The following is a 72,089-nucleotide window of genomic DNA, read 5'->3' on the forward strand; positions in this document are numbered from 1 at the left end:
TGAGGGTTTGTGCAGAGGCCTATGTCCTTGGTGCAGTGAAAGTCTGCCATGTTTGGGCACTCTGATTTCTTCATGGTTCATGCCTTGGGATTCCTTGGACTCACCTATGCTTTGGGTGCACACAGACTTCCCATAGCGGTGATTTACCTGTCTGGCACAAAGACACTGACTGACTTGGGTAGGCTGCAGAGTGCAGATGGCTTTCCCCTTACGTTGTCGATGAGGTACCCGACACCCAAACACAAGAAGTAGTGTGTGGACACATGGAGTCCCCACTGCTATGTCATTGGCGGTACCTTGGGTCACACAAAATGGAGGCTGGGACCAAGCCTGACCCAGGGCCCGCTCACATACTTCCCACGCAGAGTATTGCTGCATTGTGGAAATGAGTAGAAGTGCTGGGCTGGCACCTGAGTCCCCTTTATGCCCACATTTGCGACTCTTGACAATTTTGCGACAGAGTTGGCACGGGATTGGAATTCAAAAAGGGTTGCTGCCTGACCCTGCCAACCCTCTGCAGTGTGTGCCCCCGGTTCCTCGTCATCTCAGACGCACGTATAAATAGGCATGAGGGAGGTGTAGCTATGCAGCGAGCGTGTGGCATGAGGGCAGCTAAATGCTGCGCAGGGAAACTTTTGTGTGTGCTGTGGACGCAGGAGTGCAGTGTGCGTTGGATTGGGCAGCATGTAACCCAGGAGAAGAGGCAGCAGTGTCACCTGCAGGCAGTGATTGTCCTTGGTTGCAGGTAGTGTTGTGCTTAGCTAAGGTGTGCCTTGCTAATGAGGGTTTGACCAAAGTAAAAATTGCTGTGTGTGTGTGTGTGTGTGTGTTGGGGGGGGGGGGGGCAGGCTCTTGTCCCCATTGTGGCTTAATTGTGGGACCTGGCCCACTTTCCACCACACAATGATTTCCCTTCCCTTCCTTTCCTCGAAAAACTTTAATGTCCCCTCCTACATGTTTAGTGCCATTTTTATTTTAGCCACTAAACACGCAGGGGCGGCATTACCACTTCCTGCTGAGACTTTCCAACCCTGTGCACATCTACAGCAGATAGGGAAAGTGTTACTGTAGGGATTAGGTAGCAATTAAGCAGGGATCCTGACTACATGAACCCAACAGTCCTTTCTTGGACTACTCTTAGTGTGTGCTTTAGCATTTTGGCTGGCTGGGACCAGTAGTGCACCATTTTTCCCCCCAAGCTTCCCAGCTGTATTCTGCCCACTGTTAGAGGTTTTATGCTGTGTACTACTAGGGTTTTATATTTAGTTTTTGGGAGGCTCTAAGTGCTGTTGCTGTATTGGAGCATACTGTATCTACCAGTCTATGCATGCTTTGAATTAGCCCTAGTTCTCAGCGCTATACAGTGGGTTATTTTTTTTCTGGCCCAGCTCAAGGCCTCTCAAATTTACGAGTCTCTGTGGGCGGTGTATTAGGAATAGATTTCAGTGCTTTACACTGCTTTAATTTTTTTCTAGCACTGCATTGAGCCTCTCATATCTACCAGTCTCTGTGGGCGGTGAATTAGGCCTAGATGTCAGTGCTTTACACTGGTTCAATAGACACGTGGCACAAACTGGCGCCGTACGCCCTGGAGGTGCTGGCCTACCCTGCCGCTAGCATATTATCACAGAGGGTGTTTAGTGCTGTTGGAGGGATTATCACGGATAAGCGTACCCGCCTGTCGACTGAGAGCGCCAACAGGCTTACACTCATTAAGATGAACAAAGGCTGGATTTTTCTCTGACTTCTCTTATCCACCGATGGGGAGCAGCCGAGCATAAAGATTATTTAAGCTGGAACTAAAGAACCATGCATCCTATATCACCGCCAAAAATGGAGGGAAGTAGCTTGGTCTTTCCTTCTCTGATCTTCCTCCTCTTCCACCTTCTCCTAAACCAGCACGGCATCACACTGAGCAGCCAATTTTTCTGCAGGCCAAACGGCTCTGTAAAAACTATTGTTTCTTTTCGGAGGGCTAAACACATTTTTCAGGGGTACACCTGTACTCTTGGTACACTATTTTTTCAGGCCTACACCTTTACTCTTAGCAAACTATTTTCTTTTTTCGGCTTCACCTAAACTCTTGCTAAACAAATGTTTCCAGGTGTTCGCCTGTACTCTTGGTCCACCAATTTTCCAGTGGTTCGTCTAAACTCTTGTTACACAACGGTTTCCCAGCATGGTGTTCAGCAATCTGACACATACACAGATTGAATTGTCCTGCTTTGCCCATTAAAATGTCTTCATGTTTCATGTTGTCTTTGGAGCGATGAAAGGAACCGTAACTGATTTAATGAGACTTTCACAGAAGTACTAGCATTTGAGTCCACTTTATGCCCGCGTTTGTTGAGGGTGGGTGGAGAGGCCAAGGTCCTGGGTGATGGCAACTGTGCCAAGCTTGGCCTGTGGAATTTCTTTGTGGTTCATCCAGTCTTTGGAGTGATGAAATGAACCGTAACTGATTTTCTGTCCCTGAACAGAGTCTCTCAAATCTCCAAGTCTCTGTGTACGGTAAATTACTACTAGGTATCATCGCTTTACACTGGTTCATTTTTTTCTGGCCTTGCTCAAAGCCTCTCAAGTCTACAAGTCTCTGTGGGTGGTGAATAAGCCCTGCTTCTCAGCGCTATACACTAGTTATTTTTTTATTTTTTTTTTCTGGCTCTGCTCAAAGCCTCTCAAATCTACAAGTCTCTGTGTGCGGTGTATTAGGAATAGTTTTCAGTGATTTACACTTCTTAAATGTTTTCTAGCACTGCATTGAGCCTCTCATATTTACCAGTCTCTGTCTCTGCAGGTGGTGAATTAGCCCTAGGTATCAGCGGTATACATTGATTAATTTTTTTTCTGGCCCTGCTCTGTCCTTTACCCTACACGACGAGGATTAGGGGTAAGGGTCGAGGACGTGGACGCGGGCGTTAGAATGAGGGTGTGGGCACAGGCCGAGGTCCTTGGCAGGGTGAAACAGTGCCTGCTGCTGAGGGATTGGTAGAGCGCCGCTTGTCTCCACTCCCCAGCTTCATGTCATATTTTGCAGGTCCGCATGGTAGACCATTATTTAAAGCACAGCAGTGCGATCAGGTGCTGACATGGATAGCGAATAACTCCTCCAGTACTTTATCCAATACGCAGTCTTCCACACAGTCCACTCACGCCACCCAAGGGACTGCACCTCTATATCCTCAGGCTGCTCTTCCTTCGTCCCAGCCTGGTCACTCCAGGAAAAGAGGAGTTTGTGTTGAACAGGCATACACTCAAGAACTCTTCCTGCGTCCCTGCCCCGAGTCTAAAAAAAAACTGGTTCCACAGCAACGTGAGGAGTTTGTCGTGACCGATGCCGAAAATGTGGAACTTTCACAGACTCAGGGTGATGAGGGTGGGGACTTTGAATAACTGTCTCAAGAGCTATTTGTGGATGATGAGGATGAGACAGTTGTCTGTCAGCAAAGTGGTTGTTAGGGCAATAAGTCTGAGGGAGGAGCAAACTGAGGAGTAAGAGGAAGAATTGCTGGCTGATGGACGATGAGGTGACTGACCCAACCAGGCTTGCAAACCCTACTGAAGACAGGGCTTCAGAGGGAGGGGGGGTGGGGGGGGGCAAGAACAAGCAGCAGAGCAGGTAGGAAGAGGCAGTGTGGTGGCCAGGGGGAGAACCAGCTCCACAGCAAATAATCCACCAACTGTTCCCCACAGCACCCCCTCGCGGCAAGCCTCCATGCAGAGGGATAGGTGTTCGAAGGTCTGGAGGTGTTTTTAGTGAGAGCACAGACGACCGACGAACAGTGGTGCGAACCTGTGTTGCACCAAGATCAGCCGGGGAGCCACCGCTACCATCCTGACCACCACCAGCATGCACAGGCATATGATGGCTAAGCACCCCCACAAGGTGGAACGCAAGCCGTTCACCGCCTGCGGGTCACACCACTGCCTCTTCCCCAGTGTTACATCCTGGCACTGAGATGCAACCCCCCTCCCAGGACGCATGCACAAGTGTTTCCCGGCCTGGACCCACACCCTCACCTCCACGGTCCCCCACCAATGTGTCCCAGCGCACCAGCTCAGCGTTCAGCTGTCGCTAACCCAATCGTTGGAATGAAAGCGGAAATACGTGGCCACCCACCTACATGCACAATCTTTAAATGTGCATATCACACAGCTACTTAGCTTGGAGATGCTGCCATGCAGGCTAGTATAAATTGAGGCTTTCCGCAACATGATGGCGGTGGCGGTCCCTCAGTACTCAGTCCCCAGCCGCCACTATTTTTCCCTGTGTGCATGCCCGCCCTACACCAGCACGTCTCACTCAACATAAACCGTGCCCTCACAAACGTGGTTACTGGAAAGGTCAACTTAACCACCGACACATGGACAAGTGCTGGCGGGCAGGGACACTACATCCCCCTCACTGCACATTGGGTGAACTTCATGGAGGCAGAGACCGAGTCTGACCTTGGGTCTGCTCATGTCCTACTCACACCGAGAATTCCGGGTCCTACGTCCGTGAAGGTTTCTCTGGCTTGGGATAGAAGAGGCACACTGCCCAAGACCTGTTGCAGGGTTTGACAGAGCAGACAGATCTGTGGCTTTTGCGCTAAACCTCCAACCAGGCATGGTCGTGTGTGATAATGGGCGTAACCTGGTGGCGGCTCAGTAGCTTGGCAGACTAACACACGAGCCATGCCTGGCCCACGTGCTAAATCTGGTGGTCCAGCGCTTTCTGAAAAACTACCCCCATTTGTCTGACCTGTTCAGCAAGGTGTGTCGCGTGTGCGCCCATTTAAGGAAGTCCACCACAGATGCCGCCACCGTCAAGACGCTGAAACATCAGTTCCAGCTGCCAGAGCACCGACTGCTGTGCGACATGCCCACATGCTGGAATTCTATGTTGCACATGTTGGCCAGGCTGTACGAGCAGCATAGAACCATTGTAGAATACCAGCTGCAACATGGCCGGTGGAGTGGTAGTCAGCCTTCGCAGTTCTTCACAGAGGAGTGGGCTTGGATGGCAGACATCTGTCAGGTTCTAGAAAACTTTGAGGAGTCTACACAAATGGTGAACGGTGATGTGGCCATTATCAGTATAACCATCCCGCTGCATTGCCTGCTGAGAAGTTTGCTGCTAAGCATAAAGGCCGACGCTTGGCGGTTATGACAGGAGATGGGGGATTTCAGTATGTTGCTTGATAGCCAGACCACCCTCATGCCTGTTTCTCAATGCATATTGGAGGAGGAGGGGGTGGAGGAGGAGGAGGGGGTGGAGGAGGAGGAGGAGGAGGAGGAGAGGGATGAGACTGCCGCCCACACTTCATAGGGTACCCATGCTACTTTCCTCACATCTGCTCAGTGTGTATGGGCTGAAGCGATGGAGGAGGGCGAGGATCATGAAAGTCATACTCTTAGTGAGGACAGTGATGTGTTGCGTACTGGGACTCTGGCATACATGGCTGACTCCATGTTAAGCTGCCTTTCCCGTGACCCTCACATAAGATGCATTATTGCCAACCAGGATCACTGGCCGTTCACCCTTCTCGACCCACGGTATAATGAGAAGCTTTCCACTCTCATTCCCGAAGAGGAAAGGAGTACGAGAGTGATGCAATACCACAAGGACCTGGTGGAAAAGCTGATGCTAAACTTCCCATCTGACAACGCTAGTGGTAGAGGACATACTTCAGTGGGCCAAATAGCAGCTCCACACAACTAGTTGGTGTCAAAGCTGGACACGTGGCACAAACTTGCACTGAACTAGAGAACCATGCACCCCCTGTCACCCCCAAAAAGGGGAAAAGTAGCTTGGTCTATGCCTCTCTGATCTTCCTCCCCCTCCTCCTTCCTCCTCATCACGCTGAACAGCCAAGTTTTCAGAGGGCCAAAAGGCTTTGTTAAAACTAAATTTTGTGAAGGGCTGCATCCAGGCTCTGTTACAAATTAAGCAACTACGAGCTCTATGTTAAAAAAAAAAAAAAAAAAACCCACAGTTTCTGGGTTTCACCTGCACTCTGGGTAAACCAATTTTTCAGGTGTTCGCTTGTACTCTTGGTACAGAAATGCTTCAGTGGTTTGTCTAAACTCTTGTTACACAACGGTTTCCCAGCGCGGTGTTCAACTATCTGACACATACGCAGAATGAATTGTCCTGCTTTGTCCATTAAAATTTCTTCATGTTTCATGCTGTCTTTGGAGCGATGAAAGGAACTGTAACTGATTTCATGAGACTTTCACAGAAGTACTAGCATCCGAGTTTGCTTTAAATACCCCGAGTGGTTTGGTTTTGGTCTGATAGACACCCGCACATCCAATCTCTTGCCCAAATATTCAACCTACACCTCAGACATATTGCCAAATTATGTCCCTTCCTCACCACGGACACCCTAAAAACACTGGTGGTTGCACTCAACCACTCCTGACTCGACTGCTGCAACTTGCTTCTCATCAGCTTCCCCCGTACCAGACTCGCTCCAATCCATACTAACCATGGCAGCTAGGCTCATTTTTCTATCCAGCCATTTTTCAGGCACCTCTGCACTATGTCAGTCACTGCATTGGCTGCCCAACCGCTGCAGAACTAAATTTAAACTAGTCAACCGCACCCACAAAGCTGTGAATGGTGCCGCACCACCATGCATCACATCCCTCCTTTCCGTACACCACACAGCCCTCTCACTCCCATCCGTTAACACACTCAGACTAAACACCCCTCTAATACGAACCTCACATGCTCGCCTTCAGGACTTCACCAGAGCAGCACTCATCCTCTGTGTTATCAGACCACACCGGTACCGAGCTGATGACCTCGTTGCCAGGTGCCAAATTGGTAGATACGGAAGCCCGTGATGAGAAGATTTGCTAGCAATTATCTATCAATAGTGTCATGGAATATAAAGTGTTAAGTTTCAGAATGCAATAAGTTTATGTTTCTTACCTTCTATTGGACTATTGACCCTTAAATAGAAGACTGAAACCTATGCTTTGTAGTGCCGTGAACTAGGACTTTAAGATAAGAAGTCAACAGACAAATTAAATAAGGCTGAGCTATGTTAACAGAGAAGACACACAACTATTGCAGAAATGTTCTCTAATGCAACAGCAATATCCTGACTTAGGTAATTCTGTGTCTGAGACGGGCCTTAAGAGCTTTGAGAATATTTGGTAGATGTCAATAAGTCTTATGATCAATAAGTATTTTCACCTTTGTAACAGTAAGCTACGTAACACTAATCTTTGTACCAAGCAACATTTGGATACGCCCTCTTCTTCCTGTATAAGAGTTGGCAATGTTCATAAGAAAGTAGAATTTCATTGGGATTCTCACTGGAGAAGTGTATTGACATAACATGGAGTGATTTCATGCTATTGATAGATAATTGCTCATCACGGGCTTCCATATCTACCAATTTGGCACCTGGCAACGAGGTCATCAGATCGGTACCGGTGTGGTCCGATAACAATAGCATGAAATCACTTCATGTTATGCCAAGACTAGAGATGAGTGAGCACCAACATGCTCGGGTGCTCGTTGCTCGAGTCGAACTTTCCGCAATGCTCGAGAGTTTGTTTCGAGTAACCAACCCCATTGAAGTCAATGGGCGACTTGAGCATTTTTGTATATTGCCCATGCTCCGCTAAGGTTTTCTAAGTGAAAATCTAGAAAACCCAAGAAAGTGATGGAAACGACACAGAAACGGATAGGGCAGGCGAGGGGAAACATGCAGGGCTGTATCTCAGTTTCCCAGGTCCCACTATTAAGCCACAATAGCGGCAAGAGTGCCCCCCCCCCCCTTATAATTTTTACTTCGGACAAACCCTCATCAGGAAGGCACACCTTAGCTAAGCACCACACTACCTCCAACCAAGCACAAGCACCGCCTGCGAGACACACCGCTGCCTCTTCTCCTGGGTTGCATGCTGCCCAACGCCCCCCCCCCCCCCCCCCCCACACACACACACCCTCCGTACGACCCTGCGTCCGCAGCGCACACAAAAGTGTCCCTGCGCAGCCTTCAGCTGCCCTCATGCCACACGCTGGCCTCATAGCCACACCACCCTCATGTATATTTATAAGTGTGTCTGCCATGATGAGGAACCAGAGGCACACACTGCAGAGGGTTGGCGGGGCCAGGCAGCGACCCTCTTTAAAAGGGGCGGGGCGATAGCCCACAATGCTGTAGATAATCGATGAGAAATTGACGTTCCAATCCTGTGCTACCTCCGTCAGGAGCTTCAAACGTGGGCATGAGTTACATAGCTATGGGGAATCCATGTGCCCACACAGTATTCATTTTGTCTAGGTGTCGCATAGCTCAATCGACACCGCAAGGGGAAAGCCATCTGCACTCTGCCCCCTACCGAAGTCAGTCAGTGTCTTTGTGCCAGACAGGTCAAATACTGTGATGGGAACTAAGTTTGCACCAACAGCATAGGTGGGTCCTAGGCAACCCAAGACATAAACAATAAATAAATCACAGTGGCCAAACATGGCAGACTTGGACCGCGCCAACAACATAGGCCTCGGCCCAAAGCCTCAGCCATCGTAGGCAGGAAGCGGACTTTCACTGCACCTCGGACATAGGCCTCTGCAATAACCCTCAGCAATCGTGGGCCTACTGCGAACTCCAATGCTAGCGTAGCTGTGTACGTCTCATTAGCGCTGTATCGCTCCTCTAGTTTGTCCCAATGCAGCGCCCCAGATAGCTGAGGTAACGTGAGATAAAACACAGGTTGGCTTCGGTCCACACTGCATGCCCCAGTCAGTATGTGTAATTTACATTGTCACTGGTACGTAGAACTCCGCTATGGGAAGTCTGTGTGCAACCACAGTGTGGGTGGCTCCCTGGAACCCACCGACGGGGTGGGTTGAGTGAGTGACAGCATATTAGCCTGCCATGGACAAGTTTGTCCTCCACAGCATTGTCTGGCTGCCGGCATATTTGTAGTGCTTATGGTGGTTGCACCTGTCCTACTGCGATTTTGCCGATGGCGATTGTGCCTGCCTTGTGGCGATACTGCCTATGGCGACCGTGTCTGCTTGGAAGACTAATGGGTGTTGGATTTTCGACTTTTTCTGTGAATTATTCATAACATTGCAGTGCCCCGAATAGCTAAGGTAACGTGAGATAAAATGCAGGTAGGCTTCGGCCCACACTGCATGCCCTAGTCAGTCTGGGTAATTTTTTGGGTGGCCATGTACGTTGAACACCACGATGGAAACACTTAGTGCACCCATAGTATGCACAGACCCCTGTAATACTCCTGAAGCAAAGGTATAAGCTGACCCCACTAACAGTTATGTTGCAGAAGTCCAGGGAGACCCTATTAACACTTATGTAGTGACAGTATAAATGGACCCCAGTAACATTTCAGTAGCTGCAGTATAGGCAGAGCCCAGTATCAGTTACATTTCAGTAGTAACAGTATAGACAGGTTGACAACACCTATGTGGAAAAGTTTGTATTTTCTGAGACAATAGAGGGACATTTGATTGCAATGAAAAGGATATTCAAGGTACTGAAAGTCTTCACTCCTCCTCATCTCAAGCTGAAATATGGAAAGGCGTCATTCATATGTTTTCTGTTGTCTATTTCAAAGTGTTAGCAAAAAGCAATCCAAGTTTCCGGCGACTACTACGCATCTTTCTTAGGAATTACCAAAGATGATCACAAGTAAATGCCTCATCATCGGTCAGTCCAAAATCATTCAGGGAGTATGTGGTTCTCAGCTGGCCTGCTTCCACCAAGGATCGGTGCCTGCTGCTACTCTGTCCCTTGCCCTGCAGGGATGGTGTGTTCTATAGTCACCTATATTCCGATCTCAGCTGTACGCTTATCTTTGGACTTAGCAGTGCCAACAAGTTGGAAGCCACCATTGTTCTACCAGTCGGCTGAAAGCTTCAGCTAGGGATAACAGACTACTACCGCTGTTTTGTTTAGTTGGTTTTCGGAATGTGGCCAGGATGAAGTTGTGGAGTGTCGACCTAGTAGCGCGGTTGTATTTAGTTGGTTTTCAAAATGTGGCCAGGATGAAGTGGGCCGTGGCGGGGGGTGGGCGGGGGGGGGTGTTGGGGGCTTTCTTATTGTGTCGTTTTAGGTGAAATTCTTGGACTGCTGCCAGATGGACCACTGTGAAAGCATTTGCCAAGAATGTTTTCATTGTTGGAGGATGAGGAGGGGAATGTTTTTGAGGCAGTACGTGTCCTGCACACGTGTCCGTGGTTATATGCACCTTCCCAGTAACCGCGTTGGTATAAAAATTGCTGTGACTGTGGACCTACTAGCTCGGCCTCGCCACTGATCATGTCTTAGGAAAGCCTCAGTTTTCACAAGCCTGTAACATCGCCGTAGCAGCAGTATAGGCAGAGCCCAGAATTAGTAACATTTCAGTGGTAAGAGTATAGACAGACCCCAGTAACATTTCCGTAACAGCAGTATAGGCAGAGCCCATAACATTTGAGTAGTAACAGCATAGGCAGACCCCAGTAACATTTCATTTGCAGCAATATAGACAGACCCCAGTAACATTTAATTTGCAGCAGTATAAACAGACCCCAGTAACATTTCATTTGCAGCAGTATGGACAGACCCCAGTAACATTTCATTGGCAGCAGTATAGACAGACCAAGTAACATTTCACGAGTAACAGTATAGACAGACCCCTGTAACATTTTAGTAGCAGCAGCGTAGGCAGAGCCCAGTAACATTTCGGTAGTAACAGCATAGACAGACCCCAGTAACATTTCATTTGCAGCAGTAAAGCCAAACCCAGTAACATTTGAGTAGTATTAGTAACAGTATAGACAGACGACTGTAACATTTCCGTAGCAGCAGTATTGGCATAGCCCAGCATTTGTAACAACGCGGCGCACCTTGCCGAGCAGGTCAGGCAAGTGAGCGTAGTTTTTAAGAAACCGCTGAACCACCAGATTGAAGACGTTGGCCAGGCATGGCACGTGTGTGAGGCTGCTGAGCTGCAGAGACGCCACCAAGTTACGGCTGTTGTCATACACGACCATGCCCACTTGGAGGCTCAGCGGCGAAAGCCAGAAATCGGACTGCTCTGTCAGACCCTGCAACAGCTCGGGGCCGTCTGCCTCTTGTCACCTAGGCTTAGTATTTTCAGCACGGCCTGCTGATGCTTGCCCACCGCTGTGCTGTCATGCCACACCGACTGCTGGCGACGTGCTGCTCACACTTCTTAATTCAGAGGTACAGGTTGCGTATGATGAGAGAGGGGGGTTGGCATAGACCGCCGCAGATACCAGCACCGAGGTAGGACCCGCTATTCTGGGTGTGGGTAGGACGTGGGCAGTCCCAGGCTCTGACTCGGTCCCAGCCTCCACCAAATTCACCCAATGTGCCGTCAGGGAGATATAGTGGCCCTGCCCGCCAGTACTTGTCCACGTGTCCGTGGTTAAGTGTACCTTCCCAGTAACCACGTTGGTGAGGGCACGATTGATGTTGCGGGAGACGTGCTGGTGTAGGGCTGGGACGGCACACCGGGAAAAATAGTGGCGACTGGGACCGAGTAGCGCGGGACCGCTGCTGCCATCATGTTTTTGAAAGCTTCCGTTTCCACAAGCCTGTACGGCAGCATCTCCAGGCTGATTAATTTTGCAATGTGCACATTTACAGCTTGTGTGTACGGGTGCGTGGAGGCATATTTGCGCTTTTGCTCCAACGCTTGTGTTAGCGACAGCTGAACGCTGCGCTGAGAGACATTGCTGGGTGGAGTGGAGGACAGTGGAGGTGAGGGTGTGGTTGCAGGCTGGGAGGCGCACGTGCCTGTGTCGTGAGCGGGGGGGGGGGGTGGATCTGAGTGGCAGGTTTGGGCACAGGGGGTGTGCTGGAGGCAGTGAACGGCCTTTGTCCCACCTTGTGGGGTGCTTAGCCATCATATGCCTGCGCATGCTGGTGGTGGGGAGGCTGGTAGTGGTGGCTCCCCGGCTGAACTTGGCGCGACACAGGTTGCACACCACTGTCCGTCGGTCGTCTGTGCTCTCTCTGAAAAACGTCCACACCTTTGAACTCCTAGCCCTCTGCACGGTGGCTTGGCGTGAGGGGGTGCTTTGGGAAACAGTTGGGGGGGGTCTTTGCTCTGGCACCTGCCTCTACCCCTGGCCACTCCACTGCCTCTTCCAACCTGTCCTGCTGCTGCACTTGCCTCCCCCTCTGAAGAACTCTTCTCAGTTGGCTTAGCGAACCTGGTGGGATCAGTCACCTCATCGTCCAGCGGTTCTTCCTCCAAATCCCCTGTGTGCTCCTCCCTCGGACTTACTGCCCTTACTACTACCTAACGGATAGACAACTGTGTCTCATCATCATCGACCTCCTCACCCACTGAAAGCTCTTGAGACAGTTGCCGGAAGTCCCCGGCCTCATCACCCGGACCCCGGGAACTTTTCAAAGATTGGGCATCGGTCACGACAAACTCCTGAGGTGAGAGAGGAACTATTATTTCCCAATCAAGGCAGGGGCCCCAGAACAGTTCCTGGGAGTCTGCCTGCTCATCAGAATGTGTCATTTTCATGGAGTGAGGAGGCTGGGAGGAAGGAGGAGCAGCAGTAAGAGGATTCAGAGTTGCAGTAATGGACTGCGTAGAAGACTGGGTGGTCGATACATTGCTGGATGCATTTTCTGCCATCCACGACAGGACCTGCTCACACTGCTCTGTTTGTAATAAAGGTCTATTAAGTAGACCCAAAAATTATGATATGAATCTGGGGACCCCAGAAACTTTCCTCTCTCCTAATCCCGCAGCAGCCGGCTGCAATTCACCTGGACCAGGAACTCGGCCTGTGCCCACACCCTCACTTGGACCTCCGCGTCCTCGACCCTTACCCCTACTCCTCATCATGGTGGATTAAGAATAGAGCAGTGCCAAATAAATTACCCCACTGTACCGCACTGACAACTGGGCCTTAATTCACCGCACACAGAGACTTGTAGATAGCGGGGACTCTATGCTGTGACTTGAAAACATTTACCCGCTGTCTTGCGCTGATACCGAGGGGTAATTTACTGCTCGCAGAGACTGGCAGATTATAGAGGCTGTGTGGAGGGGGAGAAGAGTCTAACGCCAGTGGATAGTGCTGGTAACTGCTGAAATACTTTGCAGTGGCCCCGGTAATATTACGGTACTGTTTAGCGGTGAGACCTCTGTCTAATACACTGCAGACACAGAACAGTATAACTGACGTCGTTTGCTGTAGGCTAGGAAATATTTGAGTGCAGTTTTATGGTGAGAGCCGGTTGTACGGCACTGAAGCCTGAGAACGCCTATTACTGAAAGGCTGGGAACAGGCCTAGATGCGTAATACAAAAATGGATGCACTACAACTCCCAGCAGGCCACAAGTATAATGTACACGGTCAGATGCAGCCCAATGGAGGAGCTTTGGGGTTGTTGTAGACAGGATCCTACTCTAACACTTTCCCTATATAAGCAGCAGCTCTTTCCCTATACTCTGTATAATTCACTGCAGACTTAGAACACTATAGCTGTAATGGCGTGCACAGCCCGAGATGGGGGGGGGGGGGGGGCACTACTGCTCACTGCCTGCCACAACAGTAATGCACACAGTCAGATGTGGCCCTAAGAAGGACAGTTGAGGTTCTTGTAGACGGGATCCTACGCTAACCCTATATCAGTAGCAGCACTGTCCCTATACTCTCCCAGCGTGTGTCTGGGGCGAGGCACGGGCGGGACCGCTTTAGGTACTCGGCGGTCACCTGATCTCACCAGCCACTCACTGCTGGGGGGTGGGATAGGGCTGGCGTGTCACAGCAGGAAGTGGTAATGCCTTCCCCGCATGTCTATTGGCTAGAAAATGGCGCTAAACATGCAGGGAAGGACATGGAATTGACTGGAGTACCGCGTGGTGTTCGTCTCGAGTAACGAGCATCTCGAGTCCCCTAATGCTCGGGCGAGTGTGCTCGCTCATCTCTCGTTATTACCTTAATTATATCAATGTGGATTCTATCATTTATATTGATTACATATGTGAGACGGTGACCGGCAAGGTGCTGGAGGGCAGGTATGTGTCGCCTAGGATGCTCTCCTATGCTGCCTTGGGGAGCGCTTGGGCAGATACGTGCCACCGAGCAGCCTGGGCTCGGTGGAGGAAGCCGGCAGTATAGTGTTAGTTGCATTAAGCTACTAACACGCTGTAGCAAGTAAGTGGCTCCAAGCCGCATAATCCGGGCCGGCTTTTCCTGGAGTGACCAAAGTGAAGGGTGGGATGGTCACTCCCACGTACCAGGTGAGGCTGGTACCAGGCCTTATAAAGCCTGGGCCTACAGGGCCTAGAGGAGAGCTGAGACCTCTGCAGGTCTGAGAGTCCTGGCTGGCTGTGTGCAGGAGCCATTTTGGTTACCAGTGTGTAGACAGGGACGCTCCACGTATAGTAAGTGCTCAGACGAGCATGATTTCCTTTATGTTTGCCTGATGTTAAGGCCTGTTCTTTGCTTTGTTTGCTTGGAAATAAACCCAGGCAAAGCCTGGACTAAAGACTTCATCACAAGTGTCACTGTCTCTGACTGCTTATGCCCAGGTTGCTACTGATCCTAGACGCTAATCCCTCACACATAGTATATCTAAAGATAGATAGACAGACAGACATACAAACATATTGCATGCTAATGAGCCTGCCTGTCTGGCAGTTGACTGTGCATTGTGATGTCATCAATCTGGTGTGACACGGGCCGTATAGAATGATGAATACTGGAGCTTGGTGACCATCTGAAGTCAGTCTCCACTTCGGACGGGTTACAGATTAAACAGTATTGTATTGTCGTAAATGTGCCCGGTCATATCTCCGCTTGCTGCATGTGGTGTGCTATATTGTTGCAGCGTGTGCATCTTCCATGCTGGCACTTATAGGATCCTCCCAGTAGGGTAGATAAATTGCCCCTATTTTTTTGATGCGTCCTTACAGAATACTATATTGGGCCTGGGGGTTATGGTATCTATAAGAAAATATCACTTTTAAGTATCTCCCAGTGTTTAATGAAGATCATTCTAAAGGCCCATTTAGACACAACGATTATCACTCAAAATCCACGCACACGGCAGTTCATGGGACAGTTTTGAGCGTTCGCTTTGCATAAGCGTGTAAATGAAGACTCACGCTGTATGCAGAATACAAGCGGGACCGCTATCTTCTCCATACAGCTGCTGTCTTCTCAGAGCGCTCAGCTGATATCCCGCTAAGCGCTCCTAGCGGGGTATGCAGAACACAGCTGGAGCGCTTGTCTTCTTCATATTCCGGCTGTGTTCCCCAAGCAGGATACCAGCTAAAACAATAGTATCAGCGGTATCCCACTAAGAATGCAGCATGCAGCATGGATAAGGCTCATCGTTGTCTTTCAGCTAGCTAAATGGGCCTTTATTGAAACATTGAAACATGTCTGCTTGCGGGGGGGGGGGGGGGGGGGGCAGTGCCCGTGTAAGGGTCTAGTACTCTGTTGTATGCATTGCACAGCTGCAGCATGTAAGGGGCTAATGTCTGAAAGTGGCTGGGATATGTCTGCAAAAGTACCAATACATGTACCGTCAGAAGATGTCTGCCTTCTATAAATGCGGGTGATTGAGGTGTAGTTGGAGTCCATCCTCTTCAACGGTTAGGAGTGAAGGGTACTATTGTACCCTGATGCTGTTGGGGCATGGTGGTCTGGACGCAGGTCAAGACCTGTTGCCTTGTTATGGAGGACAGGGGTTAATGCACCATGTGCAGAGACTGCTGGTGCTGCCTGTCTTTGATGCATGCTAGATTAGTCATGCCTGGGAGTAGGGTGATGTTGTGTGGTTTCCCATTCACTCTGCCAGTTCCCATGTGCATAGTGGCTATATATTCTCACGCCTCCCTTTGCTCAGTGCTGCTTATTCTGTTCCATAGTGGAGTCCCTGGAGTTTGGAGCTCTTCTGTGCTACTTGCAGATGAGTAGCTGTGGGTTCCTTTTCAGTTGCATTTCTGTTTTTCATTTCTGTGTTGCTTTGCTGTTCGGTTCATCTCTCCAGGGGTCCTTTCAGGGACAGACAGGGCCCAGGAGGAAGACCGTGGGGCCGTCTCTATCGAGGCTACTGCTCTTCTTTAAGGCAGGGCCCCTTCACCTCCCTTACTAGGTTAGGAATGGATCGGTGCTACCATTCAGCATAGCATGGTGTGCGGCTCGTTCCTATAGGGCATGCCTTCCCTGTCGCCGTGCTGAATGTGGTACCCTGGTGTCGCACAGGCTTTTCATAAGGGTTATGCATTTCAGTTGTGGTGCACACTGTTCTTCGGTGCATATCTATCTACTAGAGTAGTTGTGAACATCACCCTGCGAGGGTGCTGAGCGTAGTACTTGTGAACCATTGGGGCGTCACACCCGCAGCAGTCAGGAACACGGCAATCCATGGGCAACCATATATATATATATATATATATATATATATATATATATCCTGGCAATGGTAATGATCTCACCTATGTAGCAGGTTATGTTAGCTCCTGTCTTATACTTCTTGCTGTGTCCTCTTTTCTGCATGAAGAAAGCAGTTTCTCATCCATACCGCTCGATCCTAGGCGGTACGTCCTGAGACGTTTGCATTTTTCTTGTTATAATGGGCACATACTGAATACATAGAGGAAAGCTTTTATCTCTATGCCTCCAGGCTCCTATCATTTAAATGCACATATATATCCTGGGCCTGCTAACCTGAAGTTGAATGCAAATTAAATATTCTAATCATTGAGCCTCTGAGGCGAAGCAGGGTAATTTGGAAGCGGGCCCACTCAGCAGATAATAGGCTCTCTGCCTGAAAGAAGAAGGTAGTCATAGATTCATAGAATGGTAGAGTTAGAAGGACCCCCAGGGTCATCGGGTCCAACCCCCTGCTCAGTGCAGGATCACTAAAACATCCAGATAGATGGTTGTCCGGCCTCTGAAAACTCCCATTGAAGGATTACTCGCCCACCTCCCGTGGCAACCTGTTCCACTCATTGATCCCCTCACTGTCTAATATCTAATCTGTGTCTCCTCCCTTTCAGTTTCATCCCATTGCTTCTTGTCTTTCCTTGTGCAGATGAGAATAGGGCTGATCCCTCTGCACTGTGACAGCCCTTCAGATATTTGTAGACCGCTATTAAGTCTCCTCTCAGCCTTCTCTTCTGCTAAATATTCCCAGATCCTTTAACCGTTCCTCGTAGGACATGATTTGCAGACCGCTCACCATCTTGGTAACTCTTCTCTGACCTTGCTCCAGTTTGTCGATGCCTTTTTTTAAATCGGAGTGCCCAGAACTGGACCCAGTATTCAAGATGAGGTCTGACTAAGGAAGAGTAGAGGGGATAATGACCTCACGTGATCTAGACTCTATGCTTCTCTTAATACATCCCACAATTGCATTTGACTTTTTGGCTGCTCCATCACATGGTTGACGCATGTTCAGTCTATGATCTATTAGTATAGCTGATTCTTTTTCTTGGATAAGTGTACATTTCAGTCACTCTGGTTGATGCCTGTTAGACAGCCATTCCTCAGCCTCAGACGGAGAGGAGAAGAAACGTGTGCGGTCACCATCCATATGCCATGGAGTATGGCAGCTGGAGATCTCAGAGTTGCCTTTTAATCCCAAAGAAGTGCGCTCTCTGCTTTTGCAGATCTGCCGAGAAGTCCGGGAAGATGGATTTTGCAGCATTGTTGCATCTAAGAGGGCCTCCTGTTCTGGCAGCTTGTAGGATCACCTCTCTATCCCAGAAGTTGAGCAGCTTTGCCAACAGGGGTCCAGGAGGAGCGTCACATCCATTCGGATCTCGTGGATTTTACCCGTAAGGGCAGCAGTAGCTGTCTGCATCGCTGATAAGAGCCGATCGGACAGTCATTGCAAAGTCTGAACCAACCCAGCAAGCGAACTCAAACAGGCGGTTGGTGCAGAGGCCACGTCTCCTGATGCAGATGATGTTGTAGGCTCCGTGTCGGGGGGTTCCCCCCTCGCAAACATCTTTAGTGTATCAATGGGAGAGTTCTGTCTAGTGGGTCCCATAGCAGAACCACTTCTGCGTCTCCTGCCTTTGTAGGGGATTGTGCAAATTGCTTAAAGCTCCTTAAGTAGACCTGTAAAGGCGCCTAAGACATAAGGAGTATACAGCAGTGTCTGGCAGCAGTCACACAGGGAAGTCGTTCACTTTGCACTTCATTGATGACTGTAAAGGGGGATTCCGGGTCTTGAGAATCTGCAGAGTGTTGCACAGCATGGAGTAATCCTGGTGCTTCTTGGGGTGGCAGTAGAAGTGCCACTGTATGCCCTGTGCCGGGGACTGTCACAGGTTATGGGGCCTCCTTGTTATACACGGTGCCCTGATGTTCCTGCCGCCCACAGCTGTCTGTTGTGGCTCCTGAGTGTCTCTCTGCTCCGGCAGGGGAGGGCTGATGCAGCAGAGCTCTAGTACTCCCCTTCACCGAAGCCTCCCTGCGCGCTCTCCCCTCGCCCCCACGTGTTTGTGGCAGCAGCTGCACTCCTCGCTTTACAGGAGGGATTCACGCTCCAGCGGCTCTCTGCTGCATGGCCCTTGTCTCCTTCACCCCTCCTCCGTCTTCTCTCCCACTGCTTCAGGAGCTGACAGGCCAATCGGCTGCACAAGATGGCAAGGGCTCTTGTATTCAGCCAATCAGCAGGGAGAGGGGATGAGCCTTTACTCTAGACAACTAAAAGAAACGCCCCTCAATGACGGCCCTGATCAGTAGTTCCCTCTCTGGTCCGCTCCCTGTCTATATAGAGTAGGGCTCTGCGCTGAGCAGCTATCGCTTTCTGCTCGTAACGTAGAAGATGTCTGGTCGCGGTAAAGGAGGGAAAGGCCTTGGGAAGGGCGGCGCCAAGCGGCACAGGAAGGTGCTCCGCGATAATATCCAGGGCATCACCAAGCCTGCCATCCGCCGTCTAGCTCGCAGGGGTGGCGTCAAGCGTATCTCCGGCCTCATCTATGAAGAGACTCGCGGCGTCCTGAAAGTCTTCCTGGAGAACGTGATCCGCGACGCCGTCACCTACACCGAGCACGCCAAGAGGAAGACCGTCACCGCTATGGACGTGGTGTACGCGCTCAAGCGCCAGGGCCGCACTCTCTACGGCTTCGGAGGTTAATAATGTTGCTCTTTCTCCATACCACAAAGGCTCTTCTCAGAGCCGCCCACCTCTTCCAAGGAAAGGCTGTAATCCAACTCCTTGTGGGGTCGTCAGCAGCGGTGATAGTCTAGGCACTCTGACATGATACAGCCGGGGTGTAGCAGCCTCCCCGTCAGGGTGCGCTTCAGGCTGCGGTCACGGCACGCTTTTAAACCCCTTAACCTATTTAGGGCAGGCAGGTTATGTTTATAATACGCGAGGAGCTGGGCCTGAATTAATGAGTGCGGTGAAGGGTTAACAGACCTGCCGTTGGAGGTCGGGTGGTTTTAGTGCCGCCTATGGGCGGGGCTATAGTCAGATTCTTCCCGCTCATTGGCTGATCACCGGAGATTTTGAACTTCCCGCTCAGTTGATCGCGTCTCCCGCTCTTCCTGTCCTCCACCCATCCATGTAACACGTGTAATCAGTGACCAGGCCGTCTGATATAGAGGCGCTCGGGGCTGGAGGTAAAGAACACTCAGCTACAGCCCCCTAATCCCAGCCCTACGACGAGCGGTGGAATCCTCTACCTGCTCCACCCGTAACGCAAGAGGACGTCTAATCCCTGTAGGTTTACTATAATCCAAAACCAGCCTGTGCCGTGCAGGGCTCTGGGAAAGCTGGGTGATATAGCTCCACCTTCATAAAAAGGGCATGGCTGTGGAGTGACATGATGAGCGCACTTCTAAGGGGGCGACCGTGTAGAGCTCTGAGAGGGCTGGATGATGCGGCTGCAACACTTTGTAAGCATACGGCCCACGCAGGACCCTGAGAAAGCTGGGTGTTCTATCCGAAACACAACACGAGCGTTCCGATTCTTGTATATACGTGACCAAACAGAGAATCCTGTTAACCCGTTATCGCAAGGACTGGTGAGCGAGTCCTACAGCCGCCCGTCCTCTGGACATGAGGTCACCTAGAGCAGGACGATTGTCCGCTTCTGCCGGTGACAGGGATGGCCACATTGGCATCCGCCCCAATCTCTGCCTCCTTGTGGAAAGTCCTGTACATTTATACAGTTTCCCGGTGCAGCCGGCGTACCGGCCACCGAGTATCACAGCATAGAAGCGGCGCAGCTCTGTTGTAAGGAGCATGTGGGTGGCTCTTAGAAGAGCCTTTGGTTCTATGGAGGGATCGGCGCGATCACTTGCTCTTGCTCGTCTTGCTGCTCTCGGTCTTCTTGGGCAGCAGCACGGCCTGGATGTTGGGCAGGACGCCTCCCTGGGCGATGGTCACCCCACCGAGCAGCCTGTTCAGCTCCTCGTCGTTTCGCACAGCCAGCTGGAGGTGACGGGGGATGATGCGCGTCTTCTTGTTGTCCCGGGCGGCATTGCCAGCCAATTCCAGGATCTCAGCGGTCAGATACTCTAGCACTGCTGCCAGATAGACCGGAGCGCCGGCGCCCACCCTCTCAGCGTAGTTGCCCTTGCGGAGAAGCCTATGTACACGGCCGACAGGGAACTGCAGTCCTGCCCGGGATGAGCGAGTCTTGGCCTTAGCACGGACTTTGCCTCCTTGTTTGCCGCGTCCAGACATCTTCTAGCACAGGAAAGCAGAATTAGAATAAAACACCTTGAAAGTTGTGATAACGAGGAGGCGCAGTTCTGTTGATTTTTATAACCTGCTGCTCCGCTCTCCTCTCCTCCAATTGGGTAGATTTCAATCCCCCCAATAGAGGCCAGACTTGAGGAAGAACCAATGAGCGGCACTGGGCGTGGCTAATGACGCTCACAGGGGTCACATGTTTTGCTGCTCCAGTAGAACAGCAAGCAGACGGCGGTACTCATTTGCATGGCCTCGCTATAAATACCGCAGCGCTGGGAGGTGCAGGAACACTGTTCTCTCTAGTGAGGAAAGTATCTCTACGTTATCATGCCTGATCCCGCCAAGTCTGCTCCAGCGCCCAAGAAGGGCTCCAAGAAAGCCGTGACCAAGACTCAGAAGAAGGACGGCAAGAAGCGTAGGAAGACCAGGAAGGAGAGCTATGCCATCTACGTGTACAAGGTGCTGAAGCAGGTCCACCCCGACACCGGCATTTCCTCCAAGGCCATGGGCATCATGAACTCCTTCGTCAACGACATCTTCGAGCGCATCGCAGGGGAAGCCTCCCGCCTGGCTCACTACAACAAGCGCTCCACCATCACCTCCCGGGAGATCCAGACCGCCGTGCGCCTGCTGCTGCCCGGAGAGCTGGCCAAGCACGCCGTGTCCGAGGGCACCAAGGCCGTCACCAAGTACACCAGCGCCAAGTAATCTGTCTAGTGGTCCGCCGTGCATCATCACCCCAAAGGCTCTTCTAAGAGCCACCCACCCCGTCTACAGCAGAGCTGTCACCTCCTAGTCGGTGTGTAGGTTATTGTAATATGTTGCTGTAGAGTGAATGATAACCAGATTGTGTGCTAGTTCTCTCTGGTGTCTCTTCTGCATCGTGCAGTATAAATGGCACGATCGCAGCATTGTTATGGACGATGCCCTGACGGACTGCTCAGAACCCGTGGTTTATATTAGCAGTAATGCAGCTGGGATGAATTAGAAGAAAGCTGCGGATGGTAAAGAGCAACTAGGAGGATCACCGACGGGGAGAAACCCTGACAAGGTGCAGTTCCAGCACACTTTAGGGAATATTTAGAAACCCAGTTCTGGATATTAACCGAGTGTGATCGGTCGAGTGTACAGTGCCGGTCGCATGCTTCTCCCGATATGTACCCGTCCCGGCAGCTCGCTGATAACCCCAACTGTTCTCTCAGAAATGGTTAATACGTGACAGCCGGGCCGGGGAGTTGATAGTGAGCGGACCTGGGAATAGGCAGATCTCTAAACCATCCGGGTGACCCGCAGACGCCTCCATACTGGTGGGCACTGTGCGGCGCTCTACCTAGATTTAGTGGCACCGGACAATAAAGCCATCAGATAATCGGCGACTGTTGCTGCTCGCGGTACTCTGAGCACAGTGTATCCCCTGCTGATCAGATACCGGCAGCCCTGATCGCCGCTCTATCAGATGCCCCGTCAGTGATTACACGGGTTACATGGAGTGTGTGTGACCGAAGCAGTGGGGTGCACAAAGGGTCGGAGGCAGACGACAAAGTTGTCCAAGGATGACATGCTGGGGGCTGTAGTGCATTGTAGTGGGTACAAGGGGGTAGCGGAGGCAACCCGGGATGCCTGACAATGAGAGGCCTGAAGCGCCAGGAAAGGGGAGGAGGAGCATGACGAGAAGAGCCTCACACTCCCCAGCTCCGCATGTAGAGGTGTCCAGGCGCCTCTTGACTCCTTTTACTCCAGCGGCCACAAAGGGAACGATAGCGGTGCAGGGACCAGAGTAGCAGCAGCAGTGGGAATGGGAGCAAAGATAGCCTGGCGGGGACCAGAGTGACAGCGGCCATCCCCTCACATAGAGGCGCAGACTGTATCTCTCAGAGATCTGCAGGGCCACCCTCTTGCCTAGGTTAATTTAGTGCTGCGGCTATATCATTCAGCTCTCCCAGAGTCCTGCAACACGATGTCAGTGCAGTACTCTGGGAGAGCTGGGTGCTATGACCGCAACTCTATATAAAATAATGGCTCCGCGGGTCCTTGGGAGATCTTGGTGCAATTGCAGCACTTCTATATGAGAGGACGGCCGTGCAGGACGCCTCCAATATGGTAGCACTACACGGATTAGCGGGCAGGCCGTATGCTTTAGTGCAAGGAGGACATACAATCAGTGCGCCGCAGCCTGCTTCCTCCTCTCTATCGGTAGGAGGGAAAAGGGACTAGAGCCTGAAGTACGCGCGGGCCAGGAAGCGCTTCCTTCACCTGGGACATTCCAATTATCAGACTGGCAATCAGACTGAATCAGCGGCAACCCCCCACAAGGAGTTGGATTACAGCCTTTCCTTGGAAGAGGTGGGCGGCTCTGAGAAGAGCCTTTGTGTTATGGTGAAAGAGCAGCATTATTAACCTCCGAAGCCGTAGAGAGTGCGGCCCTGGCGCTTGAGCGCGTACACCACGTCCATAGCGGTGACGGTCTTCCTCTTGGCGTGCTCGGTGTAGGTGACGGCGTCGCGGATCACATTCTCCAGGAAGACTTTCAGGACGCCGCGAGTCTCTTCATAGATGAGGCCGGAGATACGCTTGACGCCTCCCCTGCGAGCTAGACGGCGGATGGCAGGCTTGGTGATGCCCTGGATGTTATCACGGAGCACCTTCCTGTGCCGCTTAGCACCGCCCTTCCCAAGACCTTTCCCTCCTTTACCGCGACCAGACATCTTCTACGTTGTAAGCAGAAAACAATTGCCAACCAGTTCGAGCGTCCTCCCTTATCTACACAGCGAGCGGACCAGATTGAAAACAATAATACATGACGCAAGTTTAAGGCCTTCCTAATGGGGCAATTACATGTTGGCCACTCCCCTTCCTTGCTGATTGGTTTAGCACAGAACCGTTTGAAATTTGGAATTTACCCGCTTCCTCTACAACTCTCAAAAGCCTCCTGGCTAGGTGCCTCATTTCGTTGTGTAGTATTATTGTTGTTTTTGTATGGCTTTCTTTCTCCTTGGTACAATGAGATAACATCCACATATAAAATACATCCTCAACACTAATCCCTTCCCTCCCGGCGGACTACAGGAACCGATAGATGCCTCTCACTGACAACTTCATCGCTTCAACGCCAGATCCAGTGCCGCAGTCGGTGACATCGTACAGAACCCGCAGGGAGGGTTCTACTGTAGATCCCCGGGGCAGCAGATGTTGTACAGTGTCCGCTGGGATTCCTACGGGAGAGCGTGTTGGTCCAGAAAGCTGAAGGACCATCGGTACTGTGAGACCCCCGCTTCCCCCACAACCCCGTCCTCTATACCCTTCCAGATCGCTAATCAGCTCTTCTATTTAGCGCCCAAGGAGGCGACCCAGAAAGAGAGCAGTGCAGGGGCAGCTAGTGGAGCTCTTGTAGGCAAGCCGCTGCTCCGGCCGAACAGCAGCTCACAGTCATCGGCAGAGCTGGCCACCAGCGGCGCCATGGGCAGCGAGAGCGGGGTTCGCCGTGGCAGCGGCGCCAATGCCATCGGTGTACGGGAGCGGAGGCCAGCGCGTAGGGTGACAGCGGCGCCGGCTGCTGCGGCCGACGGGGACAGGAGCTGGGAGCAGACAAAGCTGTCCAGCGAGCGCCCGGGGGGAAACGAGCGTAGATCTCAATCCGGCGGGGAGATGTGTGAGACAGGACCAGAGATGGGAATCCGCCTGGGAGATATGTGAGCTTGCCAGGGGAATGGGCGGTACATGTGGGGAGGTGTGTGTGCGGCAGCCGGTCCACCGTTGTGCCCCTCGCCTAGACGTACCATCTAACTCAGGGCTCCCAACCCATGTTTCCACCCTTACATCCGCGGGAGACATAATGCACCAGGGCCGCTCAGCTGTAAGTGAATAGGAGCAACGCAGATTGTACGGCATCAGTACAACTGTAGCTGAGCTCCGTATCCCGGCCGGCCTCCAGCTTCCTTCTCAGTACAGTAGGGTCACTCCGGCTTTCCTGCACCTCATGCCCTCCCATGAACCCTCCTCCGGGCAGGTGTGAGGGGAGGGGGCAGCGCTCTCTAGGACGGGCTCTCCTAGCTGCCTCGGACGCTGCTCTTGTTCTATGCCTATGTGATGCCTCTGTGGGGAGGAGAGGATAATAAATACCATCGGGTGCCATCAAGAAGCTTCACGGAAGACAGCTCCCTGTCCGGGCTGCCCCATGCGTGACTTCCCACGGGACACCGGCTTAGCTATGTACATTTAACCTTAACCCACTAGTCTCCGGTCACTGTATCTACCTGCAGTCATACATGTAAAGGCAGTAGCCGCAGTACACAGTGCGGCCGGCGGGTCAATAATCTGCTCACAATGAACAACATGGACATACAATGGAGAACAATACAATAAATACGTTCTGAATGTACTGTTTATGTAAAGGTCACCGTGTCCGTACAAAGGGTCTAGTGTTCTTGTGTCACATTGTGTGCAAGTAGTAGCGGTAAAGGGAAATAGTTAGGCTGATAGCTTGTCACGGAGTGTTGTTCAATCTTTGGCAATCCAGTTTGATGCCCCAATAATAGCCGGCCCTGATATATGCACCCCGTCTACCCTGATACCCTGCCTCCATGACCTTCGCCTTGCTCATGGCTGAGGGCACCACGGTTTTCCGTGAAGTTACAACGATGGCTGAGCAGAAAATGCCCCTCGATGCTGATGTAGCATTGTGTAGCTCCGGACAAATTCCGGACAAACCATCATTAGCAAGGCACACTTTAGATAAGCACCACACTACCTCCAACCAAGCACAAGCACTGCCTGCGGGACACACCGCTGCCTCTTCTCCTGAGTTACAGTATAGTCAGACCCCAGTAACATTTCAGTTTCAGCAGTATAGGCAGAGCCCAGTATTAGAAACATTTCAGTAGTAAAAGTATAGACAGACCCCAGTAACATTTCAGTAGAAGCAATATAGGCAGAGTCCAGTATTAGTAAAATTTCAGTAGCAGCAGTATAGGCAGACCCTAGTAACATTTTCGTAACGGCAATATAGGCAGAGCCCAGTGTTAGTAACATTTTAGTAGTAACAGTATAGACAGACCCCACTAACATTTTAGTTGCAGAAGTATACACAGACCCCAGAAACATTTATGTAGCAGCAGTATTGGCAGACCCCTGTAACATTTCTGCAGCGGAAGTATAGGCAGGCCCCTGTAACGTTAATGCAGTTACGCTCCTCTCCTTTGTCCCAAACAAGTTTCTCTGATAACTGTGGTAACACAGGAGAAAATACATGATGCCCAGTGCTGATCCCCTGACCCCAAGCAGGAGGAGGTGTCAGGGTAATAAATATTCTAAGTACAGCACCAATCAGGCCCACCCCACTTGCCCCGTTGCCGGCGGTAAAGAAAAAAACACACAGAGGTCTGGTATCATTCCTCACACGGGACATGGCTCTCGCTGTCGTGCCGTGTTTTATTACAGATTACATGAGATCTTATACCCTTTGTCCCATCACCAGCAAGGGGTGATGGGCTCATAACCATATATGAGAAGTCCGGATTTCCGGCCTGAGACAGTGAAAATTATGTACATAGTTGAACATCTTGATATCTTGCTACGGCGCCTCTGGCTTATGTACAGAAAATCACGTATTCAATTAACTCCAGTGCAAAGAATCACCCACTCAATTCTAAGAAAGCGGCCAAGCATGCAATCTTCGTATCTCTCCACTTTAACCTTCATCCTTCGTCTGGTTCCTTTGGACATTCTTCTTTGCTGTGTTTTAAAATACATTTTGTTCAAGCCTTGCAAAGCATCTTGGCATATCTGATGTAAGGCAACGTATTAAGTTTTTTATAGAGTTAGTACAAATGAAAATAAAGTTAGTATACATAAAAAGAAAGGCATATAACTATATCTATATAAATGTATATATTCCAGTGTTTTTCTTTTCTACCTACAAGGATATATATGTATCCCTCTCAAACCCCCCTAAAAACTTAATACGGAGATCAAGTACCAGACCTTGCACTCTTCCTCGGTCGCCTCTCCCTTGCGTCAGGGTTTCTCCACTTGCCCGTAAGTCCCTACTCCTAAAAGGGAGGGATCCCTACCTCACCTCAGAAGGAGGCCATGGATTCCCTGGGCTTATTTCCGGGCATCCATACCCTCTATCTGTACGAGTTAACACCCCGCAGGGTGTGCCCTCGCCGGAACCTAAGGTCTTCTGCACTGTCCCTAGGCAAATGGGAATTCCACTGACAGTCCATCTTATGAGACCGGGGCGGCGCAGTACTAGTACATTTCTCCATTCTTCTGGTAACGTATCTGGTTGGCATTATCGGAACTGGCTCTTCATCTTTTTTCAAACAAGGGAAACGTTGGTGTCACATTGTCCAGTCCCTTACTCATACTCTTTTTGATCAAAGGGATAATACACATACAGGAAGTTACATACCCCACCTCATATCCAGGGCCACTCTATTTTGGAACGTCATGGATGCAGTGGGCCCTAACTGGCCAGCTAACCCTTTCAAAGCATCCCTGGTGTAGTTTACAAACCTCTGCTGATTGTAATAGATATAATTCATCCAATCTACATTATTATTAACAGTGACAATAGCAAATAAGGAATCAAAACCTGCTTTAACCTGATCTCTAGAATTAAATTCATCTGGCACCCCCCTTGGCACTCCTATTGTATCTATGTGTACATGTGGATCAAAGTTACCACCTGGAGCATCAAATTCTCACCCTCAGTGTAGGATTCATATTGCATATTTGCTTGTATTAATTTGTTCTGAAACAGGGGGCTAGTGTACAGTAGTCAAAGGTGTGTGTTAGAGGAATTGTACCACATTATAGCATGTAAAGGATATGCAGGATCATTAGTTCTTGCAGTGCGAAGTGTGGATCCAAGTGGGCTTTCCTTCGAGCTTGACTGCAGTTGGGGTGGTGAACAACATCTGGTAAGGACATTCAAACAGGGTTTCTTTCTTAAACTTTTTCACATAGACCCTGTCACCTGGTTTCAGATTGTGACACTCATCTGTAGGACCTGGGAGAAAAGCAGAGACTACAGAATGCATTATTGACAATTCCTTGGAGAGGCCTATGACAAAATTAACAAGAAAATCATTCCCCAAACTCAGCTACTGTGGCATGTACCCTCCTGGAGAAAAAGAAAAACTAATGAAAGACACTCAATTCAAAATTTGCCCATTTCCTCTATTGTCTTTTGTATCTACTTTCCCCCTACTCCGCGGATGGTAGGGTGTGTGAAAAGCCTGGAATATACCCAAAGCAGACATGATGTATTGCATTATTTCACCTGTGAAGTGTGTACCTTTGTTTGACTCAATCACTTCCGGTACCCCGTATCTGCGGATTACCTCATTCATGAGCTTCTGTGCGGTTACCTGCTTATTTACTTTGGTAACAGAGTAGGTCTCCAACCTGAAAAGACATCAACAACAACAAGCACATATTCATGCTTCCCAACAAGTAGGAGCTGAGTGTAGCCAATTTGCAATCCCTGAAATGGGTAGAGTGGCCCCGGCAAGTGTTATGTGGCAAATTTACTTCTGCCCTGTTGCTTACGGCAAAGATCATGCAAAACTGGACAAATGATGCAGCAGCTACTGAAAACCCAGGAGCCACTCGTCCTGGTTCAAGCGTCGACATCATTGCTGCTTTGAGAGGTGCGTCTTTCCGTGCATCAGCTGGGCCATCATGGGGCACAGGGACTATGGTAAGCAAGTGCTGTTGACTGTTCACCATACGCCGTCCCTTTTTAGTCCATTTTTCCTTGCTTGCTTGTAACTGTAAAGTCTTTAGCATATCAAAGTCCAAGTTTTTATCAAAGTCCAAATTTTTATCAAAGTCCAAGTTCATATCAAAGTCCAAGTTTTTATGGGGGGCGTGGCTTAACTGAGCACCAAGATGGCCGCTTGATCTTGGAGCTCCGAGAATCTTCTCCTACAAAGCTACCCAAAACAACCAAAAGCTACAACAAAAGCACCCTACCGTCTCTGAAAAGATCACCGGATCCCTCTCCGCTGCCTGAATATCGACGCCGGTCTTCTCGGCAGCGGTGCAGACGTTTTGAAACCTTCGCCCTCCACGTGTTCCCAGGCTTCCCGCCACAACTGAAACCTCCTTGGATCGCCTGCTCCACGGAGGAAAAATTAAGAACATCTCGGAGCCCTCCGGGCGACTACCGCTGGCGCTGACAGGCGGCGTGACAGAGGTGAGAACAGAGAGGCTGCCTGCCATCTGCCACGGACCGCAGACGCACCTGTTGTCCCCGGCGATCCTCTTCCTCCGTTGGGGGCGGCGAGGGAAACTAGCTGGCGGTGCGCCCCGCGCTGCTGCCCCGGAGAACACGATCGCATTCCTTGCTGCTGCCGGGAGCGAGTGGGGAGCCTGCCTCATCAGCGGAGCTCTTACCGCCGGCTGTCACCGCTCCGAGGGTCCCGCCGGGAGTTCTGCAATAGCGAAGGCGGTGAGTCACCTCCTTTGCAAAAAGTCCCCGCTCCGCCGGCTACTGACACTCCACAGTAACGCATGCACCCTCCTGCTGTGCCGGACATTAGAGAGGTCCCCGCTGCCGGCAAACAGCCCTAGCCTGCACCTCAGACTTCTAACCTGCGCCCCGCTCCTGTCACAGACGGAGGAAAGCCTGCCTTATCGGGTGAACCTCCTCCGCTGACCAGCATCTTCTTAAAGAGCCGGTCCAGCTTTCCCCGACACACTGAAGATCAGAGGCAAGAGAACGGGGTCTGTTAACCCCCTGCTGCCCAAAAGCAATAAAAATCAAGGCACTGATCTGCCCACCTGCCCCGGAGTGGGCTAAAAAGAAGCCCATTTGTCCCCCTACCACTCTCCCCAACACCTGCGAGCAGATCAGGGGGACACCATAATCTGTGAAACCCCCAAATACAAGCCTCTCTGTAAAGAAGCACTCTTACCAAACATAGAAAAAACGACAGAGGAGGCTTGGTGAGGTCCAGAGCTTTGAGACCCCAAACTCGTAAAGAAGCAGATTGCCCGGCTTATTGCCGACCGCGAAACCGGCTCTATCGTCCCAGCTAAACGCCAATGCCCCGACGCAAATCTTCCAGAGCCCATACGGGTCGATTGAAGGAATATTTCGCCGCGCGAAGTGGCGGCCAGCGGGATGCGGCTACTGAAGGCCCGGCGGCGATGAGCTCACTACATGAGGAAGGGGATTTTTCAACCTCCCCTTCATCCTCGCCTCGAGATCTGTCGCCTGACCGAGCGGATGACCGCGGAAAAAGTAAAACACTCAGGCATCCGGGGGACGAGGCCCCTCAGATACCACAGACAACAAAAGAAACACCCCCCATCAGACAGACTCACGGCGCTTGCCAAACAGTTTCAGTCTCGCAGAACAAAGGTCTACACTACGTCTCTCCTTCTGCTAGCCCTCCCAAGCAACGCCCAAAATTATCAAGAGTCCAGGAAGAAAGAACAACTATGCCTCCTGTAAATGACTGTATTTCTACAATGCTTACAAAAGAACAGCCAGCAACAGAAGCCTTTATAAAAGAGATGGTGGTTGCCCTAAGGGACTCCCTACAGTCTAATTTTGATCTTCTATCCTCTACATTGAAAACAAGCCTAACGGAGTTCGACGAAAGGGTCACCCACACAGAAAACAAAATGGGAGAGCTCACGCACTCACACAACGACCTCATCGACTCCCATTACGCTCTAGCAGAAGAGGTAGAGGTGCTCAAATCCAAATTGGCTGATGCGGAAGACAGAAACCGCCGTAACAATATCAAGTTTAGAGGAATACCAGAGTCTGTCCCTCCATCAGAAATCACCAAATATCTACAACAACTAATACAGGCTCTACTACCGGACGCTGCACCTATAGATTTGATTATCGACAGAGCACACAGGCTGCCTAAGCCCAAATTTATTCCGGATACAGCACCAAGGGATATACTAGCCCGAATCCATTTTTTCCATATCAAAGAAGCGACTATGCAAGCAGCCCGAAAACTTAACCAGCTACCCGCACCATACTCCAACATCCACCTTTACATGGACTTATCGCAAGCCACACTTCAAGCTAGAAAGAAATTCTCAGATGTTACTACCACTCTTCGACAGAGAAAAATCCCATATAAATGGGGTTTCCCCCCGAAACTGATAATCCAAAGAGATGGTGCAAGCCATATTCTTCAGAAACCAGAGGATGCGGCTGCTCTCCTGAAAACTTGGGGCATCCAACTCCTTGAAAATACTACTACATCTCCCCCCACGAGAACCAGAGAAGCGGAGAGGATCCGATCTCCACGCAACCAGATCCGCTGAAACACTGAAAGCCTACGTCGACAACGATAAGGACCTAGGAGAAGGTTCTACCTAAGTGAACTTTTCACCCCCCCCCCCCACAGATGAACAAGACCGAAATCTGTAAGGACTTGTTTCTTTATTTCTCTCTTGTCACACATATTCTAATGTTATTGCATAAGTTGATGCATATTATTTTCGTCCCCACTGTTTTGAGAAGACATATATTATATTCCATGCCGCACGATAGCAAAACAAATATTCCGCATGGCGCTTGAGCTTCTCTCCATTAATGCTAATGGGCTGAACTCCCCATTTAAACGTTCGTCCCTGTGGAGGGAGGCTTTGTCTAACCATGCGGACATACTTTGTGTCCAAGAGACCCATTTTGCTTCCTCGACCTCTCCAAAAATTTCGCACAAAAAATATCCTAATATTTTCATGGCCTGTGCACCCACCAAAAAAGCAGGTGTCCTTATCGCCTTCAGAGATACTATATCCCTAGAAGTCTCACATTCAGAACTCGACCCTAAAGGGAGATATATAATCTTATCTGGAAAACTAAACTCCACTCCCTTTACTATTTTAAATATCTACGCACCCAATAAGGCCCAGATTCGCTTCTTAAACAAAATCGTAAAGAAGCTAAGGAGGCAGGAGGTGGGTAGGCTGATTATATGCGGCGACTTCAACATTACCCCAGATAGACTGATAGACTCATCATCACACCCAGTCAGGAATGCCCCTTCCCTGCAGCCCTGGATTCAAAAAGAAGCATTTTATGACACATTTAGGTGCCTAAATGCCTCATCTAAGGAGTACACGTTCTATTCCCCCCGCCACAAAACTTTTTCAAGAATAGATCTGATCCTCGTAGACAGATGGTCTTTACCATACGTCTCTGAGGCAAAAATCAATCAAGCAACATGGTCAGACCATGCTTCAATTTCTGCTACGTTCCAATGGAATGGCTGCAGAGAGGGACCGAAAATCTGGAGAAATAATCTCTTCCTGATGAGAGACCCCCAAAATTCCAAAGACATAACGAAAGCTCTGGAGGAATTCTTCCAAATTAACGCAACTCCTGAAATGTCACCGTTATCAGTCTGGAATGCCCATAAGGCCTTTGTTAGAGGAATACTTATTAAAATGAGCGCCAAACAAAAAAGGGAAAAAATAACCCAAACCAATGAACTTCTCACACAAATCTCATCAGCTGAGCAACAAATCCGTGACCACCCCACTAATGAGACACATGAAAACCTATTTACACTTAGACAAAAACTGTGCAAGCTTCTTATGGAAAACTACGATAAGGCAATAAAAACCTCACGCATAAACTACTACGCCTCAATAAACAAACCATCTAGAATAATGGCAAACTTAGTTAAAAAGAAAATCCAAAAGTCAAAAATCCCATTTGTATATAGCCTAGATGACAAAAAAGAAAAGATTTCCCACCCGAAACAGATAGCCGAAACTTTCCGACTATACTACGCAAAACTCTACAACCTTAAAGATGACACATCCACCCCACAACCGACCCCACAAAAAATCGCATCCTTCCTCCGAGATCTTAATCTACCTTTCTTCTCAGAAGATCAAATAGACCAACTAAACAAACCCATAACAACTTCAGAAACAGCTGAAGTAATTACAACGTTAAAGACTCAAAAATCTCCAGGCCCAGACGGGTATTCGAACGAATATTATAAACAATTCTCATCCCACCTAGTGCCCTATATGGTCCCCGCTTTCAACTTAGCAATTTCGCAAAGTAAACTCCCAGAAGAAATGTTAGAAGCCACAGTCGTCACCATACCTAAACCGGGCAAAGATCCCACGTCACCAACCAATTTTAGACCAATTTCACTTCTAAACTCTGACACAAAAATTTACGCAAAAATAATAGCCCAGAGACTACTTAAGATTCTCCCCGAACTAATACACACCGACCAAGTCGGATTCACCAAAGGTAGACAAGCCCCTGACGGCACCCGTAGAGTACTAAACCTCCTTAATAAAATTGACTCCTCCCACTCTCCATCTTTACTCCTAGCCTTGGATGCCGAAAAGGCTTTTGATAGACTCCACTGGGGCTATCTTTTCTCAGTTCTCGAAAAATTTGGATTCACAGGTCATATAATACAAGCAATTAAGGCCTTATACTCGACTCCCAGGGCTAGAATTCTAATTGACGGTACATTATCTGCCCCCTTTGATATCACAAATGGCACCCGTCAGGGATGCCCACTATCCCCACTAATCTTTACGTTAATAATGGAACCCCTTGCAGAGCATATCAGAATAAACCCTCACATCCACGGCATACATACAAAAACCCGACAACATAAAATAAATTTATTTGCAGATGATGTCTTATTAACATTAACAAAACCCACAACTTCCCTACGCGCAGCTTACTCGATCTTAACTCAATTTTCAAAGGTCTCTTTTTATAAACTAAATATTGGCAAATCACAGATATTAAGCATACATGTAAATGAACAATTAAAAGCGGAACTACAACGGGAGTTCCCATTCCAGTGGCAACCCAAAAGCATCCCTTACCTGGGGATCCAATTATGCTTTCCCCTGAAGGAACTAGCACTTACAAATTACCTTTCCATTTTGAAAACCATACAAGACGACGTAGACCATTTCAAAAAACAACAGACCACCTGGCTAGGACGTATTGTACTTTACAAGATGATGATTCTCCCAAAGCTTTTGTACTATTTTAGAACTCTCCCTATTCCTACCCCAAGAACGATAATCCAAAAACTTCAAACACAACTAACCAAATATGTTTGGGAAGGTAAACCGCCAAGAGTCTCCCTTTCAACCCTAGCTCTCCACAACTTACAAGGAGGAGCTGGACTCCCAAACCTTAACGCATATAGGAACGCAACTATCTTAAATCAATCATTAGCATGGCTGGCGAGACCAACAACGATTAGCTGGCCCAATTTAGAGGCAGAAGAGATTAGCCCCAAACCCCTAAACTCCATGATATACGCAAAAATCCTCGCCATCTCCTCCCCTCAATTACGCTCTAGGGTAAACCTTCCTCACTTATCGCTAACCATGTCGGCAACACTACAAGCATGGAGTGAATTAGCTAAATCCTCAGATAAAGCAAAATCCTTTAGCTTGAAAAAGATCCCCATTGATTGCTTAGGATACTTCATCACAGACCTCCAGATGCTCCCATGGATTAAAAAAGGAATAAAACATATTTCGGATCTAACCTTCAGAGGCTCCATAAAACCCTTTGGATCCTTAGTGAAAGAATTCAACTTACCTGAGGAAGATGCCCTTAAATACCTCCAAATTAGATCATTCCTTCAAACGTACCAAATACAAAACATAGCCGTACCCTGGGGGATTCACAGAGGTCTTGAGGGAGTTTGGCAAACAAACACTTCCAAAACCAGATTCTTCTACGACCACCTAGCGGGAAACTTAAAAACTGGAAAGAAGTGCCATCTCCTGAGTTGGGAGAAAGATCTAGGAACCAAAATATCAATCGAAGACTGGACAGATGCATTTAAATGGGCAAACAGGGCCACCAGAGGTGCAAACATGATAGAAACTCACATAAAACTAATAACAAGATGGTACTTCACGCCACTTAAACTTAAGACCCTTCGTCTGTCCAGAGAGGCATTATGCTGGAGAGATTGCGGTGAGGAGGGCTCCCTTCTCCATATATTCTGGCTATGCCCACGGATTTCCTCCTTCTGGAGAGATGTCTTTACTCTCCTCAAAAACACAACAAAATCTAATATACCAAAACTCCCAGGTACGGCTCTCCTGCTTTTAGAACTAAATCATCTTAACCCTCCTACCAGGCACTTGGTAGCCCACATACTCCTAGCAGCAAAACTGCTTATAGCAAGACGTTGGAGATCAAATGAAGTTCCAACAGTCAAAGACCTAACCCACCTAGTTTCTGAGCATAGTCTTTTTGAAAGAGTTCTGGCCCTTAGAAACAACACCACAGTAAAATATGACTCGGTATGGAATATGTGGCTCCAAAACCACACAACATGATGTCTTCTCTCTGTTATGTTTTGTTCCACCACCCTGTTAAACCCCCACATATTTTAACCCATATTCTACTTTCGATGTAGTCCGGAGACTGTTGCTATGCTACACAGACAATACCAAGTTCTATCTGTAGAAATAAAATTCAAAAGTTTTTCAAGTTATTAAAGTGAACATACAAGGTTATATGGCAAGTGAAAAAGCTATCTATACTACTGTAAAAATGTACCAGATTTTATGAAAACTCCACTGTATTGGAAAATGTATGTCTCCGCTCTTTATGAGGCTAATAAAAAATTGAATGATAAAAAAAAAAAAAAAGTCCAAGTTTTTATCAAAGTCCAAAGTGTAGTCAAATTCTTCTTTTCTTCTTTCTTCCACGGCTTGAGGGCCACTGCCTTTGCTGTGTGGCCTGTGATGGCGTTGCTTCTTGCGTCTCCGGTGTAGGAATTGGTGTGAGCTTTCCACCTTGTCAGGTAGAAGTAGGGTCTCTGTGAGACTCTGCACTGCTGCATCATTCTTAATTGGCTGTCCTGCTGAGGTAAAAAACTGTCTGGCCTTCCATGTTGGGCCGTAATCATGAGCTATGCCAAATGCATACCGGGAGTCAGTGTAAATGATTGCCGTCTTACCTTCCTCCACTCTACTCGCCTCAGCGAGGGCTTTTAGTTCCGCTTCCTGTACTGCGACATGCGGAGGCATTCTGCTTTTAGGACATCTTGTTGTGTGACCACTGCATATCCAGTGTGGAGTCGTCAATCACCCTGGGTGCCATCTATAAAAAACAACTCAAAATATGCATTATTAACAAGGGCTTTCAGTAACTTTTTAAAACTTAAATTTTCTTGTTGCATTAATGCTAGACAATCAGGCTGGTATTCTATTTCAAAAAGATCAGAACCTTGTTTGCAAAAAAAATGTAAAAATTTAAAAATGGCTTGCAAAAAATTTAACCCCTTAATGACGCGGGCATTTTTCTTTTTCAATTTTCGTTTTTTCCTTCCCCCTTTAAAAAAATCATAACTCCTTTATTTATCCATCCACGTCGCTGTCTGAGGGCTTGTTTTTTGCGGGACGAGTTGTATTTTTCAATGGTGCTATTTAAAGTACCATATAATGTACTGAAAAACTTTTAAAAAATTCTAAGTGGAGTAAAATGGAAAAAAAAACGACATTTTGCCATCTTTTAGTGCGTCTTGCTTCTACAGCGCACAAATGGCAACAAAAATGACATGATAACTTTATTCTATGGGTCGGTACGATTACTACGATGCCAAACTTGTATAGGTTTTTTTTTACTATACTCCTCTTTTTTTTTTTTTTTTTAAAGACATAAAATTTTTTTCAATTATTTTCTGCGGTCATTTTGTGCGCGCAATAACTTTTTTATTTTTCCGTCGACGTAGTTGAGCAAGGTTTCATTTTTTGCGGGATGTCCTGTAGTTTCTGATAGTACCATTTTGGAATACATACGACTTTTTGATCGCTTTTTATTGCGTTTTTTCTGGGAGACAGGGTAACTAAAAAAATGCATTTCTGGCGTTCTTCATTTTTTTTTCCGGACGACGTTCACCATGCGGGAAAAATTATGTGGTACATTGATAGTTCGGACTTTTACGGACGCGGTGATACCAAATACATATTTTTAATTTATTATTTAGATTTTTTAATAATAGATATGGTAAAAGGGGGGTGATTTAAACTTTTACAACTTTTTTTTTTTTCAATTAAAAAAAAACTTTATTGATTTTTTTTTTTACTTTACTTTGAAGTCCCCCTGGGGGACTTTAAGATGCGATGCTTTGATCGCTCCTGAAGTATGACGTAATGCTATAGCATTACGTCATATTGCTTTTTGAAAAGGCAGCCTATGAAGCCACCCCACGGGGACGGCTTGATAGGCAGTCTGCTAAGGCAGCCCTGGGGCCTTTCATTAGGCCCCCGGCTGCCATGACACATGTACGGCTCTCCCGATCTCACCGCGGGGGGGCCGTGCGGGACCCCCGAACATCGGGGGATTTAAATGCCTAATAGCCGCGATCGGCCGTGCGGCCGCTCGCGGCTATTGCCCGTGGATGTCAGCTGTTATAAACAGCTGATGCCCGCACTGTATGAAGAGAGGTTGCATCGCAACCTCTCTTCATACATACCCCGACGCTCCATGACGTACCAGGTACGTCATTGGTCGTTAAGGGGTTAAAAATGGCTGACTTGCAAAAAATTTAAAAATGGTTAAAAATGGCTGATTTGCAATACCTAGATCACCTATGCCTTCTCCTCCCCCCCTTTAAACCAGGGTACTCAATTGGAAGCAATGGTAGCCGGGTTTAAGTTAGTACAACATTGTAAAAAGATTTGATAGATACAGATAAGGCCTGTAAGATGTTAGCACCAATAGCAGAAACATGAGTTACATCGGGGCAGAATAATCTACAAACACCTATTAATATTTGAAATGTGAGATCCCTTTAAGTGAATTCATTATTAGTCTGTTCCTGCCTGCAATGTCTTATAAAAATCTGAGACAGGAGAAAAAAAGCAAAACAAAAACTTTTCCTAGCTGCTCACGCTCCTCACCCCCTCCCTTGTCGAGAAGAGGGATGAAACATTACGTACTATTACATCATCTAGCTCCACCCCTTAGATATTGGCTCCGTGCGTCCGTCTTCTCAGCTCATTTCAGCTTAACAGTCTACACGTCCACATCTCAACCAAGCAAAGTCCCATGCATGGGGAGGACTTTTATCCCCAGTCATTACCTGCATCACACATTCCACACTCACCGCAGCTTGAACACGGGTCACTAACTCTCATCCATCCATGCTCTCAAGTCTGCTCCGTCACCCCCCATTGAAGGTGTCCCAGTACATGCAGATGCACGGACAAAAAAAGTTTGACAAACAAACATACATCAGCTGAAAAACATTGAGGTGAATGCTATAATCTTATAAAGTACATGATTCTATTGAGATGAGATTGTGAATGAGCGCTATTTATGACAAATTATGTGAAAAAAAGTTTGCTGCGTGACTGAGACATTCTATTTTTCTTATCTACTGAAGCTATTATATGCTGTATTAAACGCTGAAGTATTTTAGAATACGTGGGTATTTTTCAGCCCCCCTTGTCTCTCTTTCTCTGTATTTCTCTGTATTTGACCCTGAACAAAAAGTGAAGTCTGAAAGCCCCCACCTTTTTAAAACAAACTGTTATCTCTCTACGAATATGAAACACAGACTGAATTGTTTTAGCCTGCATTTGAACTCATAATTAACACATATGCTGGGACCTTGCAACATGTAACATGTTCTGCATTTTCACCCCTGTATAAGTAAGAATATACCTTAGAATAGAATATACCTTGCTATATTTCCTGCCTACTAAGACAGTATAATTAATTAAATTCATTTCAATTCATTTTAAGCAAGCAGAGATATTATCCAGGGTTATTATTGCATTTTCTCTCGCTTCGTTATCTCTTGACCTTGAAGACTGAACACAAGCTCGCAGCTACATGTCAACAATCTTTCTCATCTAAAAGCAAGCTCAGTTAACTATTTGCACATACAGTATATACATATATACACACATATATATCCATATCTATTATCTATCTTGTATTATACACATTTTCTTCTCTCTTTGCCAACAAATCACATGCATTGTAACTTTCTTCTCAACTTGCTTGTTCCTCTTATTTCTCTCCCCTACCTAACTGCCAATATAACCTTCAATAGACACTCTCCTGACGCCCTCTTGATCACTTACTGTACTTTTCAACATTTCACTTACGGATACTTTCTTAAACAAATAATGTGTACATACGTAACTTTCTCTGACTGTCTCTCTCTCTCCTCCTCCTTCAGCACTTTCTAGCAAACCTTGGTCTTTCAAGGCGCCTCTGGGTCCTAAAGCCTCCCTCCCAGACACCATTTTTGTAATCTGCCGTGCGGGTCGGTGTCACACATTTTCATAAGTTTTCTTACAGTTTACAAATTCATCCGCACGGCGGCAGCCCTTGAGGGGCTCTGTCTTCTTTAATAAGGTCTTACGCATATTAGAACATCAACAACAATAATAATAACACGCTCCATAGAATGCATCCCTCTTAATTTTCAAATTGTCAGCCCCTTATATACCGGCAAAACAACCGAGGGTCCCTTCTCCTTATGGAACCAGCCCCATAAAATGCATCTCTCTGAAATCAAATCATTAGCCCCATATACAAGGCAAAACAACCGAGAGTCCCTTCTCTTATGAAGCCTGTCTCACAAAATGCATCCCTCTCTGCTAAACCATTAACAACTAACTTAACTAAACCGAGGGTCCCTTCTCTTGTGAGACTAAATGAAAAGAAAGAGAAAAAAAAAACTTCTGCTGAGGGGACAGATGCTGCTTGCCTGTCATCCTTTCAGCGTGTATGGCCTGAGGAGGAGGAGGAGGATCCTGAAAGTGATCTTCCGAGTGAGGACAGCCATGTGTTGCGTACAGGTACCCTGGCACACATGGCTGACTTCATGTTAGGATGCCTTTCTCGTGACCTTCGCGTTACACGCATTCTGGCCACTACGGATTACTGGGTGTACACACTGCTCGATCCACGGTATAAGGATAGCCTTTGCACTCTCATTCCCGAAGAGGAAAGGGGTTCGAGAATGCTGCTATACCACAGGGCGCTGGTGGACAAACTGATGGTAAACTTCCCATCCGCCAGCGCTAGTGGCCGAAGGCGCATTTCCGCGGCCCAGGTAGCAGGGGAGGCGCAGAGATCAGGCAGCATGTACAGCGCAGGCAGGGGAACACTCTCTTAGGCCTTTGACAGCTTTATGGCTCCCCAGCAAGACTGTGTCACCGGTCCCCAGTCAAGGCTGAGTTGGCGGGAGCACTGTAAAAGGATGGTGAGGGAGTACGTAGCCGATTGCAGCACCGTCCTCGGTGACGCCTCTGCCACCTACAACTACTGGGTGTTGAAGCTGGACACGTGGCCTGAACTCGCGCTGTATGCCCTGGAGGTGCTTGCTTGTCTGCGGCTAGCGTCTTGTGAGAGAGGGTGCTTAGTGCGGCTGGGGGAATCATCACAGATAAGCGTACCCACCTGTCAACCGACAGTGCCGACAGGCTAACACTCATCAAGATGAACAAAGGCTGGATTTCCCCAGACTTCTCTTCTCCACCAGCGGACAGCAGCGATACGTAAGCAATACGTAGGCTGCACCCGCGGATGGAAGCATCGTTCTCTATCACCATCCAAAACGGGGACCTTTTCGCTTCAACAATCTGTGTATAATATTCATCCTCCTCCTCCTGCTCCTCCTCCTGAAACCTCACATAATCACGCCGATCGGGCAATTTTTCTTAGGACCACAAGGCTCAGTCATAATTTTTCTAAACAATTTTTATACGTTTCAATGCTCATTAAAGCGTTGAAACTCGCGCCTGAACCAATTTTTATTTTAACTGGGCTGCCTCTAGGCCTAGTTACCAATTAAGCCACATTAACCAAAGCGATTAATGGGTTTCACCTGCCCTCTCGGTTGGGCATGGGCAATTTTTCTCAGGTACATTAGTACTGTTGGTACACCAATTTTTGTGGGCCCTCGCCTACAGTGTAATCCAATTAATTTTTTGCCCACCTGCATTACAGCTGACGTAACATCAGCTGTGTTGGGCAATGCAATGGGATTTATTTATGTACCGCCGCTGGGTTCCAGGGAGCCACCCATGCTGTGGGTCCACAGGGAGTTGTAAATGCATCTGTGTCAACTTCTAAAGAACCCCAGTCTGACTGGGGCATGCAGTGTGGGCCGAAGCCCACCTGCATTAAACATGACATTATTACCTCAGCTGTGATGGGCAATGCAATGGGATATATATTGATGTACCGCCGGTGGCTTCCTGGCACCCACCCATGCTGTGGGTCCACAGGGAGTTGTAAATGCATCTGTGTCCACTTCTAAAGAACCCCAGTCTGACTGGGGCATGCAGTGTGGGCCGAAGCCCACCTGCATTAAACATGACATTATTACCTCAGCTGTGATGGGCAATGCAATGGGATATATTTATGTACCGCCGGTGGCTTCCTGGCACCCACCCATGCTGTGGGTCCACAGGGAGTTGTAAATGCATCTGTGTCCACTTCTAAAGAACCCCAGTCTGACTGGGGCATGCAGTGTGGGCCGAAGCCCACCTGCATTAAACATGACATTATTACCTCAGCTGTGATGGGCAATGCAATGGCATATATTTATGTACCGCCGGTGGGTTCCAGGGAGCCACCCATGCTGTGGGTGCACACGGAATTCCCATTGCGGAGTTGTACCTGCCTGTGACTATTTATAAAAAAACGCAGTCTGACTGGGGCATGCAGACACCTTGACAGAATGAATAGTGTGTGGCACATAGGTTCCCCATTGCTATGCCCACGTGTGCAGCTCCAGATGGAGGTGGCACAGGATTGGATTTCTCATTGCTTCTGTACAGCATTGTGGGCTATCGCCCCGCCCCTTTTAAAGAGGGTCGCTGCCTAGCCGTGCCAACCCTCTGCAGTGTGTGCCTGCGGTTCCTCCTCATGGCAGACGCACTTATAAATAGACATGAGTGTGGCGTGGCATGAGGGCAGCTGAAGGCTGGGCAGGAACAGTTTCGTGTGCTCTGTGGACACTGGGTAGTGCGGGGGGGTTGGTCAGCATGTAACCCAGGAGAAGTGGCAGCGGAGTGTCATGCAGGCAGTGATTGTGCTTTGTTGGAGGTAGTGTGGTGCTTAGCAAAGTTATGCATTGCTAATGAGGGCTTTTCAGAAGTAAAAGTTGTTGGGAGGGGGGGGTACTCTTGCCGCTATTGTAGCTTAATAGTGGGACCTGGGAACTTGAGATGCAGCCCAACATGTAGCCCCTCGCCTGCCCTATCCGTTGCTGTGTCGTTCCCATCACTTTCTTGAATTGCCCAGATTTTCACAAACGAAAACCTTAGCGAGCATCGGCGATATACAAAAATGCTCGGGTCGCCCATTGACTTCAATGGGGTTTGTTATTCGAAACGAACCCTCGAGCATCGAGAAAAGTTTGTCTCGAGTAACGAGCACCCGAGCATTTTGGTTCTCGATTATTCAATTCTAAGCACACAAAAATTAGCATCCTACTTTTACGTACGGAATCTAATTCACTTCCCAATGTCATAGGTACTTAAAATTTGGCACGAGCATTGATTATGTCATCAATAGAAAAATCCAATGGGTCCCAACTCAATTATTTAATTCAAAGCGCCAAAGAATTAGCGTCCAAATTTTACGTACGGAATCTAATTTATTTACTTCGCGAAGTCATAGAAAAATGAAATTTGGCATTAGCATTGATTATGTCATAAATAGGAAAAGTTAATGGGTCCCAACTCGATTATTCATTTCTAAGCGCAAAAAAAGTAGCTTCCAAATTTTACGTACGGAATCTAATTCTCTCACTTCCCAATGTCATAGAAACGTGAAATTTGGCACGAGCATTGATTATGTCATAAATAGGAAAAGCTAATGGGTCGCAACTCGATTATTCAATTCTAAGCGCCAAAGAATTAGCATCCAAATTTTACGTACGGAATCTAATTCTCTCACTTCCCAATGTCATATAAACTTGAAATTTGGCATGAGCATTTATTATGTCATAAATAGAAAAAGTTAATAAGTCCCAACTTGAGTATTCAATTCTGAGCGCCAAAGAATTAGCGTCCAAATTTTACGTACGGAATGTACTTCTCTCATTTCCCGATGTTATAAAAACTTGAAGTTTGGCACAAGCGTTGATTATGTCATAAATAGGAAAATCTAATGGGTCCCAACTCGATTATTTAATTCTAAGCGCAGAAGAATTAGCGTCCAAATTTTACATACGGTATCTAATGCTTTCACTTCCCGATGTAATTTGGCACGAGCATTGATTATGTCATAAATAGGAAAAGTTAATGGGTCCCAACTCGATTATTCAATTCTAAGCGCCAAAGAATTAGCGTCCAAATTTTACGTACGGAATCTAATTCCATCACTTCCCAATGTCATAGAAACTTGAAATTTGGCACGAGCATTGATTAGGTCATAAATAGGAAAAGCTAATGGGTCCCAACTCGATTATTCAATTCTAAGCGCCAAAGAATTAGCGTCCAAATTAGATGTACGGAATCTATTTCTCTCACTTCCCATTGTCATAGAAACTTGAAATTTGGCACGAGCATTCATTATGTCATAAATAGGAAAAGCTAATGGGTCCCAACTGGATTTTTCAATTCTAAGCTCCAAAGAATTAGCGTCCAAATTTTTACGTATGAAATCTAATTTTCTCCCTTCGCGATGTCATAGAAACATGAAATTTGGCATGAGCATTGATTATGTCATAAATTGAAAAATCTAATGGGTCCCAACTCTTTTATTTAATTCTAAGCGCAGACGAATTAGCGTCCAAATTTTACATACGGAATCTAATTCTCTCATTTCCCAATGTAATTTGGCACGAGCATTGATTATGTCATAAATAGGAAAAGCTAATGGGTGCCAACACGATTATTCAATTCTAAGCGCAAAAGAATTAGCGTCCAAATTTTACGTACGGAATCTAATTCCATCACTTTCCAATGTCATAGAAACTTGAAATTTGGCACGAGCATTCATTATGTCATAAATAGGAAAAGCTAATGGGTCGCAACTCGATTTTTCAATTCTATCATTATGTCATAAATAGGAAATCTAATGGGTCCCAACTCGATTAATTAATTCTTAGCGCAAAAGAATTAGCGTCCAAATTTTACGTACGGAATCTAATTCTCTCACTTCCCAATGTCATAGAAACTTGAAATTTGGCACGAGCAATGATTATGTCAGAAATAGGAAAAGTTAATAGGTCCCAACTCGATTATTTAATTCTAAGCGCAAAAGAATTAGCGTCCAAATTTTACGTACGGAATCTAATTCTCTCACTTTCCAATATCATACAAACTTGAAATTTGGCACGAGCATTAATTATGTCATAAATAGAAAAAGTTAATAGGTCCCAACTCGATTATTGAATTCTAAGCGTAAAAGAATTAGCTCCAAAATTTTACGTACAGAATCTAATTCTCTCACTTCTCAATGTAATTTAGCATGAGCATTTATTATGTCATAAATAGGTAAAGTTTATGGGTCCGAAGTCGATTATTTAATTCTAAGCGCAAAAGAATTAGCGTCCAAATTTTACGTACGAAATCTAATTCTCTCACTTCCCAATGTGATAGAAATTTGAAATTTGGCACGAGCATTGAGTATGTCATAAATAGGAAAAGCTAATGGTTCGCAACTCGATTATTCAATTCTAAGCGCAAAAAAATAGTGTCCAAAGTTTACGTACGGAATCTAATTCCATCACTTTCCAATGTCATAGAAACTTGAAATTTGGCACGAGCATTGATTATGTCATAAATAGGAAAAGCTAATGGGTCGCAACTCGATTTTTCAATTCTATCATTATGTCATAAATAGGAAATCTAATGGGTCCCAACTCGATTATTTAATTCTAAGCGCAAAAGAATTAGCATCCAAATTTTACGTACGGAATCTAATTCTCTCACTTTCCAATATCATACAAACTTGAAATTTGGCACGAGCATTAATTATGTCATAAATAGAAAAAGTTAATAGGTCCCAACTCGATTATTGAATTCTAAGCGTAAAAGAATTAGCTACGAAATTTTACGTACGGAATCTAATTCTCTCACTTCTCAATGTAATTTAGCATGAGCGTTTTTTTTTTTGTCATAAATAGGTAAAGTTTATGGGTCCCAACTCGATTATTTAATTCTAAGCGCCAAAGAATTAGCGTCCAAGTTTTATGTATGGAATCTAATTCTCTCACTTCCCGATGTAATCTGACACGAGTATTGATTATGTCATAAATAGGAAAAGTTAATAGGTCCTAACTCGATTATTCAATTCTCAGCGCAAAAAAATTAGTGTCCAAATTTTTTGTATGGAATCTCATTTCATCACTTCCCAATGTCATAGAAACTTTAAATATGGGGCAAGCATTGATTAGGTTATAAATAGGAAAAGCTAATGCGTCCCAACTCGATTATTCAATCATAAGCGCCAAAGAATTAGCGTCCAAATTTTACGTACGGAATCTAATTCTCTCACTTCCCAATGTCATAGAAACTTGAAATTTGGCACGAGCAATGATTATGTCAGAAATAGGAAAAGTTAATAGGTCCCAACTCGATTATTTAATTCTAAGCGCAAAAGAATTAGCGTCCAAATTTTACGTACGGAATCTAATTCTCTCACTTTCCAATATCATACAAACTTGAAATTTGGCACGAGCATTAATTATGTCATAAATAGAAAAAGTTAATAGGTCCCAACTCGATTATTGAATTCTAAGCGTAAAAGAATTAGCTCCAAAATTTTACGTACAGAATCTAATTCTCTCACTTCTCAATGTAATTTAGCATGAGCATTTATTATGTCATAAATAGGTAAAGTTTATGGGTCCGAAGTCGATTATTTAATTCTAAGCGCAAAAGAATTAGCGTCCAAATTTTACGTACGAAATCTAATTCTCTCACTTCCCAATGTGATAGAAATTTGAAATTTGGCACGAGCATTGAGTATGTCATAAATAGGAAAAGCTAATGGTTCGCAACTCGATTATTCAATTCTAAGCGCAAAAAAATAGTGTCCAAAGTTTACGTACGGAATCTAATTCCATCACTTTCCAATGTCATAGAAACTTGAAATTTGGCACGAGCATTCATTATGTCATAAATAGGAAAAGCTAATGGGTCGCAACTCGATTTTTCAATTCTATCATTATGTCATAAATAGGAAATCTAATGGGTCCCAACTCGATTATTTAATTCTAAGCGCAAAAGAATTAGCGTCCAAATTTTACGTACGGAATCTAATTCTCACTTCCCAATGTCATAGAAACTTGAAATTTGGCACGAGCATTGGTTATGTCAGAAATAGGAAAAGTTAATAGGTCCCAACACGATTAGTTAATTCTAAGCGCAAAAGAATTAGCATCCAAATTTTACGTACGGAATCTAATTCTCTCACTTTCCAATATCATACAAACTTGAAATTTGGCACGAGCATTAATTATGTCATAAATAGAAAAAGTTAATAGGTCCCAACTCGATTATTGAATTCTAAGCGTAAAAGAATTAGCTACGAAATTTTACGTACGGAATCTAATTCTCTCACTTCTCAATGTAATTTAGCATGAGCGTTTTTTTTTTTGTCATAAATAGGTAAAGTTTATGGGTCCCAACTCGATTATTTAATTCTAAGCGCCAAAGAATTAGCGTCCAAGTTTTATGTATGGAATCTAATTCTCTCACTTCCCGATGTAATCTGACACGAGTATTGATTATGTCATAAATAGGAAAAGTTAATAGGTCCTAACTCGATTATTCAATTCTCAGCGCAAAAAAATTAGTGTCCAAATTTTTTGTATGGAATCTCATTTCATCACTTCCCAATGTCATAGAAACTTTAAATATGGGGCAAGCATTGATTAGGTTATAAATAGGAAAAGCTAATGCGTCCCAACTCGATTATTCAATCATAAGCGCCAAAGAATTAGCGTCCACATTTTACGTACGAAATCTAATTTTCTTACTTCGCGATGTCATAGAAACATGAAATTTGGCATGAGCATTGATTATGTCATTAATAGAAAAACTTAATGGGTCCCAACTCGATTATTCAAGTCTAATCGCCAAAGAATTAGCGTCCAAATTTTACGTACGGAATCTAATTCTCTCACTTCCCAATGTCATAGAAACTTGAAGTTTGGCATGAGCATTGATTATGTCAGAAATAGGAAAAGTTAATAGGTCCCAACTCAATTATTCAATTCTAAGCGCAAAAGAATTAGCTTTCGAATTTTACGTACGGAATCTAATTCTATCACTTCTTAATGTCATAGAAACTTGAAATTTGGCGCGATCATTAATTATGTCATAAATAGGAAAAGCTAATGAGTCGCAACTCGATTATTCAATTCTAAGCGCCAAAGAATTAGCGTAAAATTTTTTCGTAAGGAATCAAATTTTCTCACTTCGCGATGTCATAGAAACATGAAATTTGGCATGAGCATTGATTATGTCATGATTAGAAAAACTTAATGAGTCCCAACTCGATTATTCAATTCTCAGCACAAAAGAATTAGTGTCCAAATTTTACGCACGGAGTCTAATTCTCTCACTTCTCAATGTAATTTCGCATGAGCATTGATTATGTCATAAATAGGAAAAGTTAATAGGTCCCAACTCGATTTTTCAATTCTAAGTGCAAAAGAATTAGCGTCTAAATTTTACGTACAGAATCTAATTCCATCACTTCCCAAAGTCATAGAAACTTGAAATTTGGCACGAGCATTGATTATGTCATAAATAGGAAAAGCTAATGGGTATAACTCGATTATTCAATTCTAAGCGCAAAAGAATTAGCGTCTAACTTTTACGTACGGAATCTAATTTTCTCACTTTCCAATGTCATAGAAACTTAAAATTTGGCACGAGCATTGATTATGTCATAAATAAAAAACGCTAATGGGTCCCAACTCCATTAATAAACTCCAAGCGCTAAAGAACTTGCGTCCTACTTTTACGTACGGAATCTAATTCTCTCACTTCCCTGTGTCATAGAAACTTGAAATTTGGCACGAGCATTGATTATGTCATAAATAGAAAAAGTTAATAGGTCCCAACTCGATTATTCAATTCTAAGCGCAAAAAAATTAGCATCCAAATTTTACGTACGGAATCTATTTTTCTCACTTCGCGATGTCATAGAAACATGAAATTTGGCATGAGCATTAATTATGTCATAAAAAGTGAAAGTTTATGGGTCCCAACTCAATTATTCAATTCTAAGCACCAAAGAATTAGCATCCAAATTTTATGTATGGAATCTAATTCTCTCACTTTCCGATGTAATTTTGCAGGTGCATTGATTAGGTCATAAATAGGAAAAGTTAATAGGTCCTAACTCGATTATTCAATTCTCAGCGCAAAAGAATTAGCGTCCAAATTTTACGTACGGAATCTAATTCTCTCACTTCCCGATGTTATTTGGCACGAGCATTGATTATGTCAAAAATAGGAAAAGTTAATAGGTCCCAACTAGATTATTCAATTCTAAGCGCAAAAAAATTAGCATCCAAATTTTACGTACGGAATCCAATTTTCTCACTTTGCGATGTCATAGAAACATGAAATTTGGCATGAGCATTAATTATGTCATAAAAAGTGAAAGTTTATGGGTCCCACTCCCAACTCGATTATTCAATTCTAAGAGCCAAAGAATTAGCATCCAAATTGTATGTATTTAATCTAATTCTCTCACTTTCTGATGTAATTTGGCACGTGCATTGATTAGGTCATAAATAGGAAAAGTTAATAAGTCCTAACTCGATTATTCAATTCTCAGCGTAAAAGAATTAGCGTCCAAATTTTACGTACGGAATCTAATTCTCTCACTTCCCGAAGTAATTTGGCACGAGCATTGATTATGTCATAAATACGAAAAGTTAATAGGTCCCAACTCGATTTTCGAATTCTAAGCGCAAAAGAATTAGCATCCAAATTTTACGTACGGAATCTTATTCTCTCACTTCCTGATGTAATTTGGCAGGAGCATTGATTATGTCATAAATAGCAAAAGTTAATGGGTCCCAACTCGATTATTCAATTCTAAGCGCCAAAGAATTAGCGTCCAAATTTTATTTACAGAATCTAATTTTCTCACTTTGCGATGTCATAGAAACTTGAAATTTGGCACGAGCATTGATTATCTCAGAAATAGGAAAAGTTAATAGGTCCCAACTCGATTATTCAATTCTATGCGCAAAAAAATTATCATCCAAATTTTACGTACGGAATCTATTTTTCTCACTACGCGATGTCATAGAAACATGAAATTTGGCATGAGCATTAATTATGTCATAAAAAGTGAAAGTTTATGGGTCCCAACTCGATTATTCAATTCTAAGCGCCAAAGAATTAGCGTCCAAATTTTATGTATGGAATCTAATTCTCTCACTTTCTGATGTAATTTGGCACGTGCATTGATTAGGTCATAAATAGGAAAAGTAAATAGGTCCTAACTCGATTATTCAATTCTCAGCGCAAAAGAATTAGCGTCCAAATTTTACGTACGGAATCTAATTCTCTCACTTCCCGATGTAATTTGGCATGAGCATTGATTATGTCATAAATAGGAAAAGTTAATAGGTCCCAACTCGATTTTTGAATTCTAAGCGCAAAAGAATTAGCATCCAAATTTTACGTACGGAATCTAATTCTCTCACTTCCTGATGTAATTTGGCACGAGCATTGATTATGTCATAAATAGGAAAAGTTAATGGGTCCCAACTCGATTATTCAATTCTAAGCGCCAAGGAATTAGCGTCCAAATTTTACTTACAGAATCTAATTTTCTCACTTCGCGATGTCATAGAAACATGAAATTTGGCACGAGCATTGATTATGTCATAAATAGGAAAAGCTAATGGGTCCCAACTCAATTATTCAATTCTAAGCGCCAAAGAATTAGCGTCCAAATTTTACGTACGGAATCTAATTTTCTCACGTCGCGATGTCATAGAAACATGAAATTTGGCACGAGCATTAATTATGTCAGAAATAAGAAAAGTTAATAGGTCCCAACTTGATTATTCAATTCTTAGCGCAAAAGAATTAGCGTCCGAATTTTACGTATGGCATCTAATTCCCTCACTTCCCAATGTCATAGAAACTTGAATTTTGGCACGAGCATTAATTATGTCATAAATAGGAAATCTAATGGGTCCCAACTCGATTATTTAATTCTAAGCGCAAAAGAATTAGCGTCCAAATTTTACGTACGGAATCTAATTCTCTCACTTCGCAATGTCATAGAAAATTGAAATTTCGCACGAGCATTGATTATGTCAGAAATAGGAAAAGTTAATAGGTCCCAACTCAATTATTCAATTCTAAGTGCAAAAGAATTAGCATCCAAATTTTACGTACGGAATCTAATTCTCTCACTTCCCAAAGTCATAGAAACTTGAAATTTGGCACGAGCATTGATTATCTCATAAATAGGAGAAGCTAATGGGTCCCAACTCGATTATTCAATTCTAAGCGCAAAAGAATTAGCGTCTAAATTTTACGTACGGAATCTAATTTTCTCACTTTCCAATGTCGTAGAAACTTAAAATTTGGCACGAGCATTGAGTATGTCATAAATAAAAAACGCTAATGGGTCCCAACTCCATTAATAAACTCCAAGCGCTAAAGAACTTGCGTCCTACTTTTACGTACGGAATCTAATTCTCTCACTTCCCTGTGTCATAGAAACTTGAAATTTAGCACAAGCATTGATTATGTCATAAATAGAAAAAGTTAATAGGCTCCAACTCGATTAATCAATTCTAAGCGCAAAAAAATTGGCATACAAATTTTACGTACGGAATCTAATTTTCTCACTTCGCGATGTCATAGAAAATTGAAATTTGGCACGAGCATTGATTATGTCATAAATAGGAAAAGCTAATGGGTCCCAACTCAATTATTCAATTCTAAGCGCCAAAGAATTAGCGTATAAATTTTACGTAAGGAATCTAATTTTCTCACTTTGCGATGTCATAGAAACATGAAATTTGGCATGAGCATTGATTATGTCATGATTAGAAAAACTTAATGGGTGCCAACTCGATTATTCAATTCTAAGCGCAAAAGAATTAGCGTCCACATTTTACGTACGGAATCTAATTCTCTCACTTCCCAATGTTATAGAAACTTGAAATTTGGCACGAGCATTGAGTATGTCATAAATAGGAAAAGTTAATTGGTGCCAACTCGATTATTCATATCTAAGCGCAAAAAATAGCGTCCAAAGTTTACGTACGGAATCTAATTCCATCACTTCCCAATGTCATAGAAACTTGAAATTTGGCACGAGCATGAATTATGTCATAAATAGGAAAAGCTAATGGGTCCCAACTCAATTATTCAATTCTAAGCGCGAAGAATTAGCGTATAAATTTTACGTAAGGAATCTAATTTTCTCACTTTGCGATGTCATAGAAACATGAAATTTGGCATGAGCATTGATTATGTCATGATTAGAAAAACTTAATGGGTGCCAACTCGATTATTCAATTCTAAGCGCAAAAGAATTAGCGTCCAAATTTTACGTACGGAATCTAATTTTCTCACTTTCCAATGTCATAGAAAGTTAAAATTTGGCACGAGCATTGATTATGTCATAAATAAAAAACGGTAATGGGTCCCAACTCCATTAATAAACTCCAAGCGCTAAAGAACTTGCGTCCTACTTTTACGTACGGAATCTAATTCTCTCACTTCCCTGTGTCATAGAAACTTGAAATTTAGCACGAGCATTGATTATGTCATAAACAGAAAAAGTTAATAGGTTCCAACTCGATTAATCAATTCTAAGCGCAAAAAAATTGGCATACAAATTTTACGTACGGAATCTAATTTTCTCACTTCGCGATGTCATAGAAACATGAAATTTGGCATGAGCATTAATTATGTCATAAAAAGTGAAAGTTTATGGGTCCCAACTCAATTATTCAATTCTAAGCACCAAAGAATTAGCGTCCAAATTTTATGTATGGAATCTAATTCTCTCACTTTCCGATGTAATTTTGCACGTGCATTGATTAGGTCATAAATAGGAAAAGTTAATAGGTCCTAACTCGATTATTCAATTCTCAGCGCAAAAGAATTAGCGTCCAAATTTTACGTACGGAATCTAATTCTCTCACTTCCCGATGTAATTTGGCATGAGCATTGATTATGTCATAAATAGGAAAAGTTAATAGGTCCCAACTCGATTTTTGAATTCTAAGCGCAAAAGAATTAGCATCCAAATTTTACGTACGGAATCTAATTCTCTCACTTCCTGATGTAATTTGGCACGAGCATTGATTATGTCATAAATAGGAAAAGTTAATGGGTCCCAACTCGATTATTCAATTGTAAGCGCCAAGGAATTAGCGTCCAAATTTTACTTACAGAATCTAATTTTCTCACTTCGCGATGTCATAGAAACATGAAATTTGGCACGAGCATTGATTATGTCATAAATAGGAAAACCTAATGGGTTCCAACTCAATTATTCAATTCTAAGCGCCAAAGAATTAGCGTCCAAATTTTACGTACGGAATCTAATTTTCTCACGTCGCGATGTCATAGAAACATGAAATTTGGCACGAGCATTAATTATGTCAGAAATAAGAAAAGTTAATAGGTCCCAACTTGATTATTCAATTCTTAGCGCAAAAGAATTAGCGTCCAAATTTTACATACGGAATCAAATTCTCTCACTTCCTGATGTAATTTGGCACGAGCATTGATTATGTCATAATAAGGAAAAGCTAATGGGTGCCAACTCGATTATTCAATTCTAAGCGCAAAAGAATTAGCGTCCAAAGTTTACGTACGGAATCTAATTCCATCACTTCCCAATGTCATAGAAACTTGAAATTTGGCACGAGCATTGATTATGTCATAAATAGGAAAAGCTAATGGTTCACAACTTGATTATTCAATTCTTAGCGCCAAAGAATTAGCGTCCGAATTTTACGTATGGGATCTAATTCCCTCACTTCCCAATGTCATAGAAACTTGAATTTTGGCACGAGCATTAATTATGTCATAAATAGGAAAAGCTAATGGGTCGCAACTCGATTATTCAATTCTATTATTATGTCATAAATAGGAAATCTAATGGGTCCCAACTCGATTATTTAATTCTAAGCGCAAAAGAATTAGCGTCCAAATTTTACGTACGGAATCTAATTCTCTCACTTCGCAATGTCATAGAAAATTGAAATTTCGCACGAGCATTGATTATGTCAGAAATAGGAAAAGTTAATAGGTCCCAACTCAATTATTCAATTCTAAGTGCAAAAGAATTAGCATCCAAATTTTACGTACGGAATCTAATTCTCTCACTTCCCAAAGTCATAGAAACTTGAAATTTGGCATGAGCATTGATTATCTCATAAATAGGAGAAGCTAATGGGTCCCAACTCGATTATTCAATTCTAAGCGCAAAAGAATTAGCGTCTAAATTTTACGTACGGAATCTAATTTTCTCACTTTCCAATGTCGTAGAAACTTAAAATTTGGCACGAGCATTGAGTATGTCATAAATAAAAAACGCTAATGGGTCCCAACTCCATTAATAAACTCCAAGCGCTAAAGAACTTGCGTCCAACTTTTACGTACGGAATCTAATTCTCTCACTTCCCTGTGTCATATAAATTTGAAATTTAGCACAAGCATTGATTATGTCATAAATAGAAAAAGTTAATAGGTTCCAACTCGATTAATCAATTCTAAGCACAAAAAAATTGGCATACAAATTTTACGTACGGAATCTAATTTTCTCACTTCGCGATGTCATAGAAACATGAAATTTGGCACGAGCATTGATTATGTCATAAATAGGAAAAGCTAATGGGTCCCAACTCAATTATTCAATTCTAAGCGCCAAAGAATTAGCGTATAAATTTGACGTAAGGAATCTAATTTTCTCACTTCACGATGTCATAGAAACATGAAATTTGGCATGAGCATTGATTATGTCATGATTAGAAAAACTTAATGGGTGCCAACTCGATTATTCAATTCTAAGCGCAATAGAATTAGCGTCCAAATTTTACGTACGGAATCTAATTCTCTCACTTCCCAATGTTATAGAAACTTGAAATTTGGCACGAGCATTGAGTATGTCATAAATAGGAAAAGTTAATTGGTGCCAACTCGATTATTCATATCTAAGCGCAAAAAATAGCGTCCAAAGTTTACGTACGGAATCTAATTCCATCACTTCCCAATGTCATAGAAACTTGAAATTTGGCACGAGCATGAATTATGTCATAAATAGGAAAAGCTAATGGGTCGCAACTCGATTATTCAATTCTAAGCGCAAAAAAATAGCGTCCAAAGTTTACGTACGGAATCTAATTCCATCACTTCCCAATGTCATAGAAACTTGAAATTTGGCACGAGCATGAATTATGTCATAAATAGGAAAAGCTAATGGGTCCCAACTCAATTATTCAATTCTAAGCGCGAAGAATTAGCGCATAAATTTTACGTAAGGAATCTAATTTTCTCACTCCGCGATGTCATAGAAACATGAAATTTGGCATGAGCATTGATTATGTCATGATTAGAAAAACTTAATGGGTGCCAACTCGATTATTCAATTCTAAGCGCAAAAGAATTAGCGTCCAAATTTTACGTACGGAATCTAATTCTCTCACTTCCCAATGTTATAGAAACTTGAAATTTGGCACGAGCATTGAGTATGTCATACATAGGAAAAGTTAATGGGTGCCAACTCGATTATTCATATCTAAGCGCAAAAAATAGCGTCCAAAGTTTACGTACGGAATCTAATTCCATCACTTTCCAATGTCATAGAAACTTGAAATTTGGCACGAGCATTGATTATGTCATAAATAGGAAAAGCTAATGGGTCGCAACTCGATTATTCAATTCTATTATTATGTCATAAATAGGAAATCTAATGGGTCCCAACTCGATTATTTAATTCTAAGCGCAAAAGAATTAGCGTCCAAATTTTACGTACGGAACCTAATTCTCTCACTTCGCAATGTCATAGAAAATTGAAATTTCGCACGAGCATTGATTATGTCAGAAATAGGAAAAGTTAATAGGTCCCAACTCAATTATTCAATTCTAAGCGCAAAAGAATAAGCGTCCAAATTTTATGTACAGAATATAATTCTCTCACTTCCCAATGTCATAGAAACTTGAAATTTGGCACGAGCATTGATTATCTCAGAAATAGGAAAAGTTAATAGGTCCCAACTCGATTATTCAATTCTATGCGCAAAAAAATTATCATCCAAATTTTACGTACGGAATCTATTTTTCTCACTACGCGATGTCATAGAAACATGAAATTTGGCATGAGCATTAATTATGTCATAAAAAGTGAAAGTTTATGGGTCCCAACTCGATTATTCAATTCTAAGCGACAAAGAATTAGCGTCCAAATTTTATGTATGGAATCTAATTCTCTCACTTTCCGATGTAATTTGGCACGTGCATTGATTAGGTCATAAATAGGAAAAGTTAATAGGTCCTAACTCGATTATTCAATTCTCAGCGCAAAAGAATTAGCGTCCAAATTTTACGTACGGAATCTAATTCTCTCACTTCCCGATGTAATTTGGCATGAGCATTGATTATGTCATAAATAGGAAAAGTTAATAGGTCCCAACTCGATTTTTGAATTCTAAGCGCAAAAGAATTAGCATCCAAATTTTACGTACGGAATCTAATTCTCTCACTTCCTGATGTAATTTGGCACGAGCATTGATTATGTCATAAATAGGAAAAGTTAATGGGTCCCAACTCGATTATTCAATTCTAAGCGCCAAGGAATTAGCGTCCAAATTTTACTTACAGAATCTAATTTTCTCACTTCGCGATGTCATAGAAACATGAAATTTGGCACGAGCATTGATTATGTCATAAATAGGAAAAGCTAATGGGTCCCAACTCAATTATTCAATTCTTAGCGCAAAAGAATTAGCGTCCAAATTTTACATACGGAATCAAATTCTCTCACTTCCCGATGTAATTTGGCACGAGCATTGATTTTGTCATAATAAGGAAAAGCTAATGGGTGCCAACTCGATTATTCAATTCTAAGCGCCAAAGAATTAGCGTCCGAATTTTACGCATGGAATCTAATTCCCTCACTTCCCAATGTCATAGAAACTTGAATTTTGGCACGAGCATTAATTATGTCATAAATAGGAAAAGCTAATGGGTCGCAACTCGATTATTCAATTCTATTATTATGTCATAAATAGGAAATCTAATGGGTCCCAACTCGATTATTTAATTCTAAGCGCAAAAGAATTAGCGTCCAAATTTTACGTACGGAATCTAATTCTCTCACTTCGCAATGTCATAGAAAATTGAAATTTCTCACGAGCATTGATTATGTCAGAAATAGGAAAAGTTAATAGGTCCCAACTCAATTATTCAATTCTAAGTGCAAAAGAATTAGCATCCAAATTTTACGTACGGAATCTAATTCTCTCACTTCCCAAAGTCATAGAAACTTGAAATTTGGCATGAGCATTGATTATCTCATAAATAGGAGAAGCTAATGGGTCCCAACTCGATTATTCAATTCTAAGCGCAAAAGAATTAGCATCTAAATTTTACGTACGGAATCTAATTTTCTCACTTTCCAATGTCGTAGAAACTTAAAATTTGGCACGAGCATTGAGTATGTCATAAATAAAAAACGCTAATGGGTCCCAACTCCATTAATAAACTCCAAGCGCTAAAGAACTTGCGTCCTACTTTTACGTACGGAATCTAATTCTCTCACTTCCCTGTGTCATAGAAACTTGAAATTTAGCACAAGCATTGATTATGTCATAAATAGAAAAGTTAATAGGTTCCAACTCGATTAATCAATTCTAAGCGCAAAAAAATTGGCATACAAATTTTACGTACGGAATCTAATTTTCTCACTTCGCGATGTCATAGAAACATGAAATTTGGCACGAGCATTGATTATGTCATAAATAGGAAAAGCTAATGGGTCCCAACTCAATTATTCAATTCTAAGCGCCAAAGAATTAGCGTATAAATTTGACGTAAGGAATCTAATTTTCTCACTTCGCGATGTCATAGAAACATGAAATTTGGCATGAGCATTGATTATGTCATGATTAGAAAAACTTAATGGGTGCCAACTCGATTATTCAATTCTAAGCGCAAAAGAATTAGCGTCCAAATTTTACGTACGGAATCTAATTCTCTCACTTCCCAATGTTATAGAAACTTGAAATTTGGCACGAGCATTGAGTATGTCATAAATAGGAAAAGTTAATTGGTGCCAACTCGATTATTCATATCTAAGCGCAAAAAATAGCGTCCAAAGTTTACGTACGGAATCTAATTCCATCACTTCCCAATGTCATAGAAACTTGAAATTTGGCACGAGCATGAATTATGTCATAAATAGGAAAAGCTAATGGGTCGCAACTCGATTATTCAATTCTAAGCGCAAAAAAATAGCGTCCAAAGTTTACGTACGGAATCTAATTCCATCACTTCCCAATGTCATAGAAACTTGAAATTTGGCACGAGCATGAATTATGTCATAAATAGGAAAAGCTAATGGGTCCCAACTCAATTATTCAATTCTAAGTGCGAAGAATTAGCGTATAAATTTTACGTAAGGAATCTAATTTTCTCACTTCGCGATGTCATAGAAACATGAAATTTGGCATGAGCATTGATTATGTCATGATTAGAAAAACTTAATGGGTGCCAACTCGATTATTCAATTCTAAGCGCAAAAGAATTAGCGTCCAAATTTTACGTACGGAATCTAATTTTCTCACTTTCCAATGTCATAGAAACTTAAAATTTGGCACGAGCATTGATTATGTCATAAATAAAAAACGGTAATGGGTCCCAACTCCATTAATAAACTCCAAGCGCTAAAGAACTTGCGTCCTACTTTTACGTACGGAATCTAATTCTCTCACTTCCCTGTGTCATAGAAACTTGAAATTTAGCACGAGCATTGATTATGTCATAAACAGAAAAAGTTAATAGGTTCCAACTCGATTAATCAATTCTAAGCGCAAAAAAATTGGCATACAAATTTTACGTACGGAATCTAATTTTCTCACTTCGCGATGTCATAGAAACATGAAATTTGGCATGAGCATTAATTATGTCATAAAAAGTGAAAGTTTATGGGTCCCAACTCAATTATTCAATTCTAAGCACCAAAGAATTAGCGTCCAAATTTTATGTATGGGATCTAATTCTCTCACTTTCTGATGTAATTTTGCACGTGCATTGATTAGGTCATAAATAGGAAAAGTTAATAGGTCCTAACTCGATTATTCAATTCTCAGCGCAAAAGAATTAGCGTCCAAATTTTACGTACGGAATCTAATTCTCTCACTTCCCGATGTAATTTGGCATGAGCATTGATTATGTCATAAATAGCAAAAGTTAATGGGTCCCAACTCGATTATTCAATTCTAAGCGCCAAGGAATTAGCGTCCAAATTTTACTTACAGAATCTAATTTTCTCACTTCTCGATGTCATAGAAACATGAAATTTGGCACGAGCATTGATTATGTCATAAATAGGAAAAGCTAATGGGTCCCAACTCAATTATTCAATTCTAAGCGCCAAAGAATTAGCGTATAAATTTTACGTAACGAATCTAATTTTCTCACTTCGCGATGTCATAGAAACATGAAATTTAGCATGAGCATTGATTATGTCATGAATAGAAAAACTTAATGGGTGCCAACTCGATTATTCAATTCTAAGCGCAAAAGAATTAGCGTCCAAATTTTACGTACGGAATCTAATTCTCTCACTTCCCAATGTTATAGAAACTTGAAATTTGGCACGAGCATTGAGTATGTCATAAATAGGAAAAGTTAATTGGTGCCAACTCGATTATTCATATCTAAGCGCAAAAAATAGCGTCCAAAGTTTACGTACGGAATCTAATTCCATCACTTCCCAATGTCATAGAAACTTGAAATTTGGCACGAGCATGAATTATGTCATAAATAGGAAAAGCTAATGGGTCGCAACTCGATTATTCAATTCTAAGCGCAAAAAATAGCGTCCAAAGTTTACGTACGGAATCTAATTCCATCACTTCCCAATGTCATAGAAACTTGAAATTTGGCACGAGCATGAATTATGTCATAAATAGGAAAAGCTAATGGGTCCCAACTCAATTATTCAATTCTAAGCGCGAAGAATTAGCGTATAAATTTTACGTAAGGAATCTAATTTTCTCACTTCGCGATGTCATAGAAACATGAAATTTGGCATGAGCATTGATTATGTCATGATTAGAAAAACTTAATGGGTGCCAACTCGATTATTCAATTCTAAGCGCAAAAGAATTAGCATCCAAATTTTACGTACGGAATCTAATTCTCTCACTTCCCAATGTTATAGAAACTTGAAATTTGGCACGAGCATTGAGTATGTCATACATAGGAAAAGTTATTGGGTGCCAACTCGATTATTCATATCTAAGCGCAAAAAATAGCGTCCAAAATTTACGTACGGAATCTGATTCCATCACTTTCCAATGTTATAGAAACTTGAAATTTGGCACGAGCATTGATTATGTCATAAATAGGAAAAGCTAATGGGTCGCAACTCGATTATTCAATTCTATTATTATGTCATAAATAGGAAATCTAATGGGTCCCAACTCGATTATTTAATTCTAAGCGCAAAAGAATTAGCGTCCAAATTTTACGTACGGAACCTAATTCTCTCACTTCGCAATGTCATAGAAAATTGAAATTTCGCACGAGCATTGATTATGTCAGAAATAGGAAAAGTTAATAGGTCCCAACTCAATTATTCAATTCTAAGTGCAAAAGAATTAGCATCCAAATTTTACGTACGGAATCTAATTCTCTCACTTCCCTGTGTCATAGAAACTTGAAATTTGGCACGAGCATTGATTATGTCATAAATAGAAAAAGTTAATAGGTCCCAACTCGATTATTCAATTCTAAGCGCAAAAAAATTAGCATCCAAATTTTACGTACGGAATCTATTTTTCTCACTTCGCGATGTCATAGAAACATGAAATTTGGCATGAGCATTAATTATGTCATAAAAAGTGAAAGTTTATGGGTCCCAACTCAATTATTCAATTCTAAGCACCAAAGAATTAGCATCCAAATTTTATGTATGGAATCTAATTCTCTCACTTTCCGATGTAATTTTGCAGGTGCATTGATTAGGTCATAAATAGGAAAAGTTAATAGGTCCTAACTCGATTATTCAATTCTCAGCGCAAAAGAATTAGCGTCCAAATTTTACGTACGGAATCTAATTCTCTCACTTCCCGATGTAATTTGGCACGAGCATTGATTATGTCATAAATACGAAAAGTTAATAGGTCCCAACTCGATTTTCGAATTCTAAGCGCAAAAGAATTAGCATCCAAATTTTACGTACGGAATCTTATTCTCTCACTTCCTGATGTAATTTGGCAGGAGCATTGATTATGTCATAAATAGCAAAAGTTAATGGGTCCCAACTCAATTATTCAATTCTAAGCGCCAAAGAATTAGCGTCCAAATTTTATTTACAGAATCTAATTTTCTCACTTTGCGATGTCATAGAAACATGAAATTTGGCACGAGCATTGATTATGTCATAAATAGGAAAAGCTAATGGGTCCCAACTCAATTATTGAATTCTAAGCGCAAAAGAATAAGCGTCCAAATTTTATGTACAGAATATAATTCTCTCACTTCCCAATGTCATAGAAACTTGAAATTTGGCACGAGCATTGATTATCTCAGAAATAGGAAAAGTTAATAGGTCCCAACTCGATTATTCAATTCTATGCGCAAAAAAATTATCATCCAAATTTTACGTACGGAATCTATTTTTCTCACTACGCGATGTCATAGAAACATGAAATTTGGCATGAGCATTAATTATGTCATAAAAAGTGAAAGTTTATGGGTCCCAACTCGATTATTCAATTCTAAGCGACAAAGAATTAGCGTCCAAATTTTATGTATGGAATCTAATTCTCTCACTTTCCGATGTAATTTGGCACGTGCATTGATTAGGTCATAAATAGGAAAAGTTAATAGGTCCTAACTCGATTATTCAATTCTCAGCGCAAAAGAATTAGCGTCCAAATTTTACGTACGGAATCTAATTCTCTCACTTCCCGATGTAATTTGGCATGAGCATTGATTATGTCATAAATAGGAAAAGTTAATAGGTCCCAACTCGATTTTTGAATTCTAAGCGCAAAAGAATTAGCATCCAAATTTTACGTACGGAATCTAATTCTCTCACTTCCTGATGTAATTTGGCACGAGCATTGATTATGTCATAAATAGGAAAAGTTAATGGGTCCCAACTCGATTATTCAATTCTAAGCGCCAAGGAATTAGCGTCCAAATTTTACTTACAGAATCTAATTTTCTCACTTCGCGATGTCATAGAAACATGAAATTTGGCACGAGCATTGATTATGTCATAAATAGGAAAAGCTAATGGGTCCCAACTCAATTATTCAATTCTAAGCGCCAAAGAATTAGCGTCCAAATTTTACTTACAGAATCTAATTTTCTCACTTCGCGATGTCATAGAAACATGAAATTTGGCACGAGCATTGATTATGTCATAAATAGGAAAAGCTAATGGGTCCCAACTCAATTATTCAATTCTAAGCGCCAAAGAATTAGCGTCCAAATTTTACGTACGGAATCTAATTTTCTCACGTCGCGATGTCATAGAAACATGAAATTTGGCACGAGCATTAATTATGTCAGAAATAAGAAAAGTTAATAGGTCCCAACTTGATTATTCAATTCTTAGCGCAAAAGAATTAGCGTCCAAATTTTACATACGGAATCAAATTCTCTCACTTCCCGATGTAATTTGGCACGAGCATTGATTTTGTCATAATAAGGAAAAGCTAATGGGTGCCAACTCGATTATTCAATTCTAAGCGCCAAAGAATTAGCGTCCGAATTTTTCGTATGGAATCTAATTCCCTCACTTCCCAATGTCATAGAAACTTGAATTTTGGCACGAGCATTAATTATGTCATAAATAGGAAATCTAATGGGTCCCAACTCGATTATTTAATTCTAAGCGCAAAAGAATTAGTGTCCAAATTTTACGTACGGAATCTAATTCTCTCACTTCGCAATGTCATAGAAAATTGAAATTTGGCATGAGCATTGATTATCTCATAAATAGGAGAAGCTAATGGGTCCCAACTCGATTATTCAATTCTAAGCGCAAAAGAATTAGCGTCTAAATTTTACGTACGGAATCTAATTTTCTCACTCTCCAATGTCGTAGAAACTTAAAATTTGGCACGAGCATTGAGTATGTCATAAATAAAAAACGCTAATGGGTCCCAACTCCATTAATAAACTCCAAGCGCTAAAGAACTTGCGTCCTACTTTTACGTACGGAATCTAATTCTCTCACTTCCCTGTGTCATAGAAACTTGAAATTTAGCACAAGCATTGATTATGTCATAAATAGAAAAAGTTAATAGGTTCCAACTCGATTAATCAATTCTAAGCGCAAAAAAATTGGCATACAAATTTTACGTACGGAATCTAATTTTCTCACTTCGCGATGTCATAGAAACATGAAATTTGGCACGAGCATTGATTATGTCATAAATAGGAAAAGCTAATGGGTCCCAACTCAATTATTCAATTCTAAGCGCCAAAGAATTAGCGTATAAATTTGACGTAAGGAATCTAATTTTCTCACTTCGCGATGTCATAGAAACATGAAATTTGGCATGAGCATTGATTATGTCATGATTAGAAAAGTTTAATGGGTGCCAACTCGATTATTCAATTCTAAGCGCAAAAGAATTAGCATCCAAATTTTACGTACGGAATCTAATTCTCTCACTTCCCAATGTTATAGAAACTTGAAATTTGGCACGAGCATTGAGTATGTCATAAATAGGAAAAGTTAATTGGTGCCAACTCGATTATTCATATCTAAGCGCAAAAAATAGCGTCCAAAGTTTACGTACGGAATCTAATTCCATCACTTCCCAATGTCATAGAAACTTGAAATTTGGCACGAGCATGAATTATGTCATAAATAGGAAAAGCTAATGGGTCGCAACTCGATTATTCAATTCTAAGCGCAAAAAAATAGCGTCCAAAGTTTACGTACGGAATCTAATTCCATCACTTCCCAATGTCATAGAAACTTGAAATTTGGCACGAGCATGAATTATGTCATAAATAGGAAAAGCTAATGGGTCCCAACTCAATTATTCAATTCTAAGCGCGAAGAATTAGCGTATAAATTTTACGTAAGGAATCTAATTTTCTCACTTCGCGATGTCATAGAAACATGAAATTTGGCATGAGCATTGATTATGTCATGATTAGAAAAACTTAATGGGTGCCAACTCGATTATTCAATTCTAAGCGCAAAAGAATTAGCGTCCAAATTTTACGTACGGAATCTAATTTTCTCACTTTCCAATGTCATAGAAACTTAAAATTTGGCACGAGCATTGATTATGTCATAAATAAAAAACGGTAATGGGTCCCAACTCCATTAATAAACTCCAAGCGCTAAAGAACTTGCGTCCTACTTTTACGTACGGAATCTAATTCTCTCACTTCCCTGTGTCATAGAAACTTGAAATTTAGCACGAGCATTGATTATGTCATAAACAGAAAAAGTTAATAGGTTCCAACTCGATTAATCAATTCTAAGCGCAAAAAAATTGGCATACAAATTTTACGTACGGAATCTAATTTTCTCACTTCGCGATGTCATAGAAACATGAAATTTGGCATGAGCATTAATTATGTCATAAAAAGTGAAAGTTTATGGGTCCCAACTCAATTATTCAATTCTAAGCACCAAAGAATTAGCGTCCAAATTTTATGTATGGGATCTAATTCTCTCACTTTCTGATGTAATTTTGCACGTGCATTGATTAGGTCATAAATAGGAAAAGTTAATAGGTCCTAACTCGATTATTCAATTCTCAGCGCAAAAGAATTAGCGTCCAAATTTTACGTACGGAATCTAATTCTCTCACTTCCCGATGTAATTTGGCATGAGCATTGATTATGTCATAAATAGCAAAAGTTAATGGGTCCCAACTCGATTATTCAATTCTAAGCGCCAAGGAATTAGCGTCCAAATTTTACTTACAGAATCTAATTTTCTCACTTCTCGATGTCATAGAAACATGAAATTTGGCACGAGCATTGATTATGTCATAAATAGGAAAAGCTAATGGGTCCCAACTCAATTATTCAATTCTAAGCGCCAAAGAATTAGCGTATAAATTTTACGTAACGAATCTAATTTTCTCACTTCGCGATGTCATAGAAACATGAAATTTAGCATGAGCATTGATTATGTCATGAATAGAAAAACTTAATGGGTGCCAACTCGATTATTCAATTCTAAGCGCAAAAGAATTAGCGTCCAAATTTTACGTACGGAATCTAATTCTCTCACTTCCCAATGTTATAGAAACTTGAAATTTGGCACGAGCATTGAGTATGTCATAAATAGGAAAAGTTAATTGGTGCCAACTCGATTATTCATATCTAAGCGCAAAAAATAGCGTCCAAAGTTTACGTACGGAATCTAATTCCATCACTTCCCAATGTCATAGAAACTTGAAATTTGGCACGAGCATGAATTATGTCATAAATAGGAAAAGCTAATGGGTCGCAACTCGATTATTCAATTCTAAGCGCAAAAAATAGCGTCCAAAGTTTACGTACGGAATCTAATTCCATCACTTCCCAATGTCATAGAAACTTGAAATTTGGCACGAGCATGAATTATGTCATAAATAGGAAAAGCTAATGGGTCCCAACTCAATTATTCAATTCTAAGCGCGAAGAATTAGCGTATAAATTTTACGTAAGGAATCTAATTTTCTCACTTCGCGATGTCATAGAAACATGAAATTTGGCATGAGCATTGATTATGTCATGATTAGAAAAACTTAATGGGTGCCAACTCGATTATTCAATTCTAAGCGCAAAAGAATTAGCATCCAAATTTTACGTACGGAATCTAATTCTCTCACTTCCCAATGTTATAGAAACTTGAAATTTGGCACGAGCATTGAGTATGTCATACATAGGAAAAGTTATTGGGTGCCAACTCGATTATTCATATCTAAGCGCAAAAAATAGCGTCCAAAATTTACGTACGGAATCTGATTCCATCACTTTCCAATGTCATAGAAACTTGAAATTTGGCACGAGCATTGATTATGTCATAAATAGGAAAAGCTAATGGGTCGCAACTCGATTATTCAATTCTATTATTATGTCATAAATAGGAAATCTAATGGGTCCCAACTCGATTATTTAATTCTAAGCGCAAAAGAATTAGCGTCCAAATTTTACGTACGGAACCTAATTCTCTCACTTCGCAATGTCATAGAAAATTGAAATTTCGCACGAGCATTGATTATGTCAGAAATAGGAAAAGTTAATAGGTCCCAACTCAATTATTCAATTCTAAGTGCAAAAGAATTAGCATCCAAATTTTACGTACGGAATCTAATTCTCTCACTTCCCTGTGTCATAGAAACTTGAAATTTGGCACGAGCATTGATTATGTCATAAATAGAAAAAGTTAATAGGTCCCAACTCGATTATTCAATTCTAAGCGCAAAAAAATTAGCATCCAAATTTTACGTACGGAATCTATTTTTCTCACTTCGCGATGTCATAGAAACATGAAATTTGGCATGAGCATTAATTATGTCATAAAAAGTGAAAGTTTATGGGTCCCAACTCAATTATTCAATTCTAAGCACCAAAGAATTAGCATCCAAATTTTATGTATGGAATCTAATTCTCTCACTTTCCGATGTAATTTTGCAGGTGCATTGATTAGGTCATAAATAGGAAAAGTTAATAGGTCCTAACTCGATTATTCAATTCTCAGCGCAAAAGAATTAGCGTCCAAATTTTACGTACGGAATCTAATTCTCTCACTTCCCGATGTAATTTGGCACGAGCATTGATTATGTCATAAATACGAAAAGTTAATAGGTCCCAACTCGATTTTCGAATTCTAAGCGCAAAAGAATTAGCATCCAAATTTTACGTACGGAATCTTATTCTCTCACTTCCTGATGTAATTTGGCAGGAGCATTGATTATGTCATAAATAGCAAAAGTTAATGGGTCCCAACTCAATTATTCAATTCTAAGCGCCAAAGAATTAGCGTCCAAATTTTATTTACAGAATCTAATTTTCTCACTTTGCGATGTCATAGAAACATGAAATTTGGCACGAGCATTGATTATGTCATAAATAGGAAAAGCTAATGGGTCCCAACTCAATTATTGAATTCTAAGCGCAAAAGAATAAGCGTCCAAATTTTATGTACAGAATATAATTCTCTCACTTCCCAATGTCATAGAAACTTGAAATTTGGCACGAGCATTGATTATCTCAGAAATAGGAAAAGTTAATAGGTCCCAACTCGATTTTTGAATTCTAAGCGCAAAAGAATTAGCATCCAAATTTTACGTACGGAATCTAATTCTCTCACTTCCTGATGTAATTTGGCACGAGCATTGATTATGTCATAAATAGGAAAAGTTAATGGGTCCCAACTCGATTATTCAATTCTAAGCGCCAAGGAATTAGCGTCCAAATTTTACTTACAGAATCTAATTTTCTCACTTCGCGATGTCATAGAAACATGAAATTTGGCACGAGCATTGATTATGTCATAAAGCTAATGGGTCCCAACTCAATTATTCAATTCTAAGCGCCAAAGAATTAGCGTCCAAATTTTACTTACAGAATCTAATTTTCTCACTTCGCGATGTCATAGAAACATGAAATTTGGCACGAGCATTGATTATGTCATAAATAGGAAAAGCTAATGGGTCCCAACTCAATTATTCAATTCTAAGCGCCAAAGAATTAGCGTCCAAATTTTACGTACGGAATCTAATTTTCTCACGTCGCGATGTCATAGAAACATGAAATTTGGCACGAGCATTAATTATGTCAGAAATAAGAAAAGTTAATAGGTCCCAACTTGATTATTCAATTCTTAGCGCAAAAGAATTAGCGTCCAAATTTTACATACGGAATCAAATTCTCTCACTTCCCGATGTAATTTGGCACGAGCATTGATTTTGTCATAATAAGGAAAAGCTAATGGGTGCCAACTCGATTATTCAATTCTAAGCGCCAAAGAATTAGCGTCCGAATTTTTCGTATGGAATCTAATTCCCTCACTTCCCAATGTCATAGAAACTTGAATTTTGGCACGAGCATTAATTATGTCATAAATAGGAAATCTAATGGGTCCCAACTCGATTATTTAATTCTAAGCGCAAAAGAATTAGCGTCCAAATTTTACGTACGGAATCTAATTCTCTCACTTCGCAATGTCATAGAAAATTGAAATTTGGCATGAGCATTGATTATCTCATAAATAGGAGACGCTAATGGGTCCCAACTCGATTATTCAATTCTAAGCGCAAAAGAATTAGCGTCTAAATTTTACGTACGGAATCTAATTTTCTCACTCTCCAATGTCGTAGAAACTTAAAATTTGGCACGAGCATTGAGTATGTCATAAATAAAAAACGCTAATGGGTCCCAACTCCATTAATAAACTCCAAGCGCTAAAGAACTTGCGTCCTACTTTTACGTACGGAATCTAATTCTCTCACTTCCCTGTGTCATAGAAACTTGAAATTTAGCACAAGCATTGATTATGTCATAAATAGAAAAAGTTAATAGGTTCCAACTCGATTAATCAATTCTAAGCGCAAAAAAATTGGCATACAAATTTTACGTACGGAATCTAATTTTCTCACTTCGCGATGTCATAGAAACATGAAATTTGGCATGAGCATTGATTATGTCATGATTAGAAAAACTTAATGGGTGCCAACTCGATTATTCAATTCTAAGCGCAAAAGAATTAGCATCCAAATTTTACGTACGGAATCTAATTCTCTCACTTCCCAATGTTATAGAAACTTGAAATTTGGCACGAGCATTGAGTATGTCATAAATAGGAAAAGTTAATTGGTGCCAACTCGATTATTCATATCTAAGCGCAAAAAATAGCGTCCAAAGTTTACGTACGGAATCTAATTCCATCACTTCCCAATGTCATAGAAACTTGAAATTTCGCACGAGCATGAATTATGTCATAAATAGGAAAAGCTAATGGGTCGCAACTCGATTATTCAATTCTAAGCGCAAAAAAATAGCGTCCAAAGTTTACGTACGGAATCTAATTCCATCACTTCCCAATGTCATAGAAACTTGAAATTTGGCACGAGCATGAATTATGTCATAAATAGGAAAAGCTAATGGGTCCCAACTCAATTATTCAATTCTAAGCGCGAAGAATTAGCGTATAAATTTTACGTAAGGAATCTAATTTTCTCACTTCGCGATGTCATAGAAACATGAAATTTGGCATGAGCATTGATTATGTCATGATTAGAAAAACTTAATGGGTGCCAACTCGATTATTCAATTCTAAGCGCAAAAGAATTAGCGTCCAAATTTTACGTACGGAATCTAATTTTCTCACTTTCCAATGTCATAGAAACTTAAAATTTGGCACGAGCATTGATTATGTCATAAATAAAAAACGGTAATGGGTCCCAACTCCATTAATAAACTCCAAGCGCTAAAGTACTTGCGTCCTACTTTTACGTACGGAATCTAATTCTCTCACTTCCCTGTGTCATAGAAACTTGAAATTTAGCACGAGCATTGATTATGTCATAAACAGAAAAAGTTAATAGGTTCCAACTCGATTAATCAATTCTAAGCGCAAAAAAATTGGCATCCAAATTTTACGTACGGAATCTAATTTTCTCACTTCGCGATGTCATAGAAACATGAAATTTGGCATGAGCATTAATTATGTCATAAAAAGTGAAAGTTTATGGGTCCCAACTCAATTATTCAATTCTAAGCACCAAAGAATTAGCGTCCAAATTTTATGTATGGGATCTAATTCTCTCACTTTCCGATGTAATTTTGCACGTGCATTGATTAGGTCATAAATAGGAAAAGTTAATAGGTCCTAACTCGATTATTCAATTCTCAGCGCAAAAGAATTAGCGTCCAAATTTTACGTACGGAATCTAATTCTCTCACTTCCCGATGTAATTTGGCATGAGCATTGATTATGTCATAAATAGGAAAAGTTAATAGGTCCCAACTCGATTTTTGAATTCTAAGCGCAAAAGAATTAGCATCCAAATTTTACGTACGGAATCTAATTCTCTCACTTCCTGATGTAATTTGGCACGAGCATTGATTATGTCATAAATAGGAAAAGTTAATGGGTCCCAACTCGATTATTCAATTCTAAGCGCCAAGGAATTAGCGTCCAAATTTTACTTACAGAATCTAATTTTCTCACTTCTCGATGTCATAGAAACATGAAATTTGGCACGAGCATTGATTATGTCATAAATAGGAAAAGCTAATGGGTCCCAACTCAATTATTCAATTCTAAGCGCCAAAGAATTAGCGTATAAATTTTACGTAAGGAATCTAATTTTCTCACTTCGCGATGTCATAGAAACATGAAATTTGGCATGAGCATTGATTATGTCATGAATAGAAAAACTTAATGGGTGCCAACTCGATTATTCAATTCTAAGCGCAAAAGAATTAGCGTCCAAATTTTACGTACGGAATCTAATTCTCTCACTTCCCAATGTTATAGAAACTTGAAATTTGGCACGAGCATTGAGTATGTCATAAATAGGAAAAGTTAATTGGTGCCAACTCGATTATTCATATCTAAGCGCAAAAAATAGCGTCCAAAGTTTACGTACGGAATCTAATTCCATCACTTCCCAATGTCATAGAAACTTGAAATTTGGCACGAGCATGAATTATGTCATAAATAGGAAAAGCTAATGGGTCGCAACTCGATTATTCAATTCTAAGCGCAAAAAATAGCGTCCAAAGTTTACGTACGGAATCTAATTCCATCACTTCCCAATGTCATAGAAACTTGAAATTTGGCACGAGCATGAATTATGTCATAAATAGGAAAAGCTAATGGGTCGCAACTCGATTATTCAATTCTATTATTATGTCATAAATAGGAAATCTAATGGGTCCCAACTCGATTATTTAATTCTAAGCGCAAAAGAATTAGCGTCCAAATTTTACGTACGGAACCTAATTCTCTCACTTCGCAATGTCATAGAAAATTGAAATTTCGCACGAGCATTGATTATGTCAGAAATAGGAAAAGTTAATAGGTCCCAACTCAATTATTCAATTCTAAGTGCAAAAGAATTAGCATCCAAATTTTACGTACGGAATCTAATTCTCTCACTTCCCTGTGTCATAGAAACTTGAAATTTGGCACGAGCATTGATTATGTCATAAATAGAAAAAGATAATAGGTCCCAACTCGATTATTCAATTCTAAGCGCAAAAAAATTAGCATCCAAATTTTACGTACGGAATCTATTTTTCTCACTTCGCGATGTCATAGAAACATGAAATTTGGCATGAGCATTAATTATGTCATAAAAAGTGAAAGTTTATGGGTCCCAACTCAATTATTCAATTCTAAGCACCAAAGAATTAGCATCCAAATTTTATGTATGGAATCTAATTCTCTCACTTTCCGATGTAATTTTGCAGGTGCATTGATTAGGTCATAAATAGGAAAAGTTAAGAGGTCCTAACTCGATTATTCAATTCTCAGCGCAAAAGAATTAGCGTCCAAATTTTACGTACGGAATCTAATTCTCTCACTTCCCGATGTAATTTGGCACGAGCATTGATTATGTCAAAAATAGGAAAAGTTAATAGGTCCCAACTAGATTATTCAATTCTAAGCGCAAAAAAATTAGCATCCAAATTTTACGTACGGAATCCAATTTTCTCACTTTGCGATGTCATAGAAACATGAAATTTGGCATGAGCATTAATTATGTCATAAAAAGTGAAAGTTTATGGGTCCCACTCCCAACTCGATTATTCAATTCTAAGAGCCAAAGAATTAGCATCCAAATTGTATGTATTTAATCTAATTTTCTCACTTTCTGATGTAATTTGGCACATGCATTGATTAGGTCATAAATAGGAAAAGTTAATAAGTCCTAACTCGATTATTCAATTCTCAGCGCAAAAGAATTAGCGTCCAAATTTTACGTACGGCATCTAATTCTCTCACTTCCCGAAGTAATTTGGCACGAGCATTGATTATGTCATAAATACGAAAAGTTAATAGGTCCCAACTCGATTTTCGAATTCTAAGCGCAAAAGAATTAGCATCCAAATTTTACGTACGAAATCTTATTCTCTCACTTCCTGATGTAATTTGGCAGGAGCATTGATTATGTCATAAATAGCAAAAGTTAATGGGTCCCAACTCAATTATTCAATTCTAAGCGCCAAAGAATTAGCGTCCAAATTTTATTTACAGAATCTAATTTTCTCACTTTGCGATGTCATAGAAACATGAAATTTGGCACGAGCATTGATTATGTCATAAATAGGAAAAGCTAATGGGTCCCAACTCAATTATTGAATTCTAAGCGCAAAAGAATAAGCGTCCAAATTTTATGTACAGAATATAATTCTCTCACTTCCCAATGTCATAGAAACTTGAAATTTGGCACGAGCATTGATTATCTCAGAAATAGGAAAAGTTAATAGGTCCCAACTCGATTATTCAATTCTATGCGCAAAAAAATTATCATCCAAATTTTACGTACGGAATCTATTTTTCTCACTACGCGATGTCATAGAAACATGAAATTTGGCATGAGCATTAATTATGTCATAAAAAGTGAAAGTTTATGGGTCCCAACTCGATTATTCAATTCTAAGCGACAAAGAATTAGCGTCCAAATTTTATGTATGGAATCTAATTCTCTCACTTTCCAATGTAATTTGGCACGTGCATTAATTAGGTCATAAATAGGAAAAGTTAATAGGTCCTAACTCGATTATTCAATTCTCAGCGCAAAAGAATAAGCGTCCAAATTTTACGTACGGAATCTAATTCTCTCACTTCCCGATGTAATTTGGCATGAGCATTGATTATGTCATAAATAGGAAAAGTTAATAGGTCCCAACTCGATTTTTGAATTCTAAGCGCAAAAGAATTAGCATCCAAATTTTACGTACGGAATCTAATTCTCTCACTTCCTGATGTAATTTGGCACGAGCATTGATTATGTCATAAATAGGAAAAGTTAATGGGTCCCAACTCGATTATTCAATTCTAAGCGCCAAGGAATTAGCGTCCAAATTTTACTTACAGAATCTAATTTTCTCACTTCGCGATGTCATAGAAACATGAAATTTGGCACGAGCATTGATTATGTCATAAATAGGAAAAGCTAATGGGTCCCAACTCAATTATTCAATTCTAAGCGCCAAAGAATTAGCGTCCAAATTTTACGTACGGAATCTAATTTTCTCACGTCG

General features: G+C 42.7%; 4 protein-coding genes across 4 annotated transcripts; 2 read left to right on the top strand and 2 right to left on the bottom strand.

Moving 5' to 3' along the window:
* Positions 1-18,797: 18,797 nt before the first annotated feature.
* LOC136578090 (histone H4) lies at positions 18,798-19,109 on the top strand. The gene has a single exon (XM_066577993.1). The coding sequence runs from the start codon at positions 18,798-18,800 to the stop codon at positions 19,107-19,109; it is 312 nt and encodes a 103-aa protein (XP_066434090.1).
* Positions 19,110-20,273: 1,164 nt separating this feature from the next.
* Positions 20,274-20,666, bottom strand: LOC136578091 (histone H2A type 1-like). Its single transcript, XM_066577994.1, has one exon. The coding sequence runs from the start codon at positions 20,664-20,666 to the stop codon at positions 20,274-20,276; it is 393 nt and encodes a 130-aa protein (XP_066434091.1).
* A 321-nt stretch (positions 20,667-20,987) lies between these two features.
* On the top strand, positions 20,988-21,474 carry LOC136577748 (histone H2B 1.1). Its single transcript, XM_066577671.1, has one exon. It carries the CDS (start codon positions 21,003-21,005, stop codon positions 21,381-21,383), a length of 381 nt encoding a protein of 126 aa, XP_066433768.1. The 5' UTR covers positions 20,988-21,002; the 3' UTR covers positions 21,384-21,474.
* Positions 21,475-23,068: 1,594 nt separating this feature from the next.
* LOC136578092 (histone H4) lies at positions 23,069-23,380 on the bottom strand. The gene has a single exon (XM_066577995.1). It carries the CDS (start codon positions 23,378-23,380, stop codon positions 23,069-23,071), a length of 312 nt encoding a protein of 103 aa, XP_066434092.1.
* Positions 23,381-72,089: the final 48,709 nt, after the last annotated feature.

The sequence above is a fragment of the Eleutherodactylus coqui genome, chromosome 8 (assembly GCF_035609145.1).
Source record: "Eleutherodactylus coqui strain aEleCoq1 chromosome 8, aEleCoq1.hap1, whole genome shotgun sequence".
Taxonomy (NCBI): Eukaryota; Metazoa; Chordata; class Amphibia; order Anura; family Eleutherodactylidae; genus Eleutherodactylus; species Eleutherodactylus coqui.

Bases quoted from the DNA above. Each gene is read 5' to 3' on its own strand.
- LOC136577748 (XM_066577671.1), top strand. From the start codon at position 21,003: ATGCCTGATCCCGCCAAGTCTGCTCCAGCGCCCAAGAAGGGCTCCAAG.
- LOC136578090 (XM_066577993.1), top strand. From the start codon at position 18,798: ATGTCTGGTCGCGGTAAAGGAGGGAAAGGCCTTGGGAAGGGCGGCGCC.
- LOC136578091 (XM_066577994.1), bottom strand. From the start codon at position 20,666: ATGTCTGGACGCGGCAAACAAGGAGGCAAAGTCCGTGCTAAGGCCAAG.
- LOC136578092 (XM_066577995.1), bottom strand. From the start codon at position 23,380: ATGTCTGGTCGCGGTAAAGGAGGGAAAGGTCTTGGGAAGGGCGGTGCT.